This window comes from Sceloporus occidentalis, unplaced genomic scaffold, assembly GCF_023333645.1.
Source record: "Sceloporus occidentalis isolate IW3139 unplaced genomic scaffold, rSceOcc1.0.p SCAF_10, whole genome shotgun sequence".
NCBI classification, from domain to species: Eukaryota; Metazoa; Chordata; class Lepidosauria; order Squamata; family Phrynosomatidae; genus Sceloporus; species Sceloporus occidentalis.
In genome coordinates this window covers 18,985,980-19,058,068 of record NW_028316990.1, presented here as the reverse complement: position 1 = coordinate 19,058,068, position 72,089 = coordinate 18,985,980, and the positions used below count along the sequence as shown (strand labels likewise).

Below are 72,089 nucleotides of genomic sequence, written 5' to 3'. Positions count from 1 at the left end.
GTGCTACACAGTGATCCCTAAACTTTGGTCCTCCAAATGTTTTGGACTTCAGTTCCCAGAATTCCTGACTGCTGACCAAGCTGGCTGGGGCTTCTGGGAGTTGAAGTCCAAAGCATTCGGAGGACCAAGGTTTGGGAATCCTGTGCTTCACAATCCCTTTGCATATTGATTTTCCAGACTAACACAGTAATGTCTTTGAATTCTTCCATTAGATGTGTTGGACTATAGATCTCATTGTCCCCAGTGTAAAAGAAAGATGGAGTATATGTTAAGAAAAATGAGTTTTTATTTCTTATTTGCGTACAATTATTATTGCAGATGTTTGTCCCACTTCTGTTCTTTCAACAACTCCTGAAGAAGGCTATGCAGATATTTCTTGACCAGAACATGTTGGGCTACAGTGTAGTGGGTTGAGCATTGGACAATGACTCTGGTTTGAATCCCTTCTCAACCATGGAAATGCACTGGGGGGTCATGGTTAAGTCCCATACACACTGAATCTCAGGCCTGTTACAGACAGCCAAAATAAAGCTGCTTCGAGTCACAGTGGAGGTATGGTGTTTCAATGATGCATGCATCCTAAGAGTCCAGAAGTCATACCAAAGCCACGCTCCAGACTGGAGCATGGCTTTGGTGTGGCTTTTGGACTCTTAGGATGCATGCATCATTGAAACACCATACCTCCACTGTGACTCGAAGCAGCTTTATTTTGGCTGTCTGTAACAGGCCTCAGAAGAAGGCAAATGCAACCATCCTCTGAACAAATCTTGCCAAGAAAACCCCATGATAGGTTTGCCTTAAGATCTCCATAGGTTGGAATCAACTTAAAGGCACACAACAACAAACTGTTTTTTTATAGAGACCCAGGCTTTCTTTTACACTGGGTTCATAGGATGTGTCCAGTTCCATTGCACTGCTTTTTAAAACCCCTTGTCCCCAGTCAGCATGGATTCTGCAGTCCAAAAAGTCACTTTTGTGAGCTGTAATGAAGCAGGGGTATGTTTTGCAAGAGAGGGCAGACGCTGGCTGCTGGCCAACATAGTACTAGCTAAACAAGCTGAGCTGCTTCTCTCTGCTTCCAGATAAATGCCAAGGATCCTGTTCAACCAGTTTATGAACCAGCCTCTCTCTCCCCACATCCCACCATCTTGCCCCATATGTTCCATTTAGGTTACAAGTGTTAAGAAGAATTCAAAGATAGAGCCATGATAGTCTGTAGAATCAGTACATAGAGAAATCTTCTTGTAGCACCTTTGAGACTAACTGAAAGAAAGAAATGGGCAGCATGAGCTTTTTATAGACTTCAGTCTACTTCCTCAGATGCATTTCAGGTATTTGGAGTCCATGGTCCAGTGTGGGACATCTCAAATTGATATGCACTTCACTGAGTCAAAATCTTGACTTTCTGCTCTCTAAAATCTAATATTTCCTTGAATAAACAGACAGGTAGTAGTATTCCTCAACATGTTTTTAATTGTATATAAATCCTCCTTTCTCACTGGAGCTTTGGATATAATCATCTTTTCCCTTTATATGTGATACTAGTATGCCGCTCAGTTACACTCCTTCAAAACAAATTCAGGGGAAATGCAAAGGCTCTCTTTGTGTTTGTTTAAACGCTGGCACCAAGACAAAGTCTGCTCTATCTACAGCAAAAAGAAAAGCCTTCACAAATGGTGAAGTGCATTGGCTTCTTCAAGCTAGAAGAAACATGGGCAAGTTTTATTTCCCCACGTTTATGAATGTTTTAGAAGTTATTCTTGCAACTGGCACTACCCCTTTCTTGCTGCTTATATAGCAGACTGTGGCACAAGACTGGACTTTTGGAGTAAGAGACCATACCTTCCAACATTTCACAGATGAAAACTAGGACAGGTGTGGCCCAGCAATATCAGAGTGTGGTCATGATGACAAAAGTTACTAATGAGGAAGAACGCACAACCTTAGGAGCGGCTGCAACAGTTTGCTTTTGCCGAGGTTTCCTGGTGTGGCCAAGCACACGTGGTTCAGATGCCAAAACTTATTAATGAAGAATAACATAGAAGCTAGGATTGGGTGCAGCAGTTTGCTTACTTCCAACCTGTAAAGGATGGAGGGAGAGAAATGAGAGAAGACCTTCTTTGGCACAGTCGGGGCCAAAGCCTAAATTATTCCGACTATAATCCAAGTGAAGAGCAATTGCTTTGAGGTTTGCCAAACAGCTCTTCACAGATCGGTGGCTGAGTTTTTCCAGTTCCTCTGGATTGCAGATTTGGTTACTGTATTAATTTGTGAGTCAATAGGGTCCAAAATCTGTGGATGTGACTATAGGATGTTGTCTTATTGTTCCTACAGTTCAGCCAGCTAGTGTCGAGTGATCTGAAAGCTCTGGGGAAAAGCTCTTACACTTTCTGCACAGATGGCCAGCTACTCATTCGACAGGTTCTTCACCCTGAAGCCTCAAAAAAGGTACGTTGCTAACAGGATTTGCGTGGAGAGCTAAATGAGATAATCCTGCAGAAAAAGAAATGACTAATGTTATGGTCAGTTATTGTATGTTGTACATTGGAAAGAAGTGGACATTATCCATACATCAACAGGTATGTGGTGTCCAGATCAAGGGAAGCAGAAGTGCCACTTTGGCTAGATCTTGACTGAAATACTCTGTACAGTTCTGGGCACCACAACTGATCAAGAAGGATATTGACAAGTTGAAATATGTCCAAAGGAGGATGACCAAAATGATAGAAGGCGTGGAAACCAACATGCATATGCCGTATGAGGAATAAAGTGGGGAGTTGGGTATGTTTAGCTTGAAGACTGAGAGGTGACTTAATGGCTGTCTTAAAACATAGTTCCTATTTGTACAGAAGCAGAAGACCTGGGCTTTTTAATCCAGCTGCTAGCAATTTGATGAAGGAAACTATACTACTGGTAATCCCACAGTGGAAATAGCCAAGGAAGCTGAGACTTTATTGGCCTTATCTTTAAAGTGGTCAGGAATGGGCATGGTTGGGTGGCCAACTGATACCCATACTATTTTAAAGGGGGCACCATGGAGCTGTGGAGCCTTCTAGATTACCCCTTCATCCAAAGGCCAAGATCCAAAGACTCTACCATTACTGATAGCCTGCCCTGGGTTTGCTCTGGAGCCCACTGTTTAAATTTCTCTGATGCTACATTATGCTGGATATTCAGGCCATTGAGAGAAAATAACCTCCCGTTGTTGGAAATTAAACTAGAAGCTCCCATTTACTCCACCTCTTACAAACTGAAGAATCAATGCTTGAAAATGTTACTTATTTATTCTTGGACTCCAATTATTATTATTATTATTATTATTATTATTATTATTATTATGCTTTATTTATATAGCGCTGTAGATTTTCACAGCGCTGTACATACAAACAATAAAACGGATACGAGTAAATCTAAGACATTCCCAGCGTTATGCTTACTAGATCTAATAAGAAGAGACCCACCAAAGACAGCTTGTTCAAAGTTCTATGTTGTGAAAACAGCCCAGCAAACTGAAATCTTATTGCCCAAAACATTAAATACTTAAAATGCTGTGTGCCAAAGTACCTCAATCAGTTATTAGACTTTGGCTCTTTAGTGTTTTGCTTCTTAATATGAACATCCCTGCCTCCAAGCTTTAAGGAATCTCACTGGAAAATCAAACCTTTGCTGTGTGACTTGAATAGAAGTTCCCTTTGTTTCTCAGCACACAGAGACACAACGGTTCTTTGGGTTTGATTAAAGCCAAACATCATAAAACTGTATTACTTGGAGACCATAGCCAGATAACGTCTCACTCATTAATTTAGCACTCAAAACTTGACAAAACATCGTAATACAGAAGCAGAGTGAGCCACATGTGTCTCCATTTTGATAATAAATATGGAAGGACACCAATAAAGATGATGAGCATAACTCTTTGCTGACAAGTCTAGTTTATATGTCTGTTCCAGGTTAAAAACTATAACTTACACTGCTGCCACTCAGCAGAAATAAAGCAGTTTGACACCACTTTAACTTCTATGGCTCCATATTATAGAACTGTGGGATTTGTGGTTTGGTGGGACACCAGAGCTCTCTGGCATGGGAAGACTAAACATCTCACCAAACTACAAATTCCAGCATACTATAGCATTGTGTCATAGCAATTATTGTAGTGCAAAGCTGTTTTATTTCTGTGGTGTGCCAATAGCCCCACACCAAAGGCTGTGACAGGTATCTCTGCGGCATTCGTAGGAGAACTTGATCTTAATACATCTACATTAACCTCTTGTAACTGAGTGCAACTGAAGCATCAACATATTACTTCCCTGTTTATGTCTCTCCCTCCATTCCCCTTTCCCCTGTTTCTCATGTGTCCAGTTGCATTTGTAAGCTCCAGAAAGCATGATTCCCCCTTTAAATCAAAGCATATGGTAATGATATGCCCTGGTTTGGTTTGTTTGTTTTTAATTTCAAAAAAGGGTGTGTGTGTGTTTGGAAATGGAACTGGACTTCCAGCTATTTCTTTAGTTGATGCGGGTGATGTGGTCCCAGGAGGCTCAGAGGTCGAATATTCCTCTCTCCACTCTCCAAAGGTGCCCACTTTGGATGTAGATCCTAGACCATTCCCAAAGACTTTTATGAGACCTTTTAATGCCCCATGTGTGTTGTTCATCCTACCCACCAGCCTTCATTTTGTTTCCATCATAGAATCTCCTCCTCTCTGACTGCTTTTATTCGTTTTATGATCTCCGCAAAGAATTCCACGATTCCTATCCGAACTCAGCCTCCGCGAAGGATCAGACTATCCAGTCTATGGCAGAATGTATCCTTTTATCTTGTTTCCAATAAAGATAGCCTAGCTGCTTGGATTCTAGAATGGGGATCTTATTTGGGGATCATGGGACAGATTGGGTCCTGGATTTTCTAATCTGAATGTGGTCAGTTTTTATTTTAAGGAAAACTGTGGAATTGTAACGAAGAATAACCCTATAGTACAATGCCATGTTTGTCATTGTTATGTGCCTTCAACTTGACTCTGACTTACGGCGACCATATCATAGGCTTTTCTTAGCAAGTTTCTTTGTAGGAGGGTTGTCATCCCCTTCATCTAAGTGTGCATCTACACTATAGAAATGATGCAGTATGATACCACTTTAATGGCCATGGCTCCATCTTACAGAATCCTTGGATTTGTAGTTTAGTGAGGCACCACCACTCTTTAGCAGAGAAGGCGAAAGACTTTGTCTAACTACAAATCCAAGGATTCCATGGGATGGAGCTAGAGTACCTAAAGTGGTGTCAAACTGCATTATTTCCCTAGTGCAAATACACCTTAAGACTGTGTGTGTGAAGTGTCCAAAGTCAGCCATTGGGTTTCCATTGCAGAGTGGAGATTTGAACCGTAGTCTTTTGGAGTCTAACACTGAAATTACTACACCACACTAGCTCTTTGTTTGAGATGTTGAAGCTGATATTGGACAAGACACTCACTTGCTATGGATGTCCTAGCATTGAATTTCCTGCTTTGATAGAGGGTTAGACTACATGGCTTCTAAGGACACCTTCAACCCTGCAGTTCAATGGACATGTACTATGCAACGATCATAATGTGTCATTCTGAAATCCGTCATTGTGTTTTCTTGAGCCTAACATCCAGCTATAGGATATGGGATAGATGAAACGGAGGAAGATTTTGGAGTGTGGCAAGTGAAAGCCATGGTGGCCATTATTTTCAGCATGCTTCCAGATTCATGTAGTAAGTGAAAATACATTTTCCTGGACCTGCGACATTTTGTGCCATTGTGCCAAACTGAGCACATGCAATTTCTCTCTGCTGCTTCTTTCTTTTCTATCTATCTACATTTTACCTTGTCTGCATTTCCATCAGTTGCAGATCACCGGTTTACTACCCCTGAAACTGTGAAATACAAGTATGAAACTGGACCTTGGTAAGTGCCACATTGAACTGGTTTTCTCATAAGTCCTGCCTTCCCTTCCCCCAAATGTGACCCATGGACCCAATTTTTGTTATATTTATCCGTCTTTGGGATTGCAGAGAAGGTGGGAATGGGTGAGATAAGGTAGAGGCAAATACACAGATCTAAAACAAAGACAATGTCTGTGTCTTCTATTCTCATTAATTTGTTTTGCAATTAAATGGCAGTTTTGTCCCAAGGTACTAGCTCCCATTAAACGTTGGTAACCCAAGAAATACAGCATATGAACTCAGCAGTTACAGCAGTAGAATTAATCATTGCCCAATCCATTTATAAAGATAGTAGATAGGCAGAGATCAATGGGTCCTTTAGTTCCCCATTCTCCTGCTGGTCCTTGACTCATAATGTGTAGTTATGGGGCATTGTAACATGTCAAGCTGCCACTTCCTTTCTGAGACTTGTTGGAGTTCCTGTGGCAAGGTCCAGAACATTGATCTGATGTTCAGGCTTACCATAATGGTTGTAAGGTTTAGCACTGCAAGTATTTAACTAATCTCCCCCTTGATTTGTACATCCCCCTGTTTATGCATAGTTTCATTTTTATCTGTGTAACTTAATACTTGTAAGAAGTGGAATCCCAGTGCATCACACCAAAGCTTTGCGTTAATCCAGGACAGTTGGGTACTGATGAATCTTCCCCAAGCTGGTATCCTCCGCATGTGTTGGGCCATACATCCCACAGTGTTGCCATCCATCATCCCCAGCCAGTATGGCCAATGGCTGGGGGTGACTGGAGTTGTTGGGAAATGATATTCTCTTCCTGAGCGTCAGGAAATCCATTATTCAGGCAGGAAATAAATAGCAATAAACATTCATTCCATCCCTAGTAGGTCCAACAAGACATTTTGCTTTCCTTACCTATTTCTGTCCTGCTTAACACACTCCCTGCCCACCTGTTGAGTTAAGATGAGCTAGCAGCCCTGTATCACACATTGAAGTGTCTGATAGGATGTCCTATATTCTTTTCTTTCAGTTCAGAGGGATGGGGGAAAAAAGAAGCAATTTTACTGTAAACTGTGTATTGCTAACTGCAGTTGGAAGTAATGTAAGCAACAAAAGGCTCTCGTTGCCTTGGAGTGCGGTTTGGGGCATGCTCTTTGAAGGCGGACTCGGGTTCGGGTGTGGGTTTTGTCTGGTATTTTGGCACCTGTGTGGCAACCGTAGCGGGGGGAGAGATGGCTAAGTGGTGGGGGAACCTGGTGTGCCTTTCTGAGTTTCTTGGAAGCCGCCTCCCTTGCAGGCTGTCCGACTCTGGGGTTGCCACGCCACCTGAGCCAACGTGGCTGACGCTGTTCCTCCTCACTCTTCTTGGGGTGTCTTTGGCTGTGTGTTTTCCATTTGGGCTGAAATGACTCTGGGAGTGTGTAATTGGCTGCGTATTAATGAGCGGGCCGTTGGCATCGGGGCTGATGATTGGCACTTGCTTCAGAGGAGACCTATGGATTTCCACCTCATCCTTTCCTCAGTTCTGTCCTCTTGGATTGTGGGGGGGAAGGGGGTATTTTCCTATTTAGAGATGGGAAAAAGATATCTAGACAAAATGAAAATGAAAATGTATATATTACACTGAAGATTGTGTTTTGGGGATGGTGATAGCTACCTTTCATGTAATTATCGGAGAGGGGGATCTTGGACTCATCTAGTAGTACAAGAACATCTAAAATCCACAAAAACCGTGATGTCTTTATTGGCCAACCAAAATGCACAAAATGCGTGCTGCAAACTTTCAAAGCTCCACTGGCTTCTTTGTCAGACAAAGATGTTAAAAATCATACAAGAGGAAAAATATATATATGAAGATGTTAGTCACAAGCCTGCATTTTGAAGGTGTTGCTGTTCCCAGTTTAGGTGTTATTGGAAAGGCATTCATGCAGATGCTGACCATCTAGTAGTGTTAGGTTTTCTTGAAAAGCAGGCATTTTCAGTTTTCCAAAACAAGTTCCCAAGTATTTATCCATTTCATAACGCTTCTAGTATTTTGAGGATAGACTTGAACATTTTAGGAAGTAAAAAGGTTCACACATGTGTATTGACTCCATGGGCCCTTTTACACACCATTACGGAGCTATGATCCCACTTCCAATTGTTTGTGAAATCCTGGGGTATATAGTACTGGAGTGCTCTGGATGAGACTTTTAAGTACCCTTCTCTGAATTACAAATTCCAAGAATCTGTAAGATGGAACCAAGACAGTAGAGACATAGCACTATAATATGTATGAGCCTCAGGCTATGGTCCTGCATTTGCAAACCAGCCAAGCATTGATAGACCAGTCTCTGAAAACACATGCTGGTATTTATATTTCTTTTCATGTTATATGATTTAGAGTTCATGATGATATACAATATCGAGGGAAGGGGAAACTAGCCTGGAGTAGCCTTGGCCTGTTAGCCAGGAAAGGCTACGTTTTGGGGACATTTTGTGCTTTGGGGAAAAAACGTCTAAGAAGGAACATAGAAGCTTATACAATTGAGCTTGATGTGGAGGAAATTAGTTGAAGAAAGTCTGCAGAAATTAGTTGAAGCCCTCAAGTCATTTTTGACTTATGGAGACCCTAAAATAAAGTAAAAAGCTTTTCTTGCCAAGATTTGTTCAGAGGGGGTTTGCCTTTGCTTTCCTCCGAGGCTGAGTGAATGTGGCTTGTAATAATTTTATTTACTTAATAACAATTTATGTAATTAATATAATTATTATTATAAACAATATAATAAATATCGTAACTGTCAATCAATCAATTTATAGACGAACGTTGTATACAAATATATAGTTAGATCAGTGGTTCCCAACCTGTGGGTTGGGACCCCTTTGGGGGTCGAATGATCCTTTCAAGGGGGTCGCCTAAGACCATTGGAAAACACCTATTTAATTACAGTTATGAAGTAGCAATGAAAATAATTTCATAGGTTTGGGTCACCACAACATGAGGAACTGTATTAAAGGGTTGCGGCATTAGGAAGGTTGGGAACCACTGGGTTAGATTAATAAAGAGCCACGAAATAAGTGTTTGCAGTATCATTAAGAGGAAAAACTATGGAGTCCCTGGATCAATAACTGATTTGACTTCTTCCTTCCTTTCTTTCTTACAGTAGTAAATCAGAAACAGTGGATAGCGAAACAGTCATACGAGCTCGAGGTCTCCCTTGGCAGTCTTCTGACCAGGACATAGCTCGGTTTTTCAAAGGCCTTAATATTGCCAAGTAAGTGTGGAATAATAACTTCACCATTCAGGATCCAGTGCTTTTTCTTTATTTCGTATCATTTTGTAGGATGCGGCATGCCTTGTTGGTCTCTGTTTTCGTGGATTCTGGTTGTGTGGTAGGAAGAAACGCTTTCATACTTAGGGACCTGGTGGGGGATGTTTTGTCGTTCACGTGATTTGGATTACAATCCCACAAATGCCTTAACATTGGTCATGCTGGATGGGGTTGTGGGTGCTGTGCTCCAAAGTGGGGGACCCTGAGTCCTTGGCTGCTGGCAAGTTTCCAGGAAAGAAAGACAATATTTACTATAGGTTTTTGTGGGGTTTTCGGGCTCTGTGGCCATGTCCTGGAAGTGTTTATTCCTGATGTTTCGCCAACATCTGTGACTGGCATCTTCAGAAAATGTTGGCATGGTAGTGAGTAGGGTATATATACACTCTGTGACCCTATTTACTCAATGGTCACAAAGATGGTACCAGTCCTGTCCCATTGGTGCTGGGAGGAATAAGTGTTGGATCTCCACATCAGAAAACCTGAGAAGAATGTATCTGGTGTTGTTAGGATTGCAGACATGGTTGTCTGCCTAGCTACCAAGCCTCGCTTAAATATGTCTCAACTCTATACTTTCCCTCTCCCAAATACTCTTTGCAGCATGTGCAGAGCATAAAGAAGTCATTTTTTGGTCCCAGAAAACCTCAACCAACATGGCTTTGACAGACTTGTGTCTTATTGCACAATTCATTTTCTGGCCAAAGTCACAATTTGTGTCTCCCCTTATGATCCTATCCCTTAACACTATGCAACTGTGCTTAAAGAATGGTGGCTCGAACGTTGTATTCCATTGGTGCCTCTGATGAAGAAGTTGGATTGAAATCCATAAAGGCACATGCTAAAATAAATTATGTCTGAAAGTATTGATAGATTCCTTTCCCCATCTGAAACTCTGCTCATGGGTATGGAGTCAACATACCTTAGTTTATCTTCTGGGGGTGGGGGAGTTGTTTTTGTTTTATTCTTCTGTTGTTGTTTTATTCTTTTGTTATTTATTCTTCTAGAGGTGGTGTGGCCCTGTGTCTGAACGCCCAAGGGAGGAGAAATGGAGAGGCCTTAGTGCGATTTGTCAACTCCGAACAGAGAGACTTGGCCCTGGAACGGCATAAACACCACATGGGGAGTAGATACATTGAGGTAGGCTATTTCGACACAGGTTTGAATGCTTTCAGTTGCTGTTATCCTATGGGACAGTACAAAGAAAGGTGGGAGATGAGTACTAGGGATATAATAAGTAATGCAGTTTGATATTGTGAGATTAAATAGCAGCCGTTGTCAACTCACCCCGTGTTTAAGACATACAACGGCTGGCATTCTGTTAGTGAGATACAACTAACTGCACATGGCTCAATATGCATGCAAGGTGATGTGCTGGTAGCGGCGGAAGTGGACTTGTGCAGTGTTGTTGACATGTGTTGTGTAATGTCGCTGTTCTGCATTGGGGTTTCTGGTGCCACATATCTCTGCATGTGGATATCTATGCTACTCTGCGGGGATGTTGGATCGCAGCTGAGAAGAGTGGAACTATTTGATCACAGTCTGAAATCAGTGTATTTTGCAAGAGAGCTAAAACTTTCAGATTTAATTATATCATCAGTTTCATTAATAATTTATTCCCCCCCCCCCCCTGGTGTTGCTTCAGGTTTACAAAGCAACCGGAGAGGAATTTCTGAAGATTGCTGGAGGTGAGTGCAAACTTATAAAGTCTGTACCTGAAATATTGCTGTTGAGAATTTGTTTGAACAAAATAGCTATCAAGATAATTATTTAAAAATTGATGTGTGGTAAGTGAAATCGTGCCGTATTATTAGAAGGTGATATCATAGATGGTGCTGTTACAGGGTATTTTTAATGTTCTTGTAGCCTCTGGGTTAGAGTACTATAATGAAATTTTGAAAATTGTCTGTTAGCTGCAGTTAGAATACAGCTAAAGGTAACTGAGACCAGGCATTAAGACACCATTATGCATAATATCTACAGACAGAATCTGGGCTGTATTCAGAGGAAGGCAAGGGCGAACCACCTCAAAATAAATCTTACCAAGAAACCCCTAGGACAGGGTTGCCATATGTCAGAGTTGGCTGGCAGTCACATAACAGCAACAGCATCATAAATAATAAAGGGAGAAATCTACCCAAAGCGTTCACCCTTCAACTATATTCTAGCATCCAAGGCAGCCTCTTGCATAACCTGGTGCCTTTCATATGGATTGGACTGCAACTCACATCAACCCCAGCCAACATAAATGGATTGGAATTACTTACTGTAATTCCCATGATGGGAATTCCAGCCGATCTAGAAAGCTCTTGATTGTGGAAAGCTTTTGATAGTAAAGGCCATTTGATAAGACTGCGGCCTTTAATATGACACTTGTATTAACTGGTATAAAAGATAAATTAATTTTTGATCACTGCAGTTTTTAAAAATGGTTTCAGAGAAGCAAATGACTGTCGTCCTTTTTCTCCTTTCCGCTAGGCACCTCCAATGAAGTAGCACAGTTCCTCTCCAAGGAGAACCAAGTCATCATCCGGATGCGGGGCCTCCCTTTCACAGCCACACCGGAGGATGTCCTGGGCTTCCTGGGACCCGAATGTCCGGTCACAGGCGGGAAGGAAGGGCTCCTCTTCGTCAAGTATCCAGACGGACGGCCCACGGGAGATGCTTTTGTCCTGTTTGCTTGCGAAGAGTTTGCACAGAATGCACTTAAGAAACACAAGGAAATCCTTGGGAAGCGTTACATTGAGCTCTTCAGAAGCACGGCAGCAGAAGTCCAACAGGTTGTGGTTTTTTAACACTTAACTTGCTTCTGTGTTTTCTTTTTCTTTTGCCTCACCGGTATTGTCTGTAGAAATTCTTGGTATTGATATTATGCAGAGTGCAGTGGAGCAGGGCAACATATGTATTATTTGTAGCCTGAAGTTAAGATTTCTCATAACCAAGAAAAACAGCTTCAGGATGTTAAGGATATTCTTCAAGATGTTAAGCTGTTTTGGGGTCAATGCAAGCAGTGATGTCTGTGGTCCATTTTGGCTTTTGTTAGTGGGATGACAGACTCATGGAGGGCACAGCTATATGCCTTTTCTTTCAACTGGATTATTTCTGCAGTGTGTTTTGGACCTTATGTCTCCTATTTCTTCTATTGCAGAACTATAATAGAACAGGATTTGATCCTGGGGATTGTGGGAACCCCAGAATATAATAATAATAATAATAATAATAATAATAATAATAATAATAATAATAATAAGGTTTTTGGTGGGTTTTTCGGGCTGTGTGGCCATGTTCTAGAAGAGTTTCTTCCCAACACTTTCTGGGTGCTTTGCACTTTCTCTTAGCCACTAATTGTCTGCTTGAGCTGTGTTTTAATCCTTCCACTGTTGCCTTCTAACTACTTCATATCCTGGAAAGTACAGTGGACCCATGCCTTCCATGGGGGATCCATTCCGGACCCCTCGCGTAAGGCGAATTCCGCCTATGCTGGAGCCCCATTCACTTGAATGGGGTGCAGTGGTGTGGTGGCATGGTGGCAGGGGCGCATGCCCCATTCATCTGAATGGGACATGCCACCTCTTGCACCTCACGTGCTCCCCCGCAGCTTGAGCGCATAAGCTCAAAGCCACGTATAACACGGGTGCATTGTACTACCTTTCTCATCCCTGATGTTGGTTGTTTCCTTTTTTTGTCCACAGGTCCTGAACAGATACATGTCCACCCCTCTCATCCCCACTCTCCCCACACCTATCATTCCTGTGATACCACCGCCTTACACCATTGCTACCGGCAGCGCCAGGGATTGTGTCCGGCTCAGGGGCTTGCCCTACACTGCAGGGATCGACGACATTCTGGAGTTCATGGGAGAAGCTACTGCGGACATCAAACCTCACGGAGTCCACATGGTCCTGAACCAGCAAGTACGGGAAACTCAAGATGATATTCGAAAAGTTAGGCTGAGTCCTATTGGTTAGTCCCAATTAGAGTAAATCCACTGAAATCATTTGTTGGAATGATTCTTGACATATAGCTAAATCCCATTGATTCAGTGGGTCTATAGTAGTTGGGATTAACGTTAGGATTCAAACCATAGACTGAAAGAACAGGAGTGGGGTGGCAGTGGACACTGGATATTTTGTAGGTTTTTCGAGCTATATGGCCATGTTCTAGAAGAGTTTATAGCAATAAACTCTTCTAGAACATGGCCACATAGCCTGAAAAACCCACCAAAAACTATGGATGCCGGCCGTGAAAGCCTTCGAATTCACAGTGGACACTGGGTTTGGCTATTGGAGAAACGGTTCTTTCTGTTGACTTTATGTTTACCTTGCCTTTCCCCCAAAAATGACCCTTAAAGTAGCTTATAAATTAAAATGAGTACAATATAATCAGCACTTTGGATCATGTCCAGGAAAAAAAGAGAACTTTTTAAAACTCTGGACCAGCTATTGCATAGTATGAGCTATATTCTAATTTGGCTAGTGGCGGAGTTGTTGGAGCTGTATGGTCCCTGTATGTAACCAGCCTCAGTTCCCATTATGCAGCTCTTTGTACCAATGAAATTCCCAAACACATTTCAAAGGCAGCAACAGCTGAATGTCCATTCAACTTGCGTCCAGTTGCATAATTAGCCACAGTGCTACTCATAGCTGCCCTACTACAAGATCTCTCCACATACCGATTGTAGTAAATAGTGGGTCAAATCTTCTAACATCGGCCCTTCTTATACACTGATTTTTTATACATGGATTCAAGCATCCATGGTTTGAAAATGTTTTTAAAAAGGTATAAATTTCAAATATCAAACCTTGATTTTCCATTTTTTTATAAGGGACACCATTTTGCTATGTCATTATATTTAATGTGACTTGAGCATCCACAGATTTTGTTATCCACGGGGGATCTTGGAACTAAACCCCAGCGGATAACAAGGGCCCACTGTACTTCATTCAACTAGACCAGGAGTAAACTGGTTTCCAATGCAGTTCTGATAACCCCAAAGCCATTTAGTCACAACTGGTCTCAGTTTTCTTCTCTCGTTGCCTGATTTCTGGATTTCAGGGCCGCCCATCCGGAGATGCTTTCATCCAGATGAAATCCTCCGACCGGGCTTACCTGGTTGCCCAGAAGTGTCACAAGAAGATGATGAAGGACCGTTACGTGGAAGTGTTCCAGTGTTCAGGAGAGGAGATGAATTTTGTTTTAATGGGTGGCACTTTAAATCGTAGTGGCTTGTCTCCGCCACCATGTAAGTTACCATGTAAGTCTCGACTCCTTCCGCTCTCTTCTGTGCTGCTAATGGCTGGTAGGTGCGGAGGCGTTGCGGTGGTCTTGCCCGCTCTGTCTTGGGATCTGTAATCACCCCTCTGCCGTTGGGCCGGGATTGGAAGCTGGGGCCAAAACCACGTGTGATTTGAGACCCATTTTTCCCTTCCTTAAGCAATCCTAGTTGATTTTTGTTATGGCGACAAGTCGACTTTGACTTATGGTGACCCTGTTTTAGTTGATTAGTTACACTTTTTTCCAACATTCACTGGGTTTCTTTTAAAACATGGAATTAAATGTTTGCATTAGCGGAACTCAGTATAGGTGCCCTTTTTAATTACAGGCTGAGTCTCCCTTATCCAGAATTAGAAATCCAAAATGTCCCCAAAATCAAAACTTTTTGTCATGGGCGGCTGAGATAGTGACACATTTGCCTTCTGAGGGTTCAGGGTACACAAACTTTGTTTCATGCACAAAAGTATTTTTAAAATATAGTATAATATTAACTTCAGGTGATGTGTATAAGGTGTGTATGGAACATAAATGAATATACTGTTTAGACTTGGGTCCCATCTCCAAGATATCTCATTATGTATATTAATGCAAATGCAGGTATTCCAAAATCCCTCCCTGGCCCTAAATCCAAAGCACTTCTGGCCCCAAGCATTTCGAATAAGGGAGACAACCTGTATATAAAAATGGAAATGTACCCTAACTTTTTTTTAAAAAAAAATAGAAACAAGGGACCTAAATTCAGTTGCTAATTCCAACTATTGTAAACCCATTGAATCAATCACTGAATAGTAAATTAACTCTTATGCTGTCTCATGTCTTCACTGGGTCTGCTTTAGTTGGCACAGCAGTATTTAGGACACTCTCCATTTATACTGATACCTTGGTGTTCACTTTTTTATTTCCTTTTTCATTATGTTGAGGAGAGAATTGCCTACCCTAAATGTTGGCCCTTTTGGGGTCCTCAGTTCACAATCTCTTGCAAACTTGCTGCAATAAACAGAACCTCTTTAGCTGCATATTTTTTTTCCAAATGGGAAGCGGTTCTCTTTAAAACTGTAAAGCAGGCGAGGTTCCTTGTTATCTTGCTGGCAGTAAGGAGGAGCTGTCTCTCCAGAGAGAGCTTGTTGTTGAAGACAAAGCATCTATTGGGAGAATATGTTTCAATGGACCAAAGCCTGGTGGATTTTCACAGTCTTAAAACACTACCAAGCAGCAGGATCACTTCCATTGGTGTATAGGGCAAAGAAGACCCTAGTTTGCTTTTTCTGGTTTTCAGGGAGGGGTAATAGTAAAATAGGTATCCTCCTTTCATCTTCAGCAGGAGAGGGGAGGAATCTGAGGGAGAGAGTACTATTTTGAAAGCTGTCTGTATTTCCTCATTTGTTATACATGGTGCTTTTTGATTGAATTGCATATTTTGTGTGGCAGTGTTGCTAGGGACTATCTCCCATTGCATCACCAAGGAGTCATCCCTAGATCTCAGCCCAGAAATCTCAGGGCCTAGGGACAGTTCCAAGAGGACAGTCCAAGAACTGTTTGTTCCAATTCCTGCCAATATAGGAATCCATCCTTAGATGACGAATTCTTAGTAAGGCTGTAACAATGTATTCACAATGAGTTGGATTAGGTAGTCCTTCATGACTCTTCCAACTCTTATGATTCCACTGTAAGTCCAGAGATCTTGTTTTACCTTCAGTTTTGGGTGAAATGTCTTTTCCATGAGATCTAGAAGCTTGCCATGCAACCTCAGTAAGTGCGTTAAGTCTGATTTGAGGATTCCAAATGATTCACTTGGGCAACAGTGATCACACAACGTTCAGCTTCTCTGTTTTGACTCTTATGCATGAAACTCTCATGCATGACCTCCCTTACTTGCACCCATTGCTACACTGAAATGGATGACCAGCCCAGCGCACCTGTATTTTGTTAACTTGCTGTTGGTTTTCCTTTGTGGTTTATCCCTAGGCCTTTCTCCCCCAGCCTATGCTGCTTTCCAGACCGCTGCAGCTGCGGTGATTCCAGCAGAAGCAGCCATATACCAGTCGCAAGCGCTCCTTCCGCAGACGAGGACCCAGCAAGCGTCAGCAGCCGCCGCAGCTGCCGCCGCTGCAGCTGCCGCTACTCCAGCTGTTACTTACTACCCAGCTCAGGCAGCTCAGCTTTATATGAACTACACTGCATACTACCCCAGGTATGGTTCAGTTTATCTATTTTACTAGAACCCCAAGATCCACTATGGTTCAAAAGGTTAGGCACTAAGAAGTAAATAAAAGGATGGACCTGAGCCTATTCTGAATCTAGGAAATGATGCTGAGAGCCTGAACTAAACTGAACTCTCGGTCATTTTCTGCAAAGGTTTGCCCTTGGTAACGCCATGCTATCTTCATTTCTGTGGTCTTGAGGGTTTTTATGCACAGTTGTTGAACAATAGGAACAAAACCCCCATCATTTTATTGTTCTTATAATGAAAAAAAATGGAAGTCAGAAATGGTCATCATTCTACTCCAGAGCTTTTCCCAATGGTTCCCAATCATATCTTTTGCCTGCTCTCAGTGTGTAGAAATGTATTACCTTGAGCCATCATATTTACAAAGTTCTAATCCTCATAGTTTTAAAAATATATTCTTAAGAGTTTGGAGCTTCTGTGCCCCATTGCTTTTTATGGCTTCTAGTGCCTTTCTCCTAGGTGTGTATAGAGTACTTGCAACAAGGTGCACCAAAGACCCATGGTTTCACTTTCCCACTTCCATATTTCCCCACTTCCACAATTTTGTTGCTTTTGTTGGTTTGTCAAGCATTCTGGACCCAAACTGGGTCTCAAGTACTGAATAAGGCCGTTTGGCTGCTCTTACCATAACCCAAGGCTAGAGGATCTCCATGTTTGTTTCATTGCACGATGGTTGTAGCTTGCATGTACAAATGAGCCATATCAACTTGCCAAATGAATTAGTACCCTTTCGCACTACACAGTTATAACACTGATTCTCCTTTCTTAACTGAAGTGTGTTCCAGTCCAGATAGCATCCTCTGCATGTACACAACCCATGATGTGTGTCCTCTGCATGCATTTTTTTTTTTTTGGGTTACAAAGCTCTTTTGCTCCTCTTCCAGCCCTCCAGTGTCCCCTACCACAGTGGGGTACATCACAGCTCCGCAAGCAGCAGTTGCGGCTGCCACTTCAGCCACACACACTCCGATGCTGCCCCAGCCTGGCGCTCTTGTCCGGATGCAAGGATTGCCTTACAATGCCGGCATGAAGGAGATTCTCAGCTTCTTCCAGGGTTACCAGGTCAGTATTGGGCTTATCCATTTTTCCTCACACCTTTTTTTGTCTCGGGATGGTCTCTCCATATATAGTTGGCCATCAGTATCCACAGATTCTTTATCCACAAATTCAAGCGTCCACCGATTCTTTATCTACCGATTCAAGCATCCATGGCTTGAAAATATATCACTGGACAAACCTGTCTTTGGGAATTTATTCACAACACTTTGATTTATCCTGCTCTTCAGCTGATGAGTAGTTTACTAAAGTACAATAAATCCAAAAAAATAAGACAGCAGATGAGACATAGGTAACCTCCGGATATTTTGGATGACCACTTTTATAATCCAGGGGTTGGCAACTGTGCATGGCCAGGGGCCAATCCTCCCCAACTTCCCTGAAGGCTGCAAACTCATCCCACATCAGGAGTCCTAAATATCTCCATCTGCTTTACGGACAGATCTCTCTTTGTTGGAGTTCTTCCCAAAATGGCTACCAGAATTAATGGTGCATCACTTTTCAGTTACCATTTTGAGAAGGACTCTAACAAACAAAGCATTTAGAGTTTCTGGTGGGACTTTCTGTATTAGGCTGTGTGTTTGCGTACTTTTAAGGAATTCTCTATACAGTTTGCAGGCAAAAAGAATCCATCTGAAAGGGAGTCAAAACATTTCCCCCAAAATTGGAAGGATTGGGTGCTTTGGGAGATTGATGGAGGAAGCTTCATGGGCCGCAGAACTGAAACCCAGAGGTTCATGTGGCCACCAAGCTCCACTTTGCTCACTCCAGCTATAATCCCTGACCATGCTGCCTGGGGCCGATGGAAATTATAGTCCAACATGTCAGTAGAGTGCAATAGTTTGCCCTACTCCTCAAACCCCAAATCCCAGTCCAACAACTATACCAAACTAGTTGTCACTGAATGATGGCAATTTATCTCTCTGGCTACTTATTTATTCCCCACCCTCCTAGTTTTGCATCCTCCATCCTCTCCAATGGTTGGCGAGCATTTAGTAGTGTTGAGGGATGCTTAGATCCTATTGGACTGAGGTCTTTGGGTGTGAGCTGGGAAGACTGGGTTCCCCTTGCTTTCCCCCCCTTAAATTTGGGGAAATTCCCAAAGATTGTCATGTCTTCATGCAGGTGAACAGTACCCTTTGGCTACTAATGAATTGAACCTGCTACCAAAGAATGAGTTTGTTATCAATAGGCTTGCATAACCTAATTTGAAGGATTAGAATGTGTTCAGGTTGGCTATTAGATTATATCCGATTTAGTTTTCTTCCCAAACCATTATTCCTACCTGTGAATATTTGTGTATTCATCACTTTAAATTTCCGTTCTCCATCACCGCCACTCCAGCCCACCTGAAGCATTCTTTGGGTTTAAGTTACACCGTCCTTCTATATATTTTCCCTGTCTCCTCCAAACAGCCCTCCCTTACTTAGGAGTCTTTAAAATGAATGAACCATTTGCTCATGCCAGGATCTATTCTTGAACTTTCCCTGTGCCGCTGCTGCTTTGTCGAACTGAATTAGCCTCTCGCCGTTTGTCATGCAAAGAACGTAGCGCTGTATATTTAGATGCTGTGATGCCATTGGCTAGCATTGATACGCGGGAGATTGATTGAATGACAGGGTAGGAAGCAGAGGGGAGGTTTTGAAAGGACATTGTCCTCGCATGCCTAGAATTGAAATTCAATGGCCCAACATCGCTCTGGTCTGTGTTTCGAAAGGGGAGCGGTCTGGATCCTCCCCAGAGCCCAGGAATTCCAGCTGCTTTTACAATGGAAGATAATGTGTAACCTACATATAAAATTGGATTCCAAAATTGTAATTTAAATTCAGATTTCTTATCCACTCACTCAGTAATATTGAAGCATGCTTCCAATATGAACAAGTGTATTGTGTTGTGCTCACACCACACTTGTAGGCAGCCCTTTGGGTCATCCAAGTGACCACCATGAGAACAGATCCCTGGATTAGATAAGCCTTTGGTCTGATCCAACAAACCCTCTTCTTATGTTAACAGTGGCTTAGTTCCAGTGTTATCAAATACTATGGTTTCTGGCTATGTCAGCTATTTCCTCTTCTTCCTCTGAAACCATGTTTGATCCTGGCTTGTTCCTTCTTAGAATCAAACTGTGGTTTCACTTCCTAGCTTGTTCTGGGGAGAAAATAGTGTGAAACATGCTCAGCTTTGGATGTCTAGAGAACTGTCTTTTGTTTTAAAATGGATGTAAAAGTGCCCAGTCCTCTTGTGAGCATGAAAGAAGGGACCGGGGGGGGGGGGATGCACATTTGGGGCTCAGCATGGCATATTCCTAGTTGTTTCTTATCATTGGTGTCATTTATTTCTTTGGATGCCATTTTCCCATGGGGGCTCGCAACCTATCCAAGGAAAGCAGCAAGTATAGCAGTTTGAAAACAGTAATACAAGCAGCCAACAAATAATGATTATGAAGAATGTGTATATGTCTGAACAGACCAGTATATGAATGCCATGATCATGAGCTTGTGTCAAAGGATAGGATGGCAGTCTTGACGTTTATGTGATCTTTAAGCTTTCATTTTTGCTCTATCCTTTATGCGTTCCTGAGTACCATTTTTGTTTGCTCCACTGTGTCTCAAGAGGCATCTCAACCCTGATAATGTCAGCTAAATATGCTCATAATACTGAAGCACCCACACTCCAAGAGGCATTCCTTTTAAAGAATAGTCGCCTCTGCTCTTATTTTTCCAAAGGCACATCTACTCACTGCCATCTAGTTCAGCAATGAGAATGGTTGCAAGCCTGCGTCCAGCATTCATCACTAATGGCTGTGCTGGCTAAGGATGATGGGACTTGCAGTATAAAACATCTGCACGGCTTCATGATTCCCACTTATGACCTAGCGCTGCAAATTGGAGGTTATTGAAAACATTCACATAAGCTCAAGTGATGCAGCTAATTCAGTGAATTCAGTAATTCATTGGATGCATTAGATGAACATGTCTTAATTACAGTGTAATTAATGTGATTAATGGTGACTGTATGACTAATCTGTGGAGATGAGGGGAAAGGGCTGGCGAGCCAGAAATTGTGGTACCAGATGGAAAACTCTCATTGGAAATGTGTTTGAGAAGCCATAGCATTAGTCATCAGCACAGCAGAAAGGATAGCCATGATCCCCTCTCGTCTTCCCAATCCAGCGTAAAACTAGAATAGCCTCGGAAAAGAAGTCTAGAAGACCATGGACAGAGACATTTTACTAGCTCAAATATACTACTGTTAGCCATCTTATGGTACTTGGCAGCTCCAAAAACCATAAAAAGAAGGAATTCTGCTCCAGTTTGCAGCAGCTTGGACACAGGCCCATTGATGGCTATTTACAAACTTGCATTAAACTGGAAACCGGTTTGCTTCTGTGAAATCTGTTGCCAAATACTTTCCCGGTGTTTCTTAGTAATGCTTTGAAATCCAATGTCTGTCATCCAATTTAAATTGATTTTCACATCTGAACGCATTATCCTTTTCATATTGGACAGTAGATAGCTGACAGTGCTTGACAGACGACATGGAAGAGCATTTAAAAAGATGCCATTGATTCTTAGGAGAGAAAGGTTTTGTATTTGACGCTAGCTAAGTGAAAGCATCTCTAGGCTCAGATCCCACAAAGCATAGCATTCTGCCAACACACTTCACACATCAGCAATGTCCAGAGCAATGGCTATTTCATGTCTTGGGAACTGAAGCTATGCGCACATGCTGGTCTGGCTTTAAAGCTTTCCTATTTCACTGTAAGCAAATGGATAACTATTTGCATAAGAACGGACTGGATACCTCCTTGCAAAGGTTTGTGAGAACAACCTCTGGGTGCTGAGTTACAAACGCATAATGTCTGAACAGGATTCTGATCCTAGCATAAATTGCAAGATTTCCAGTCTCTTTCCTGTCTTGTTTGTTACACTTTGATGATAATACACATTCTAGCTTTTCCAGAACATTTCATGGTTGTAACACAGTGTGTGTTACACCATGATTACTATTACTTATTTTATTGTATTTTACTTATATCCCACCTTTCTCCCAGTGTAGGGAGTCAAGGTGACTAACAAAATCTAAAACAATACAAAGCATTAAAAGGTAAATGCAAAGTCTAAAAAAACCAAACGATTTTAACAACAATTAATTTAAACAATTAAACAACTTTCAAAAGGCTAACTGATTCTAACTTTATTAACTTTATAATTTAATTTTAAAATTTAACAATTTGCATTAAACATTAAAATTGCTCAGTTGAGCAATGTTGGTTGGAGTGGATAACTTGCAGCCTTCCAGATGTTGAGCACCATCCCTACTTATTGTTGGTTATGGATGATGGGAGTTGCAGTCTAACAGCAACTAGAGGGTAACAAGTTAGTTGCTCACTCCCCAATGGAGAGTGTTATGAGTGCAGATGATGCAAAGATTTATTTTTAAGGGTGGTTTTGCAGTGAGTCTCAGCCACCCAAATGCTGCTGCGGAGGCATCTGGTGCAGATGATTGATGCGGGGACAAATTGAATTTTATTAGTTAGCCAAAGGTCATCGGTTTAACAGGGTAAAATTAATTACAAAAAATTCAATGACATCAGCAAATGTTTGATGAAAGGCTTTTGCTGCCCTGCGCTTTGCCAAAACCTCTGGCACCCTCCAGAAACTTTTTCACATGAAATGTTTTGTTTGTTCCATGGACTAAGTCCAGACCTTGGTACTTATCTTTAGAGAAGTGTTGCCTGGAAGCTTGCTGTTTGCTTGCTTGAGATCCGAGGAAAGCTGCTGCCATCATAATCTAGTGGAGGAATCCTAACTTTGGAGCTGTTCCTTCCAAAGCCTCTGGCCATTCTCTTCTTTTAGAGGAAAAAGCTGTGGGTCCCACATAGCCTCTTATATGAAGCCTGCCTTGAGTCCTGCGAGAGGAGGGCTTCTCACAAGAGGTCCAGGGTCCATAGAAATTGGGACTAAGTCTTTCTCATGAGACCTGAGCAAGCTTTTTATAGGATTTGCTTCAATCAGCCAGGCTTGCATTGCCAAGTGGAGGACTAGTGTGTGCCAGCTATGCTCATAACCCCTGGAGCATTTGATATCTAATTGGAGACTGTTTTGCGGTGTGCAAAATGCTCAGGAATCAGCCTGTTGTGAGCATGGCTATTCTTCTATTCTCACCTTATTAAAAAAATGCAGGTTGTGGGGCTGATTTGCCCCAAATATATCCAACGTGGTTGGACCACGTTAAATTGAACCACCTTTCCTTCTCTCCTTGGCCCTTCCTGCCTTGAAGCCCCTAAATCAGTGCATCCCAAACTTTGTTCCTCAGGATGTTTTGTACTTCAGCTCCCAGGATTCCTGACCGTTGGCTGGGGCTTTGGGGAGTTGAAGTCCAAAACATCTGGAAGACTGGAGTTTGGGCATCATTGCCCTAAATTATCCTGCTGCCCATAAGGTTCTGTACATGGAAAAGAAGAGCTGCCATCATGTCCTTTATCTCAAGAAGCAATATTTTATTTCTGGCATCCATAGTTTTTTGTGGATTTTTTGGGCTATGTGGCCATGAGAAATCATCTGAAGATGCTAGCCACAGATGCAGGCAAAACATCAGGAATAAACTCTTCTAGAACATGGCCACAGAGCCCGAAAAATCCACAAAAATGTTATATTTATTTAAGTTGAGAAAGTGAGATTGTGATGGGACAGTGAAATTCTGGAAATCTGCTGCGTCTTGAGGCAGAGAGTATGGAGTTAAATGGACTGAACATCTAGTTTGGTATGAAGCAGCCTCTCTATGTTACAGTTGTAGGTGTAATACATATATACGTACACAAAAGTCGCTTGCTGGTACAAAACGACCTTCCCCTTCCCTCGCTGATCTTGTGTATCACACTTGTACTGTAGTATGTGCCCGATGACTACAATGGCCTTGTTCAGCTCAACGACCAAGCGAGGAGTGTATTACAAGCACCGAAAGACTGGGTGTGTTTGTAAGTGTTTGTAACCTCCAGTGAGAAGGTAAGCTCAGATCGGCAAAAGTGGAGGCTTCAATGGTGAATGGAAGCGATCAGGGCTGCTGGGAGAAGAATGATTTTTGCCTGCCTGTTTTTGCATCCTCTCTTCCGGTCTTGCCATGGGGACTCCTCCGCTCACTAACGTTTGCTTGCATAACCACCTGCATGAATCAACTAACCCAGTTGGCAGAACAGATGATGATTATGATGGCAAGCCATGTTTGTGCTTCTGGCAGAAAAGGGACGCTCGGTGTTACATGTCTGCTTGGCTCTCTCCCCTTTTTTAAAAGAAAAATTACCACGATTTATCTTGAGCAATGTCTGGGGAATGCATCTTAATAGTGCCCTTCTGCTGTTTTTGTGGTTGGATGCGGTGGTGACTTTGATGTCAGTGGATCTGCTCTAGGTCCTAGTTTAGACCTTTAAAGGAGGTATCTGTGGTACTGAATCTTAAACCAGAATAGGCCTAACACCATGGATAACTCTTTTAAAATTCACTGTATATTCCTCAGGCCCACTGACATATGTGAGATCTGCAACTGGGGGTTGGATGGCAGGAATGGCAGGATGTTCCACATTTGCTTTCCAAGGTGGAGCATGGGGAGTGGTATTCATGGCCTCAAGAACTGTGACCATGGTGTATTTTAGTTTTCCACATCCTGTATGTGGAGGATTACTGTCGAGTTTCTTTCCCTCTCCAGGAATATAGATTGTTCATGATAATGACCTCCTGAATTTAGAGAGCAGCCTTCCTCAACCTGGTGAGCTTCAGATGTTTGGATACTGATTCCCTTGAGCCCACAGTCAGATGTAGTAGTCCAACACATCTGGAGGATGCCAGATTGGTGAAGGCTGGTGTGTATGTGTGTTCATCTCCTCAACCCCTTGACTTTTTTGAGTTGACAAAGTTAGCTTCCAGATATTTGGCAAAGCAAGGACAGACTTAGAAATCCAAGTGAGGCACTCAGCACCATGATGCTTGGAGGCAGATCACTGAATGATAAAAGGGTCATGAGAGCAGAACCAAGCAACTCCAGACTGGAATCTATGATTGGTTCCAAACAGAATGCCATAAATGGGTCTCTTTTCATCCAAAACTTGAAATCTCTTGCCATGTGTGTGTTTGTGTTATGTAGTGATTGTTAAGAAATAGTGCAGCACTGCATTCTCTTCCCTTCATCCAAAAGATGGGCCTCTCTTTAAAGGCAGAGGATCAGCAGAGATGCTGTAGATGAGACATCTCCAAGATGCCTATCTTACACTGCTCTGTTTAGGTCTTGCAAATTCATGCCTGTGACCTTCTCCATAGAGTCCATCCATCTAGCATGCTGCCTTCCTCTCTTTCTACCTCCCTCCACCTTTCCTAGCATCGTTGTTTGTTTCCAATGAGTCCTTCCTTCTCATGGGGGTCCGAAATATGACAGCCTCAGTTTGGTCATCTTGGCTTCCAGGAGAGATTTGTGTCCAGTTTATAATTTCATAATTGCTGAACAGGATGACAGCCATAATCCATAAAAAGTGACTCTTCCCATCTTTGCAACTTAGGCAAGTTATCCCAGCAAGACTAGGGCAGTCATGCTTGGCCCAGCGCTCCATGAGATTGCAAGGCGTCCTGTTTTGGAAGCAACACCGCAGGGTGGCTTTTCATTCTCTAGCTCCCCAACTGGCATTTTGACCTCTCCCTCTCCGTTCTTGCAGCTCCACGCAGACGCCATCCTCCCGCTTTACAACTTCAGTGGTCAGCCCAGCGGAGAAGCTTTGGTCACTTTCCCCAGTCTGGACTCGGCCAGGAAAGCCGTGGCTGAGCGAAGCGGGTGCCTCCTGGGAAGCCACTGTGTGGAACTCTGCCTAGTCTAGCCCCAAAGGCCTTTGGGCAGATGGCCTGAAATGTGGGAACCAGCTTCCACCCTCAAGAACAACCGGGTCTTCCCTCGCCAATGTGTCTTTTCCTCCTCCTGCAACTTAAGGGCAACTAATCCTCACGAGCGGCTTCCAGCAAGAGGAATGAAACTGAACCGCTCATCCCACCCAAAATTAGAACATAGTTCTAGAATGCATTATTTCTGTGAAAAATCCCGACACATTAATTTGGAGAGCGCCGACGGCAGTTCAGCAGTCATAGCCTCAAGGGATCAATTTTCGTTTTGCTTTATGTAATAATTCAGAGAGGAAAAGGAGGCGTATTAATCAACCTCCTTTAAACTCATCGTTTTAGTTTCGAATCCATGTTTGCCAAAAGATGTGCCTTTATTTGGAGGAAGGGGTCAGAGAGGCGCGGGGAAGCCTTTCTTCCAAAGACTCTTTCCCCAGAAACGTTGCCTTGTCAAGTCCTGTTGGATGTTTCTATTTGGTTTCTGTAGATTAAGCTTGGAAACAGCACCCAAATGAATTCAGAGAAGATGTTTTTCAGGATTTTTTTAAAAAATAAGCTTTTTTGTGAGGTTCAACAGAAATAATTAAACATAAAGCCATATCGGTTTCATAGCGTTCAAGCTGCCAACTTGTAAACCAAACGAAAAGAAATCCAGATATTTTTATGTTAAAAGTAATATTTCACTAGGGACAAGTACGGCACATAAACCTTAAGGACTAGTAACTTATGTGTTTTTGTTTTATTTAAGGCTCATAGCTCTCGGATACTGTATTAAAGCATATTTTGCTCTAGTTTATGTGCATGCCCTTTTGTTTACAGCCTTAATACTTTATTTGTATATTACGAAAGAAGCAAACAAAACAAGAGTGGAAATCTCGACCTAATTAGTGCATGTCTCTTTTTATTTTTTAATGTATGTATATACATGTTCAAAGGATATAGTTTTTATGTTGTGTAGCCTGTAATGAGACATCTACTGTAGAAGCACTCAGATGATTTTGGTTTTCACTGTGCCTTGATCAGGACTTTTCTCAAAATGTGCAATAACAGCAGAAGAAACGACAAGGAGCCCACTTGTGCAAAAGGCTCTCGAGGGACCTGTGTGTGTGCAGGGATTGCGTTCTTCTTCTTTTTTTGGCTAGGCGTACAACTCTGAGTAGTACTTAAAAGGGAATCAGACCCCTATCCCCACCCCAAATGATGATGTATGCTTCTTTATATGATAAGAAATAATAAAAAAGATACTTGCAGAAAGAACATTGGCTACTTGGAGCTCCTTTAGCATCTCTGGTCTGAATTGAAAACCCCCACCATGGAGAATTGCAGTAAGGTGTGCTGAGTTGATGGGCCATGCAGTGAGGGAATGGAGGCTTTTTCTGCACTGGTTGGGATCCTTTAACATGGTCAAAATCATATAACTTTATGTATACTTGACAGCCCATGCTCTACGAAACCCGGTTAGTGAAATGTGAAGATGCAAAACAGGACGCTGGCAAGAATGTCCCAGTGGGCATCAGCACTCCCTAGTTTGTGTCTTGATGCACAACAAAACTGGTGCCCATTGATCCCACTGTGGAGAGATCTTGTAGCACCTTTGAGACTAACTGAAAGAAAGAAGTTGGCAGCATGAGCTTTTGTAGACCTAAGTCTACTTCTTTAGGAGTTGCTCCAAGCACCCCAAGAGAAGGGATTTTGAAATTGCTCTTAGCTATAAGACTTCAGCTGGGATCCACCCGGAAACTGGTAAGGTAAGGAAAATGGGAGGATATGGGGTTGGGATTGAAAGGGAAAGGGAAAGAAAAGGTTTGATCGTGTGAATAGAAATGGGGGTTTATACATGTCGAGCCAGGTGGGGCTTCCGGGAGCTGCAATCCATTACACCAAAGATTGAGGAGTGATCTCGAGAATCACAAAGATTTGAACACTTGCACTAATCCATGTCACCATCAGGTGGCCCCCTTCACATTCAAAACACCACAAGAACCATTATAACTTTTTGTAATTGTTCCTTGACTTAGCTTTTTTTTTTTTTTTGGGGGGGGGGAGGAGCTATATTTTTCCTTTTGTCCCTGGGTTATATTCTGGAAATGTAATTTCATGAGCGCATCGTGTGCAAACATCTGTTCCTTCATCTAAATCATTTATACGGATGTTGAAGAACACTGGTCTTTCTATTGGCTTTTCACTTGCCACTTCTTTGGGCGTTGAAGTGAGCCGGTTTGAATGATTTTCCAAATTGGGATTAAAGCAAGCTCTTTATCACCTGCCTTGGTGGGATTTCACTCCATTCCCCGCATTGTGGCGCACAACAAGCCTCATCTTTCTCTCTCTGTATCAGCCCTTGGCACGTAATGTACTCTTTAGGGTACAGCAAGAGGGGGGTCTTTCCTGAATTTCTGAGTGCCCCGGCATTTTGTTTGATTGTGGGAACCATTTGTCCTAATGCATGCAGAGCAAAGGAGAAGAAATGCAGCCCTGCCTGCTTGGAAATGTATAAATGGGGCCTCTTGCTCCCTACCTGAAATAGCCATTTAATGGATGTTGCTGGCAGGCAAAGTAGGGAGAGGCCAGTCTGAGAGGTGTCAAGGGAGGACTCAGAATGAAAATGGCTTTTAATAGCTCTTCAATGAAGCTGAAGGCGAGACCAGCGCCTGGGTCAGATGGGGAAAGTGAAGGCCTGAAGACCAAGACACCTCTTCTCAGTACAGCGAGGAGGCAAATGATTCCCACATCTCATCCTAAAACCATGGGATATGAAGGGATGACAGAGTTTTATTTTGCTCCCAGAGCACTGGATTCCTGTAGAGCGGATGACATTATTTGGCTTTGTCTCTCATGTTAGGTGCTTTGCAATCCAATCATTAGTAATGAAGACATTAAATTGTAAGAGTTAGAAGAAACCTAATCTTGGGCCAAAACACACTGCAGAAATAATCCAGTTTGAGACTGCTTTAACTGCCCTGGCTCAATGCTAGGAATCTCAGAAACTAGCTTTGTGACAGCCTTCTCTGTCAAGAGAGCTCTGATGCCACCATAAAATACACTTCCAAGGATTTCTTAGCATTGGACTACAGCATTTAAAGTGGTCTCAAACTGGATTATTTCTGCAATATGTTTTGGACCCTTATTTGCAGCGAGAGCAGTGTTTACTCCAGTCCTGGTAAGGTGTTATCAGATACCTGATTTTAAGATCTTGAGCAATAATAGTTCCCAAACTTTAGTTCGCCAGGTATTTTGGACTTCAGTTCCCATAAGCCAACAGTCAGGAATGCTGGGTGCTGAAGTCCAAAACATCTGGAAGATCAGTGTTTGGGAATCACTAGTCCAGAGCAAGGCCAAGGGACATAGGACCCTCCAGATGTTGGTGCTGCGACTCCCAGCAGCAATGAGGGATGATGCGCATTGCAATCCAAGATCTGGGGGCCCACATTTGCTCCATCTCTAGGTTTGAACAAGTGGATGAGGCTGAATACAAAGAAGCCAAGCCAAGCACTAAGGCAGTGGAGGATTGAAGAGCTGCTCTATCTATTGTATAAACCCTCATGGTCATACGAAGACAATTTCTTGTTTTGTGATACTTGGTTGCAGAAAAATAGAGATGGCTGATCTTCCCAAGCTTTTTAAAAGATGACTTCGGATGCACAAGAAGGTATGGTATTTGGACAGCCTTCTGAGATAGGCCATCCTCACTCAACCTGCAATCCTCCATTTGTGCTCGACTACAACATCTATCAACCCCAATGCCAATGAGCTGTGCTTCCAAACCTTAGGCAGGCTTGCAAATTACCCACTTAGAAAGGGCAAATGCCTCCCTGTCACGGCACTCTTCATCTTAAAAGGCGATGAGTCCGTCGAGTAATTTAGGGACTCAATTGGCCCGCTATGACACAGTTGTGGCATGAGACCAGCAGCTGTGCAAATCATTTATGTTGCATTCACCTGTGTGATCTACGCACACATAACCCCTCTCCAGCGGTTTCGCTGTTCCTCCAAAAACCTAAAATCAAACAAGCAACCCATCAAGGGCCTTAAGTGCTCCATGGTCCCAGCATTATGCTTAGTTCCAAGGCAAGAATACGGAGGAGCATTCAAGAGACTCCCCAACTATATTTAGAGCGCTTCAGACATCACTGCTTCAACATGAAATCTTTGGCACTTCCATTACTTCTTTCTTTCCTGTCCCCCTCTATTTTTATCACCAGCACCATCCGTAAAGACCAAGGCGCCATCAAGGAGACCGATCCTAAATTGGTCAGGGATCTTGCCTTGACCCATTTGAAGAGTCACTCTCTTTCTGCAGAGAGGCAGACGCAAAAGCCAGCGGGCTCCAGGCTTTGCCATCTGAGAGCTCTGCAAGTTAATGCCTTTGCCAACGCTGGCACATCACTTGTTGCAAGGGACTTACTCCTAGTCTTGGGTGATTCCAGAGCAGAGGTGGTATAATATAGCAACTTTGAGCATCTGAGTCCCGCTTCTTGATCAACATTTAGTGCAGTGGTTCCCAAACTTTGGTCCTCCAGATATTTCAGGACTTCAGCTCCCAGAAGCCCCAGCCAGCTTGGCCACCTGTCAGGAATTCTGGGAGCAGTAGTGGAAAATATCTGGAGAAGCAAAGCTTGGGAATCACTGATCTAGCTGAGTGCCCATAAATGACATCTACTGTGCCACGCAAACCACAGTTCAGTGAGGACACCTACACTTTAATGCATTTCCTTCTTTATTTCAACACTATGATTCAAGAGCCTAAAATGCATATATATATATTTTTCCCTTTGTATTTCTGCTTGTAGCACTGCAATCATAACTTACAAAAATGTTTTTAATAATACACAAATGTACATGAAATTACAAGACAAGGCTCTGTAAACATCTAGAATGTAACCTTTAGTCTTAAATCATTATCGTCCCACGTTTGTTAAATATAAAATTTTCAATTTGAACAATCTCCAAACCTCAAGGAATGACATACATTCGGCGTATCAAAAATAGAAGCTCCCCAAGATTCATTTGCATCCAAACAAAATTTGTCTTTTTTTTTTGTCTTCTTCTTTAATCTTTGGTTTAGAAAGGATGGCAGTTCCATTTTTCCTGAAGTTTATTACAATGAATGCCAAACTGTGGCCAAACTCTGGTAAAACCAAGACCACTTTTAAAACCCATATCAAATGGGCTTTATACACTGCCTCCTCATTTGATTTACAAAAGCCTCTGTTCTTTCTATAAAAGAGTTAATCAATGCCTTCCGTCGTATTTATTTTTAAGTGGACACCAGCACAGAAAGCCATTGTAGATTTGGAGGCAGGAGAGGCGAGTAAGGTAAATGCTAGTCACAGGCTGCTGCTGAAGGTTGTAAATTGCATAGTCCAATGGAGATTGTGTGCTTTTATATCCACTACATTACACAAAATTAACAGTCTTACCTACAGCATCACACAAGCAAATAAAATAAAATAAAATTAAGACCCTTGTACTGAAGCTTTTACAAGGCAAATACAACCATTATTTTTTTTAGTACCCAAAGTCTACATTTCTCTTTTAAATAGGAAAGCATCTCTACATCTACAGGCATCAAGGTATTCAAAGGCATCAGAAGGTTCTGTGAACAATCCAAAAACAAAAATCCACCACCGCGAGGTCTCTGTACCTTTCAATAGGCTTCTGCAAGAAAGGCGGTAACGCTGTGGGCCTAGGAGGATTGCTCACTTAGTGCATAGCAATTTGGGATTGTCTGGGTTCCCACATTTTATGTACAATACAAACTCAAAACGACTCGGGAGGAAGAGGTGGGAAAACACACATCCCTCCAGGATTTACTGGATTGCAACTCCCCTCAGCCCTAAATATCACACCTGGGAATGCTGGGAGTTGCAGGTCCAGCATCACCTGGAAGGCTGCATGATTCGCAGCCCTAACCTATAGGGAAAAGAGGTTGTATCAGACACCATTAAGGGGCACGAGATGCCACAGAAAGCTCCAAAAGATGAAATCACTTCAAAAAATGCTGGTTGCTGGAAACCCATTATAATAAGCCGTAAAATGGCAATACAGCTGCCATCATAAAGGACACATTAAAAGGTGTGTACTCTTTGAAAAGGAGTGAAGGGCTACACGCTTAACTATCCATACTTCATTCAGCTTTTTAAAAATCAGTTTGAACTCCATCAACAGAAGACAAGATGGACTTGCAAAGAAACAGCAGAAGGGGCTACCATCTCCACATCACAGCAACGCCCTTTGATTTCTAATTTTTCTACTTGGCAATCTAGTAACCACAAAAGAAAGCTGCTATTCTCAGGAGCTAAGGAGAAGCCAAAATTTGGCAGGCCATTTGTTTTATATATATTTTACAGTATTTATTTCAAGGATTTATATCCTGCCTTTCTCCCACAATGGGATTCAAGGCAGGTTGGCCCAATAAATGCAAGAGGGTACTACATCATTTGGTTTGCAAACTACAGCCAACTGGATTCCCATTTGCCTGATTAAAAGGAGGCTTAAGACAGGCTCCATGTTTTCACAGGAAAAGGAAACTCGTAGGGTTTCCTGGGCTACATCCACACTGCAGAAATAATCTGGTTTGACACCACTTGAACTGCCATGGCTCAATGCCTTGTAGAGCTCTGGGGCCGCAACAAACTACAATTCCTAGAATTACACAGCACTGAGCCATGGCAGTTCAAGTGGTGTCAAACCAGATTATTTCTGAAGTGCAGATGCAGCCCTAGTCAGGTTTCTTGGAGTGTGCTCAAGGCAGACATTATGGTGACAAACTTGCTGTTCATCACTCTAAAGAGCATCAACATTTCACATACTGCATTGTTGTTGGATTTTTTAAAAGCCCACAGTTTTATCTGAATCCTGTGGTTTCCAAAGGTTCCCTCAATCTTCTTTCCCAGTTGGCATCTTCCATTCTGTTCAGTTAGCCAAAGGTTAATAAGCTTGATTTTTCAGAAACATCATCAACGGAAATCAAGTCTATCGAGTGGGGATTCCCATCTTATGTATCTGGATCCTATATACTCCTGCATGTTCCAAATCAGATAGGCTCCTGCAAGTTACAGCACTGTATGAAATATTAATATGAAACGGTGACACTAGGCAGTTTCAACTGCAATCTCAACTCTGTTGTTTCTAACTAAAGGCCTGAGATTCTAAAGACATAGCATGAATCATAGCGTTGGAAGAGACCGCAAGGGCCATCCAGTCCAACCCCCTGCCATGCAGGAAATCAAAGCATCGCCAACAGATGGCCATCCAGCCTCTGTTTAAAGACCTCCAATTGTTCCTTGACAGTGGGCAGCTGGAAGTTGTAATAGGAAGTACAATCCCCATGAATTTCAATGCTGCTTGAACAAGTTCACGGCAGCCAATGCCTCCGAAGACTGACTCTACAATATTAGCAAGGTTGAGCACATCTTTGACAGCGTAAGGGCTTAGAGAATTTGTCAAGGTCTACAATGGGTTTCACTGATTCAATCAAAGTCTGTTACCTTCCCCCTTACTGAATGCTGGGATTCATCTTTTTCAGACACCGGTGGGGACTCTGCAGCCCTCCGGACGTTGTTGCACCGCAACTCCCAGAATCTGAACTCAGCATAACTAATGGTGAAGAATGCTGGCAGTAGTAGGTCAACAATATCTGGAGAGCCATACGATTCCCACCTTGTCTCAGACAATGAACAGGAGCATCACAATGTCATCGAGAAAAGAGGTTAAGAAGCAAGTTTTAGTCACAAGAGATATAAATAATCAGGGTTTTTTTATCTAACATACAAAAAGACACAGACTGCGTGAAAAACCCTACCTGAGGGATTTCAAAACCTTGCTTAAAACAGTTAAGGTTTATGGCTTTTTTAAAATAAAAATCCCCAAAATCTTAATTGTCTCTCTAAAAATATGCATTCGTAGAAACTGTTCCAAACAAGTAAAGCTGTTTTTGTCAGTAGGGGCCTGAACCGGCAAGGGGGGGTATAAAGTTATAAATGTTAGATTTTGGAATGTATTTTTTAATCCCAATACTTCCATGATGGAATGGTCTCTTTGCAGCCTACCAAAGATGTTCAGTGTATAAAGAACACAGATCTACGTTTGGCTTTTCTTCCTAAAAATCCAAAGAAAATGCTAACAATCTTTTATACAACAAGACTTCCAAAGGCATTGGCTTAAGATGACAATTAATGTTGTGCCTCTGAAATATTTCATTATTAAAAAAAGGTTCTCTTTAAAACCATATAAGCTTAAAGGCTCTTCAAAAAGATCCCTCCCCCTGCATATACAAATTTATTTTACAATCCTAATATCACTCCTAAGGAAAAGCAGCATATAAGATGTGTTTTTTAAAAAATCCCCACATTCAGTACTGCACAGATTGAGAGCAAAACTATATTTCTCCATACAATTAAGTACTTAATATAAAAGAATTCTATTAAATGCACAAAACAAGCAAAGCTCATTGGTAACGTTTTTTGTCATGGTTAAAGTATCTTGTGTCTCATATTCATTTTTACAAAACAATTTTACAGCATCCTAAAAGGGTAGAATTAGGATGCTTTGTCCCTAAGTGAGAAGGGTAACCCTGCTATCCCCCAGAACAGCTCTGCAAGGATCCACGGTTCCAGATCATCAAGGCCACAAAGTCGGAAGCACAGGAACTCTAGTGAAGGGATGGAGCATTTTTAAGGGGGAAAGTGCAAAGTTCTCTGGATTGCTTAATTCATAAGCCTAAATAGCTATGGAACTCCATCGGACATTCCTGCCTCCAAGGATGCTGAGCATGTATGTGGTGAATGGATGGTCACTCCTGCTCCGTGGGAAACAGAGATCTGAGACATGTCTCTTCCTATGATTTCATTCACTGAAAAAAAGAAGAAGAAAAGATTAACACACCTCCCCAATTTTCATTTTCATTCCCTGAACTGCACTTGTTTTTAGAGTTCTCCATTTTAGATCATACTTATAGTGATATTATAGACCAGTGTTTCCCAAACTTTGGTCCTCCAGTTGCTTTGGACTTCAGCTCCCAGAATCTCTAGCTATGTTTCTGGGAAATGAAGTCCAAACACCTGGAGGACCAAAGCTTAGGAGCCACTGCTATAGACTTTCAACCACACTAGTTTAAGCTCTCTCAACAGGACTTTTTTAAAAATGTAATTAAAATATTTTTAATTGATCATACATTCAGCGCTATGTAAATTTTACAGTGCGTTATTAATAAAACATAATAATCATCATTTAATTTAATTTATTGTAGTTCTCTGCCTCAATCCATAAGAAGAGGCGGATAAGAAATAATAACAGGAAAGAGAAGGAGGAAAAGAAGAAGTCATCGGTAGGTAAACTTCCCACTCTTCAAACAAGGTTATCATACCAACCTACTCCTTTCCCCCAAATCAATAAAACCAATGATGCAGATGAAACAGTCTGTGATAAACACAATATTAAAACCAAGTCAAAGGCAGAACAGAGAAAAAGGCACTCATTTGGTACTAAAAAGAAAAACCAGCTGAAATTCTTAGAAGACAGTATTCCAAAACTTGGTATGCTACAGATTTTGTACTATACTACTCTGAAGCAGACTTGGACAAAGTACATCTGATTCAAAGCTAGAGAGGGGGGATTTTATGCTGAGCCACAGCATTAGAGGCTGTACTTTTAAACTACCTGGCCTTTCCCAAGAGCGTATCCTGGGGAGCTACTCAGAAACGTCAACTGCATTTTGCACTGCTAGCTTCCCCTTTTTGGCTTACCCTCACTGCTAAGCTTTGTGCAAAATGAATATGCAACTGAGCAACAGCCTCAACCTCCTTCCCAGCTGCAATGCCAGATGTCACCCACCATTAGCCAGCAGACGCAGAGGACCGCAGAAGGGGCATTCTGTGGACAGATCTCTCAAAATAGATACAAGACAACACTCCAATGGTCTAAGCTACACTTGGGTTTCACTGGATTTGTTCTCGGCTGCAGCACATGATACTACATTCCCTACCTTAAAAGCTCTTCCATTTCTGACTACTTGTCACTGACTCCAACCACAGCAATTGTGGCAACAGCTCACAGAAAGCAATGCCTTCAGAAGAACCTCAACAGAATGATGGACTTAGGATCTTAAAGGTTGTCAAGTTCAGTACAAATCCTGTTTCTCTTCAGTTCCTTAAGTACAGCCTTTTCTACGGCGCACTGGACTATGGGCTGATAACTTCTTGTTCTGCTTCTGAGTCAGTTAAAACCACTGTTAAAACTTAGTTAGTTCTCAGTTGAGACTCACTATGACAGCCATACATAAAGGCATACTTTCCTCCCAGTTTTTTTGGCAGTCATTCAAATTATGTGCAATAACAATATACTAAGTGGTGTCAGTGCTTAGCTCTCCATAGAGCTAAATCACACAACTACACGTTTTACTTCTGAGCACTATCGTCACACTTCTGCCCCTAACCTTTCTCCACTTCACTTTGCTTTTCCACTGGGAATTGCAACAGGTATCCCAGGAATTTAACTTATTTAAAGAGGATCATGACTTCTCACTAAAATTAAAGAAATGTACTGCTGCTTCTTTAGCCATGGCAGTTAAAGTGGTGTCAAACTGTATTCCTCCAATTTATACACCCTTCTTGTCTCTAATCCTACCATTCTGACAAGTGAATATTCCAATATATTCTGTAACGTCTCCATGGCTTAGCCAAAAGCTATGAGCAAGAGGTTTCAAAGTCTGCAGCCTGGTTTTACTTTATCCCTGCCCAAGTTATTTGATTTAGAGAGTTAATTGGAAAACTGTTTTTCTGAAAGTCTTAACATGCTTCTTCTTTGTCCTTTTATTCAACCCTATGGCCTGAGGAAGCACCCCAGAGAGATTCAGACTCTCAGTCTGTACTCACAGTTAGATACCAAGAATAAACACTGGACGAATGTCACAAGGTATGTTTAGCTCCCATATAACTTATTACTATTTGGTTATTCAGATAACTGGCCTAGATAAAACTTGTATTTTCCCATTTTTTACATTTAACAATGCTGAAGTTGGCGCCAGTGTTAAAACATCATTTATATCAATGGACTGATTTCTGAGTAATCTGTCAATTACTGTGTGTAAGGCAGTATCCTTTGAAAAACCACCTGATAAAGACTGTACTAGTAGCAGAAGCACCAGTTAGGAAAACCTCATTGTTAAAAGCCTCCTGTAATGTTTTGTAAAATCTTGTTCTGCATATAGACGCATCTGCAATTTTATAAACTGTATGCATTTGGTATGTTGCTCCAAAAGATCAGAAGCTCTGAAAGAAAGAAAAGCAAGGCAGGAATCCTGCATACATGTAGCTTGAGAGCTTGGAACTGCAAACTACTTCATTACCTGCTGACCATTTGGAAATTATTTTGAGGCATAGTTGTAAGAGAAACAGGTGGCAAGTGACACTTGATAAAGTTGCTGGAACGATCTCCTTTGCCTTTTGATCTTTAAACTAGAAGTCTACCGAAACCTGCCTTCGAGTTGCAGACCCTCAATAGAAACACAACTAATTTAAAATGCAGCCAGACTATTTCACACACATACACAGAGACTGAAGCAAGGATTACTTTGTGAATTGCCAGGATGCAAAGGTACAGTATTTAAACAGGAACAAAGGAGAGAGAAATTGCACTCAAACGTAAATATTAACACGTCAAACTGGAACAGAGTTAAACATAGACTAAGGCCTGTTACAGACTGCCAAAATAAAGCTGCTTCGGGTCTCTTTGGAGGTATGCTATTTAAATGATGCATGGGTCCTAAGAGTCTGGAGATCGCACCAAAGCCACACTCCATTCCTAAGCACTGGAGTGCAGCTTTGGTGCAGCTTCCGGATTCTTAGGATGCATGCATCATTTAAACAGTATACCTCCAAAGAGACCCGAAGCAGCTTTATTTTGGCAGTCTGTAACAGGCCAAAGTTTTATTTCAGTTTCAGAAAAAAATATATTTGGGGAAGGAGAGCAATGTAAATTGCAGACTCAACTCCCAGCTAATGTTGCTTCTGAAATAGGTATGCCAAAAATGTAAGAATAATGGCACAGCTGCGTGTGCCAAGAATGTCCCAAGAGACATAAGGGAAAAAAACCTAACATGCCAAGCTCTGTTCAGGTACCACTTAAGTGTAGGGCATTTCTTTGGTGAAGTACTGGGTGTTCTTGTCTGCTATGTGGTGTTCTTTTATAGCAGAGGTTGTTGAAGAGGCAATTCTTGACTCTCCCTAAATCCCTCTTTTTCTGCCTCAAAAGGCTGACGTACCATTCCTAGAATCCCCAGGTCCATCAATGCACCTTTTAAAAATATCCCCCCCTGTCCCAAGCACACTGTTTAACATGAAAATAATACCTGTTTTTCAAGCCAGGGGTCGAAATTTTGTTTTTTAACATTTTTGGCAGTTTGTGAGGACCACTGAAAGTCACAGAGCAAATAAATGGGTCTATCCTAGTTGCACATCCGTTTTCCAGTCCTAACAACCACACTCAATGCACAACTATTCAGAAAGGAGATGCACAGCCAGGGCTTGGGGGGCCCACTCTTGCTTCAACATGAAAATGCTTTACGCTGGAGTCTTATATGCCTTTCAGGGATTCCTTCGATATATTCTGTTTATTATATAGTTTGTGTGTGTGTGTGTGAACCACTTTATGTATGGGCTAGACCCGCAAGTTTTGTAGCATAAATGAAATATATACTAGAATAATTGCCAGACTTCTGATGTTTGCAGTGACAACAACAACACTCCCTCCCTGACACACACACACACACAATACAAAAAGATCTCTCAATTTAAAAACGGCCGAATCTACTGCCTGTAAATGCATTCTCTAATAAGTGCCCATCAATTAAGCTGAAAGAGCAGAACTGCATGAGCAAATGAAGCATCCAGAAAAGCACAGAGGCAAGAGAGTTGTAAGTTGTGAGAGTGGTCAACTTTCAAAGCATAATGCAAGCTATTTAGCATCCACTCACAGCAGAGGATGCACATAATGTCTCAGATATTTGTAATGTCTGGGGTGGGGGGAATGCAGTCCTGTCAATTCCAGCTCTTATTTGTGTGTATTTATGTGTGTATCTATGTATTTAGCCTAACCTGCATAGGCAGAATGTGCACACATCCATTTGGAAGTGTGTTAAGTCTCACACATTAAGCCTATGAGTGTCATGCATGTAGACAGTAATGCAAATAGGTAATCCAACAAGGACACTGGCAGGCACACCATCTGGGGCAGGGGGACAACACAAAATCTATTTAATATCGTAAGTTCACTCTGAAGGCCACATAGGGCTATGCATTCACCCACAGCGTAGGAACAGAAGCAATGGAAGTCAGATGAAACTGACTTTGATCTTCATATGTAATACCCAGAACTGAGATGTTAAGGTTGCTAGGACCATCCTTTACATGTTGTCCATTGCCTTCGCACATTAGCAAAGTACAGCATGTGCTACGGCACAAAATCAGTGACTGCAATGGCAAGTACCGCTTACACTTGACTATAAGTCGACTTCATGTATAAGTTGAGGGCAGGTTTTGGGGTCAGAATTATGGATTTTGCTATGACCCGTAGATAAGTCGAGGGTAAAACTTAGGGGCACATAACAAACATCTGAAGGATGACGCAAAGGAAAACACTGCCAAAGAACTCACAAAATTCAAGCAGGCCTAACTGTTTGTGCTCACACTAAAAGGCTGGATGGATGAGAGAGTACGGGTGAGTCAGTGCTTCCAGGACAGATTACACTCTTCACTTTCAACCAGGAGATGGTTTCTTTTTCAATAAGAGTCAAAGTACAGTACATACATTGACCTGTGGATAAGCCAGCTCAGGTTTTTGGGGTCAATCCTTTGACTGAAATTTCTAGACTTATTCACAGGTATATATAGTATTCTTTCATGGAAGCCCACCACAGCAGCCCTTTGGACATGGCCAAAATGCTGCTCTTCCTCTAATTTCCAGTGTTAAATTATTAATCACTATGTGTTGCTCCAGAAAAATATAACTAACTCTTTCTTTGGCAGAGAAATTCAGACGCTAATGGGTATTAGTCAATGAAGATGACTAGCAGGCATCAAGGGTTACTGAGCTCTTAATACCGTCTCTACTTCCCCTTGAATACTGCACCTGCACCCTCATGCAAGCCCTAGCAGCTGTGATTGTGCTGCAAGCCTTGTAACTGGAAGCTGAAGTGGTACAATATATTTAGCTTTGTCTTTGTTGTGCAGAGCCAGCAGATAGTATCATGTCAATTTTCACTATAGCAGCAAGCCAGGATATAATTAACTTGTCCTATTCTGTACTGTGGCCTAGCCTCTGCGATTCAGCTTGCTTGGAATCAAGAGATGATATGGAAGACAGATATTTCAGGCTTAGCAAATGTGGCCTTGACAAGTCACCAGTTTTTCAAACAACTACGGCATGCTGACAGGTATCTCCCAACAGACTATTAATTCAATATCAAAATTAAGTATTACTTTCAGTTGCCTTGCATCACCATAAAGGTCCCATACACATCCCTCTGTAATTTAAGACTCAGCTTTCTACACTGGGGATATGGACCCTTTAAAACTAGAATTTCTCAGTCACAAGACTGAGCAATAGGGAGTCACTTTGACTTATCCAGCACCAGTTGTTTCACATCTGCCTTTCTAGTGAGGATATCATCCAGGGGAATCTACATATTCTAAATATGCCACCAGCACCAGGAACGCCAATGCTAGGTGATATCATATATCTGCATCATATCTCCCAGACATCCATGAGATTCCCAGGGAAAAAACAAGATGTATATACTTTAAGAAATACATATCTGAAGAATAGAAAAGTAGCTTGAGTGTAGACATGCGTAGGATGTAAGCAATACTCTATGATGATTAAGGTTATGTGCTAGATGTACAGCCTCAACAGGGCCAGTCCACCCTCTAGAACTTCACGTGAATAAACTGAAACTATATAGAGATAAGAAGAACATTGCTTAGAAGAAAAATGAATTGAGATCTTACTATGTGTTCATAAACTAGTTCAAAAGCAGATTCCTGTCCTGTTGAGAAATGCACCAAGTGAGCTAGCTTTGATCTAGAATAAATGTGCAGCCCTATTATTTGGCTTTCTAATCCACAGCTTTATGTAATGGGAGATACAACGGATAAGGAAGTAAAAGAAGATTAACAAAAGGTCATCATAATCTGATAGTGAACATAATTCAAGGTTAATGTAACCTCAAGTTGGTTAACAAAGACAGCATAACTGACTATTGTAAAATGAAATTTTAAACAAAAATGTTCAAAGCTACATAGTTGTGTTATTCATTCTATCATTAAATACCTTTTAGCAGACATATTTATTTACATCAATCAAATAAATATACACTTTCTGGAGAGCTTAAGCATCTTTGTTCAGTGGCTAAAACTTAACCCCCCTCCTCTATACCACAATCTGCTTATCATTTACTCAGCAAGATGCCAACATTTATTTCAACTTCTTGTAAATATTAAAAGCTTCATGGCCCATGATTTACTTTTATTGAGTTATCCGTGTCCCTAGATCCCAGTGGCGCAACATTCAGGGGATCACATTTAATATCATTTGTGGTATTCTGATACACAAATAAAACAGGTCCTGCAGATTTGCATTGGAATTTGCATTTTTTTAAAAAACTCAGATGAAATGAAATATTACTAATCTTTAAATGACAGCATGGCTTTGGGGAAATGCCATAGAAAGAGACCCATTATCTCTGGGTTGAAACTCTAAAGGAAAAGAATTGAACCTCAACTGTTGTTTTGTGCAGAAATAATTTAGATCTTGTACAGCTGGCCTTAAAACAGCCCAAAATAAATTACTGAATGCTATATAGTAAGTTCCATATACAGAAACCAGTAGTTGGGAAGACTGATCCTAAAGTTTCAATCCCCCTTCCCCCCGAAACTGGAACATGCTCAATTACAAAACATTTTGTAGATTTGTAAAACATTTACAAATTGGTTTTCTCCCTCCATTATAAGCCCCCATTTAAAGTCAAAACAGCTAAAAGATCCAGGTTGGGAATCACTAGTTTATAATATTACCATGAGAATGATATTCAGAAACACCCAAATTCATTCCAATTGTATCTGTATAAGACAAATCACATCTAAATACTGCTTCCTGTATACTTAACGTCTGCAAGAATAAAGCACCATTCTGCCTTTTTATTCATGAAACAGCATTCTGCATCAAGCAGAGCATTTTCAGACTGTCAGGATTTATATTCAGAAGGAATGTTCTGAGAGGTATTCTGAAATCTGTAACCATACCACCCAATCTGAAAACACTCCACAAATAAAAGTGTCAATAGCATCTTCTGTATCTGTTTTGTGGAACTACAACAGTAATGTCCACAAATCAAGTAAATATTCCCCAAATGCATTTACCTATTTATATATTTGTGCCGCAATAGTGCAGTGAATAGGAAAGCCCCACAATCTGAACAGCCATGTGTGCAGAGTTTGGATCAAACTATCCAATTGTAATTATTTTGTTATACTGTTTTTCTAAAAGTAACCCGCCATTCAAACCTTTCACTCCTAACACAGTTAGCACTTACCATCATCTAAAGTGATGTCTTGCAGCCCCATTGTCTGAAAATTCAATTCTCGATCCTCAGGTTCAGGCTTAATGTTAACATCTGACCCCTCTGATGAAAATGGAGATGTATCACATATGTTATGATGCATCAAAGATGAAGCTGCAGCAATTCCTCCCAAACCTGGGCTATGTGCCTGTGGGGACTGTTGTCCAGAGTGACTAACAGTAGTTGGAGGAGGAGATGAGGCAGGTCCTGAGCTAGGAGTCTGGTAAGGCAAAGGCTGCAACTGTGGTGAAGATGGCCCAGACCGTGGTGAATGGACCAAAGAATGAGAGGATTTTGGTGATGGTGATGGACTATTACCTTGATTTGAAGAATGGTAAGTGACTTGCTGCAACTGTGCGGAAGGGTGTCCAAGGGACTGAGTCATTGCAGAGGAGACTGAACCTGGCTGAGCATTTGGACAATGGTACCCCACCTGTTGCAGATGAGGTGAAGATTGTCTTGACTGAACTGGGTGTGCTGAAGGATGCCCGCCTGTTCCAGCTGAAGTTGACACTGAACCTGGATTCGAAGAATGATACGGCATTGGTGGCAGAGATTGGCAGCTAAGGTTTATTAGCGGAGGTACAGTTGCATCTTGCTGAAATGAAACTGCATCATATCCTTGGCTGGAGGAGGCAGAGTTAATGGGAAGACCAGGCTGTCCATTAAATAGAACATTAGATTGCATAGGCTGGTAGGAAGGCCTCACAGAAGATGTTGGTGTTACCTGAAAAGACTGGTGAACTACACCTGGGGGCAAAACAGAATGCTCTTCACCTGGACTAATATTTCTACCTTGAATGTGTGACAACGGGGATACTGCTGAGGACACCATGGGCGTGTATGGTTGCTGAATAGGGCATACAAGGCTCCTGGGTGAAGTAGAAAGTAAAGTTTCATGTGAGAGCCCTGGATCGGGGGAAGGCAGTTGAGTTTGGAGAGAAGAAAGTCCTTTAACGCCTGTACAATGAGTCAGGGACAGTGATGGAACCGAAGACAAATCCATTTCATCTCTGTTCTCTTGTTTCAGTACAACTGTATAACAGAAAAGAAACCAACTAAAATTCACTATGAATAGATAAATATTAAAACCAATACATGCAAGATGCTGCATTAAATCAAGTGAGACTGCTGTAAGAAGCACAGAGAACTCCAGAGTAGTACTGAGAAAAGTCTGGAACCTGGATTGTATCACCCATTACAAGGATTAGAAAATCCTGGTCTAAATCTAGCTACTGTGGATCTACAAATCAATGAAAACCACAAATACTGAATTAACTATTTAGAAAATCAGGACCCCCACAACCCAGTGAAGAACATTTTAATATCATCCATAATTCACACTCAGACGACGATACATACCTGGAGTGTAAGTAAAACGCTGAGACTGGCTCTTTTTCCTCTTGCCATTGCAAACATAGAACTGCACCTGGATAGCAGCCGTAATTGTTTTGTTGTGATACGGAGGAACTTCAAGAACAATCGTAGACTGGATAAAAATGAATAAAGTTATATATTAAATGCAAGGTGTACCTTAGCATCTTCTACATAAGCTTTGTTAGGTTACCTGATGAAGCATATGTTTTATCTCCTAAAGTAAGATGTGTTAAGAGTATGGTACTGACCCCTTTGAAGTGATGGTGCCTTCTTCTGAACAAATGGCCATTGCAATGTCTCAGTCACAAGTGTTAATCCTGTAAACTTTGAAGGCCTCAAAGGACCTTATTATCATTTTAATTAAATCTAATGGCACTATCTTAATGCAAGTTCCTAAGTGAACAGGCTAGGTTCTAAATTCCGCATTTTTGCAAAGCGACTGATATTAGAAAATCAATGTCAATAATGTATTTTTTTTTAATTAATACCGTTCCGTTAGTAAGCAGTAACATTTATGAACAAACACAGTGTACTTAACTTTCTGTCAAGCAACTTGAATTAAAAAGAAAGTTACAAAGGAATTCTCACCTCTTGACTTCTTTCCCGGATTATTTTTCCTTCCACCTCCCACTGGGGCCGTCCATCTATTCAGACAAAAGTTTTAATTCAAATCAGATTATTCAAACATAACTCAGTTAATAAGGGTAGATATAGCACAAGACTGAAATTCTTAACAGTAACAATGACTTATGAAAGGCATGTTTCATTGCAAAATATCCTCAGTACTAGTGCCATGCATAGTATTGAAGTGAAATTGTCTTGACTAAAGATGCTTGGCAGGGTAAGTCTAACTTCTAGGGAAACTATAGAAATGGAAATGCTGTGCAGACAAAGTTGGGATCAAAGAAAAATCTGAAGGAAGAGAAATCAGGTGATATTTTGGCCTGGGACCCATTCAGAATTAATTCATCCAATGCAGCAAAAGGAAAAAGCATAATGACAGATTGCAATCAGATATAGATAGATACTGTATGCTAGAAATAGTGACCACATCAGGTGGAGAAAAAAACACTGACACAGTTTCTTATTGAAGATCCTGCACTCATTTTAAAGACCAAAGACCTCATGAACATGTGCCAAACATTACGGAATATATATTGTTCCACTCCAGTTCTAGTTGGATTTCAGATCAAAAAAATGTATGAAACAGTTTTCAGATTCTGACAATGCTAAGAGAAGAAGAATCAGAAGAAGATGCTAATAATACTGTATCTACACTTTACAGATGCATGTTTAAGAAGAAATGAAAGGAAGGAGAGATCTTCCTACACTTATGTTCCAGTGTTAGGTATCAGTATCAATTTTCTTCTTGTGCAAGAGACAAGAGGACGTTTATTTACAACAAACACACCTTTGGTTCTCCATTTCAGTCTCATAATGAAGCACCTTCCATTACATTTTTTTAAAAAGATGAACTTACCTTGCCCCTTTTCAAGAAATATTATTTTTGATTCAGGCAGGAAGTTAGATCCAGTCACAACCAATTCATGGCCTCCATTTACTGAACAACTATTGATGCTGTATTTCTCTATCTGAGGAAGTTCTTGGGCCGATCTCTGGGCTTTGTGAAAAAGATATACAAAAATATGTCAGTATATTGCAACTATGGCTAAGCAGGTACAACACCAAAAGCCTTAATGCACATTTATTGTGGAGTTGTTGTTGTGTGCCTTGAAGTCACTTCCAACGTATGGCGACCCTGTCACAGACTTTTCTTGCTAAGATTTATTCAGAGCGAGTGGTGATCACTCTCATTGTGCAGTTCCTCCCGAAGGAATAAGTTTGCACCAGAAAGAACTTGAATACAAGAGATGTCTAGTTCTTCTGTGTTTCATATTTTGCAAGCATGTATGCACATACATACATGTGCATACATGCGTTGGACTATGACTCTGGAGACGAGGGTTCGAATCCTGGCTTGGCCATGTAATCCCATTGGATGACCTTAGGCAAGTCACAGTCTCTCAGCCTCAGTGAATGGCAATGGCAAGCCTCCTCTGAAGAAACTTTTCAAGAAACTACCATAATAGGGTGGCCATAAGTCAGAAATGACCTGAAGGCACACAACAACAACAACAACAACAACAACAACATAAAATCTTTACTAAACAATGCTGGCATGTTCAAAAGTAAGATTTTTATAAGAAATGTTTGAGCTTTGAACCTGTACATTTATTCATTTTTTGTTGTCAAATTGCAGTTTTCATATAGCAAGTAGTGCAAACGTTTTCATTTGCTATTTACACTTTTCCATGCCAGCTCACAAGAACACAACAAGGATATCAACATTATATTAAATATTATCTCAATACTTGTTTAAAATAAATAAAGCAATTCGACACCATACTGAATTTATAATGACCAAATTAACACAACGCATTTGAAGATAGATACATAATTTAAAAAACCCAACCTGCTTACCCATTACCACCAAGCAACAACACACTCAGACCAAAATTGTCTTAGGGACATACGCATGAGTAAGTCACTCTATCCATGTGGCGCCCAAAACTCACAATTGTGCAAAGGATATATTCTGCTGATAATGGCCGAAGTGGAGCTGCAGAAACAGTATGCTGATTTGTGCCTTGCCTTTGCAAGCTGCACACTGGGCATGCTGTGCTGTGCATTGTGATTACACAATGTGGTTGTGCATCCCATACTTGGCATTGTGGTTATGCTACTGTACAATGGCACACAGTCACTGTCACACAATATTGCTATTCTGCATAGAAGTGGCATAAATTCACAAGTGGATGTTGAATCAAGGCCTCAATATATTAAAATCACTAAAGGTGGTCCTCAGGTCTGCAGCAACGGAACAGCCCTGAAAATTAAGACCTACTTGAATTTTAGTTCTTGCTGTATTCTATAGGTATATGAGTTAACAGCAAGGACATTTTTAGACAGAAGGAACATGAAAAGATAAGAAAGAACTTACAGCATTCAACAGGTATTGAAGCAATCTGAAGGGACAAGACTTTTCCACTCGGTTGGGGAATGTGTACTCGGAATACAAGCCGCACCCTTGTATTTTTTCTTCCAATATCTGTCTCCCCCTTACGAAGTTCTATGTCCGAATTGCGTAGTTTCAAAATACCTGCACAATCAATACTGTGGAAGACCAGAGGGATGAATGAAAACAGTTGCAAGCTATGCATTACTTACTGAATAATTCAAACATACAGGCTGCTGAGATGCCTGTCATAAATGAAAGCAACATCTGTATACATCTTGATTGAGTCATACTAGATTGCAGCATCAATACCTTGTCACACTACCTTTAGAACAAGTTGCTGATCTGTAACTGGTCTTTTGGGTTGTCATCTATAAACCCACAAACAAGGGATCTCATGCCTACACAGAGGCTCATTTAAAACATACTAGAGCTGAATTCACAGACATAGTCATGTTAGACTGGGGAATCAGAATACAAAGGAATCTTATAGCACCCTTGAGACTAACAGAAGGAAGGACGGACCTGAGAAGCTTTTAGCAGAAACCTCCCTGAAGGAACATGATAAAACATTAATAAATGTCCTATAAGATCCCTAATGTCCCATGATCAAACAGCTGAGTGCAACAGAATAATAATCCGACATACCTGGCTGACATATTATTTTCAGGAAGAAGTGGAATTTCCAAAACCTTTGTGCTAGCAATTATTATTTCTTGACTAGCAGTAGCAACTGTTTTCCCTGTGATTCTGTGCACCTGGTAAAAAGCATGTGGCCGTAAATAACGATCGTCTGCCGTTCCAATGAACATCTGTAGGTTTACTGGCTTTTCACTGTAACCCAAGAGCTGTCAGGAAAAGAGAGAAGAGATACAATCCTCTAGTGTTCACTTGCGCTAAATAATATTTCTGCAAAGCCACTTCTTTTGCATAAGTAAGATTCTGAAGACAAGAAACGCATGCTTCTCTTTATCTGCCTCAATGCAAATGCATTTTTTAAAAATTGCTGCTATAAAAATGACAGTATAGCTTGACATGAGCCATTCCAGTCAAAGGATTTCATAGACATGCATCGTTATGAACAATTACGAACTGCAAAATATAAAGATAAAATTATATTGCTATATATATATATATTACCAAACACAGTCACATACCATTTGCTTCAAATTATAACTGCCACATTGTAGAGAAGTGTAGCATGGACTTGTGTATCCAAAATTTGCAGGAAAAAAAGGTAGCTATTATTGGCATTATTTAGAAATCACACACACACACACACCTTGGAGTTCCTTCTAAAGTGAAACTGCTCCCCATCCTATTGGGGTGGTTCATACATAACCTAAAGAGAAGATTACGGGAACAGATATCCGCCATAACTAGGCATAAGACCTTGAATGTTTATCTGGGCCAACTTGCATAAATGCCTATGTAAGCAGTCTCTTTCTAGTTCAAGAAACTCTGCTGGCTCTTTGTCACATGTAGAATCCGCCTTATGGAACTCATAAAACAGCTCAGCTTTCGGCTCACCATATTTAGAGCATATTTGATGGAGAGAACAGCAGCTTCTGTCTCCTTTTTTGCTTCTTATTTCACTTTCTTAACTGAAAAGGCACAATTTTGCTACGTGTTTTAAATTATTTTCTAAGGATGGAACTGGCAGAAAAGCAAAAGTGATCCAGAATATAAGAGAGACAGGGGAAAAAAGCTATAAATAATATAAACACTTTGCTTATGTTGGTTTCCTCTGACCGTTTTGTCCCTTACAATCTTTCTCCATACCAATATATCTAAGTAGAAGTGCATGGCTTCTCTATACAGCAATAATAGCAACTGAATTTCTAGTTGTCTGCCTATAAAATTCAAAATACTTATTCAAGGTAGACACTGGTAAATAACCCCAATGAAGATTAAGTTATATTACATTGCTGACATTTATGCCACTCTAGTGACTATGCAGCCACATGTCTTCTACCCAAACATAGTAAATTAAACTGGTGTTTGAGTAGAGAGAAGCCAGAAGTATAACATTACAAAAAAGGACAGAACCTACTTAAATATATATTTACTATCAGATTCTCTTCCAGTTAAAATAAACACTTGCATGCAAGATAATTTCATTTTTTACGCATAATATATATTTTGCACAAGGCATCCTACAGAATGTTGTAAATAATGAAAAAGCGACAGTACACTGTCACTACTGACCTCTAAAAACCCTCCTCTAGTAACTGTATACCGTGACACACAACCCATTGCTTTGTGCAGGAAACTCTGCCAAGCTGTTTGTGTATTTCTGTATCGTTTCCATAGCAAAGGTCAGTGTATGCGTAAATTAAACTAAAGCTGGAAGGCTAACCAAAGAGAAGGTCACCACAGGATAAGCTACAATGCCTCCAACTGTACTAGTGTGTTACAGGTGGACCACTTTGCTGCTATGTCAAGAGCTCTAAAAATGTAATGTAACCGAACTAATACTTAGATACTGTTTCAGAAAACATTTTTTATTTCCTGTCTGATACTGACTCTATGGTAACTTGCAAGGTTTCTCTTTTCGCCTCAGCAGCAATGAAAATTCAGGCAAGATATATTGCCAATACTGCTGTTCATTGCTCTGGGGACTGCTCTCGTTTAATTATAGTTTTATTGACCATATTTTAACCGAATTGAATTTTCAATCTTCGACATGCACGATTATTATATAATTCATTTTATGTTGTATTTTTATTATGCTGCCCCTACATGTTGTATTGTATTTTAATACTTTGCATGCAAATGGCCTCAAATAGTTTGTCAAAGAAGGTTTGAAAATGTTTTTTAGTATCTAATTTTTTTTTTTTTGGTCAGTCAATCAATCAGTCATTTGTGATTGATTGATTGATTAAAAAAATTAGATACTAAAAAAACAATTTTCAAAACCTCTTTGACAAACTATTATGATACAGGTTGAGGTTCCTTTATTCGGAATTCTGAAATCCGAAATACTCCAAAATCGTCCAGATGGGTGGCTGAGACAGTGCCACCTTGGCTTTCTGCCTTTTCTTTCTGGTGTTTCAATGAACACAAAATTTCTTCCATGCACAAAGTTAGTAGAACTATAATGTACAGTATAAAGTTACCTTCAAGGTTATGTTTGTAAGGTTTATACATTTTGGATGCTTCTGTTTTCAAAAAGGGGCCAGCTGGGCACGGCTTTGACCTGGGCTACACCTGGGCGGCGGATTTGGTGGTGATTTATATATGATGCAGCCCAAATTAGAATTCAATTTGGGAAAGGTAAGCCAGCTTTTTTATCCAATGCGATAGGTTCCCAGGACTGTATCAAATTAGCTTCTAAGGCTCAACTCAGCACAGTCCAATCCCCTCAATCCGCCACTAACCCCTGGTAGTTTACAGTGAGTTACCTTGTATGATTTACACCACAAGTTCAAGAAGCAGATAGGTGGGGCAGGGACCGAATGTAGTCACCGAATGTAGTTCGGTAAATTATATGGAGAGGAACCCACCTAATTTCAATTCCAAGCCCAAACACTTTCAGTGCTTAAATAAAGCAGTAGTTTCTACTAACATCTGTTTTCACTGGTTATTTACAGATTCCCAAATGAGCCAACCTACTTCAAAAATAAAATGGTAAACGGTCGGTTTTAATACATACGCAGTTAAAAGTCCGCCCTATAAAAAGCTCGGCATACAAAGCTAGGTTTTCATGAATCTAGCGTCCCAGCATTTAACTTGCTCTAACAGCAATTATAACACAAGAAAATCCTTGTGTACTGTCCGTTTATGCAAAGTCAGTTCAACAATTTATGTTAAACATAAACTACTCTTTTGGCAAGAGCGTGGAGTTAGTTTACAGAGGCTGCTTTTGAAGACCGCAACTCTTGCAAAACTGAAGTAGCAGCACAGACAGGCAACTAAAACAGAAAAGGGAATTATTCATTTGGGCACATTAACGCATGCTTGGAAGTAAAGCAAACAATACAACAGTGCTATGGCAAGCCTTTCAAAATGTATTGTTTGTACATCTGTTTCACTGGGGGTATGGGTGGGGAATGTCTGGTGTACACAGCCCTAAACTGATGAACATAAATTAATGGATGCCCTGGTCTGTGAAATCATAGCCAAGGACCCCAGAACTCTATTTTTTGGAGGGGGGGGGATAAAAACTGAGAGAGAAGTCACTATATACCTCCTCCAGCCACATCCACTTTGCTCTGCAAGCAACTGCTACAGCAATACAGACTGGAACCATTGGAGGGAAAGCTTTCTAGAGATCTAAACAGTGAAAGGCCATTCTTACCTCCAATCAGTGACTGGAGATAAAAACAATTTTAAAGCATTTAAACTTCAAACGCTCTGCTCCTTAAAATACTCTGGCCCAAACCTGAGGGAAAAGCCTCTTCTTTTCATTGCTAAAAAGAGGCTTGGGCAAATGAAACATTCAAAAAGATCAACAAACAGGAAAAATTCTATGTAACCTGATAGCTTGTCATGCCTCTGTCTAGAAAGTACAACTATAGTACCATCTCCTTCCCCATTATCCTTTTCATTCTTTGCAACAAACCCACCGGTAATCATTGTGTTTAGCCAACTCTTTCAGAGGGCATTATAAGCTAAAGGGGAAAGAAGTCATGTGTTTCTTTCAATGAATAAAATAACTTGTAATTATTTAAAACCAGAATGCATGGCTTCTCAGGATTTTTTTTAAGCTGAAGATAGTAGATTTAATACAAGAAGGGAAATGCTAGTGGCATGCATGTTCCCTCAGAAATGCTACTGATTCACTTATTGATCACACTATTGCACAGTGGCTGCTATGCCAGCAGTGGAGAAGCATAACACACGGCATTTCTTACCTTCACTACAGGATGTCCACCAGTGGATGCTTTTACTGCTCCTCTGCTGCCTTCTGTTTCATAATGTGCTCTATGGTGTGTTTTTGGTTGTACCTCTATTTTCAATTCACACTGTCCATATTGAGTAGGCAAAGGCCAGTCTAAGGGAGGCAACGATGATGTGCTGAAAAGGAAAAAAAAGTATACAGATTTCAGTATCTACCTATTTCATAAATGCACTTTAAACTTCTCAAGAATGTTGTGGGTGGCAAACATTACAAATATACTAACACAGATATTTAGAACATACAATCATGTAAAACCATGCAAGCATCTCTCTTTTGGATATTTTGATTCCCTAAGCACATCTTCCAGAAGGAAAGGCTTTCATCCTAATTTAATACAAGCACCACGGAGCTTTTCCAGCACAAAATACTAAAATACTGCACTTAATAGTGAAAGAGAATCAGAAAACATTTATCACTCATTTTGTGGGAGGAGATTGTAACCATTACAACTCAATTGCCCCTTACGCAGAAGAGACTGAAGAGTGACATGTTACATTTTTGCCAGTGTGTGAAGACATGGGCACCAGCAACCACCCTCTCCCTTGCAAAATTTCACTTACAAAATCAATCCTTTCCAAAACGGCGTGTGCCTTTCACTCACAGGGAGCACTTCCTCTAATATGAATCACCTTGCCCAATAAGATGTCTGCTGCAGCATGAGCTCACTTCTTGGGTAGATTGTAACAGTAGGGACAAGTGCTTTCTCCATTGCAACACACATCTAGGGAATAGCTCACCCAAGCACTACCCTTCCAGGTGAGTCAGACTACAACATGCAATTGAGACACATCAGCTGCAGTTCAATACATTTGGCGGGAATGAAGTAGGGAAAGGCTGCTCTACAGGAATGCCATATGGATTGCAGTATTGGCACTGTGCTTTAAAGGTATTTTAATTGATCGTTTATGTCCGCAGAGGTTTTTTCATGGGAAAGGTATAAATGTGGCAAATAAAAAAACTTTAGCTGACAAGGCAATGTTTAAATTGTTGCCAGAACAAGAAGTCAAGCAATACCAGACTAACATGGTAGATAAAATTTAAGAATATGTACTGTTAATAAATACAATACAGCAGTCATGCTCAGCGAAATCTGTACCCAGAATCATAATTTTTATTACCTAATGTTAGTAGTAAATCAATCTAAAACTGGTTATTCAAGGAAGTACTGGACTACGAAACCAACAGAGATACACTGGACCTCTTCTCCTGTAACAAGCAGCTGTATTATTCCTAAATATTTGTTATTATTACACTGTCAGAGTTAGTATTTACAAAATTGTGGAAGGACTGCTGCTTGTAACACAGTGACTACAACAGACTCCTTCCAGAGGATAAGCAGATGCTTGCAATCCATAATCTGCAGGATCTGGGAAAGACTGGCTTTCTCCTTCTAGACCTCTGGATGGGATGCTTTTATGGATACCTGGATTACTGAAGCTCACTTTCCAGAACTAAGTGCTGTCCTCCTAATTTAACACAACCACTGCAGAGTTTCTCCAGATTAAACAGAGCCACTTTCTTCCAGGTTTTTCAGAGCCACTACGTGACTTTCTACCCAATGAAGATGCTATCCTGCCAGCCTCCCCTTTCCATCTTTCAGAAGATTAAAAGCTAAGATGTATGCACGCATCTCTGAGAAAGTTAAGACAAATTTGTTCACCAAGACAAGGGGCTGCGTATATAAAGAGTAATGTGTTAAATGTGGGTTAATAATAAATCTTGACGGAAATACTGATGGTTCTTACTAGAAAGAAAAGCACTATCCGCTCTGTCAAGCAAGCAGGCATGGCACTAGTGGGGTCTGCAACAAGGAAATAGCAATAGTATCAGTAATTAGTTGCATACTTAATTAATTACTGTTTTGTTCTCTATAAAATTAGAGGGAGACAGAATGGGGCACTGAGAGTAGCTACAAACTAAGGAAGCATCCATATAGCCACTACAATTGGAAGGTTTTAACCAAGTAGACATAAGAGAGCAAAGGTATAAATGTAAATGCATAACTGTACAACTTTGCCATGACACGCTTAACTTCCGGTATTAGTACTGAAATAAGCAGCTTGGCTGGCCACAGAACAATTGCTAGTGAGTACCAGCTGGAACAGAAGTGTCTGAAGGAATATAAGGGGAAAGACAGCACTGCAAAACTATTGCAGCAAGCATGACCTGCTGCAGCACTTGATCATCCAAAGGGCAGAATGATCAACCACAAAACCCCGTCCAGCTGAGGGCTCAAAATCTTGAGCAATGGGCCTTGCTGCTCCAAGAGGCCCTCTTGCCAAACATGAAAGAGCTTTATCATGCCTGTTAAACCTGAGCTCTTGTCTCAAATTGCCTGTCAGGACAGGAGACCAGCTGCTCCAAACAGTATCAGCTGCCCCAAACCTACCCACAAACAAGTATACTTTTCAAGTGTTGCCTTAGTTGAGTGCTTCTTAACTTTTCGGGAGGGAGAGGGGATACAGACCCCTTTGAGAATCTGATAAAAGGTATGGACTACCCCCACCAAATTTGCAAAGCAACAGAATGGAAATCAAAATAAACTTATTTTTTCTACCTGATTCATAACCTCCCAAGGGCCATCTATGGACTTTCTGGTGTCCAGGGATCATAAGCTTAATAACTTCTTCATTGGTCTGTCACAGTGGTTCCATAACTTCGGGCCTCCAGGTGCTTTGGACTTCAACTCCCAGAAGCCCCAGCCAGCTTGTTCAACAGTCAGGAATTCTGGGAGCTGCACCTCAAAACATCTCGAAACCCAAAGTTTGGCAAACAGGATCATATCCCTTCTAAATTCTAAAGAACTGGACCATTTCTCATATTATCTTTGGTTTATGTCAGGTGTTAAGCAGCATTTTGCTCCAGTTCATTTTGGATGCCTGAACAGCCAACAAGTCATCTGTCCATTAAGTCTGCAAACAACCTTCTCCAATGTCAGGCCCTCCAGACATTTTGAAACCCATCATCCCCAGCTTGAATGGTTATCTGTAGAGCACTAGGCTGGGAAAGTTGGTAGGACTGTAAAAACAAGTCTCTCCTATACTGGTTTCAGTTTCACAGGTGCCTAGGAAAACACAAGATAACAATGGTTTTCATGATCAGATACCGATGCTTAATGGCACCCACATTTATTTAAACTTTGAGTCTAATAATGTTTGCCTCTGCTAAACTGGAGAAAATCAAAATACAGGCAAACACACACTGCATTCAAGTGTTTTAGCGCCACAGATTTATCTGCATTTTAAGAGATACATTAAACAGAATGTAAACTTTGAATTGTTTAGTTTTCTAACGCATTATGACTTCAAAAGTACTTGCTTAACTTCTGTAGATACTTATCTCCAGGTCAACAAATATATCTATTCAACACTGCTTGACTAATTTATATGCCTTATTACTGAACACTGCGCCATCAAAGTGCTCCAGATATGAAACCACTGTTCACCTTTCTTCCTGAACAGGAATATTAACCGCTTTGAATGTTAACCACTGCCAAGATTAACGTATCTTGGAACTGCTAATTCAAAATTAGGGTTAATCTTGAAAAAGCTTTCTAACTTCAGGCATCTGGCGAGTGACCAAAACCCAACTCCCTGCTCTGTACTGATAAAAGGAGAAATCCTAATAAGCATTACCTAAATCTCTCTCCCTTTTTGATTGTCAAGATCAAGAGGAGGATCATTTAGTTTGACATTTATAAGGCAAACTGTCAGTATTTCAGGAAGACGGCTGCAAGAAAGGAGAGCTCTGACCATTTTATTGGAAGGCAGAAACCAGACCTTTCAGAAAACTGCAAACACTGACACTTGTGTTAACAGACCCTTGAACAGATCTGCATTGCCTCCAATGTGCAAGACTAACTGTAGCAGTATGTCAAACACACAGTCACTCTACCACTGTGAGAGCTAGCGTGGTGTAGTGGTTTGAGCATTGGACTATGACTCTGGAGATCCAGGTTCGATTCCCTACTCAGTCATGTAAACCCACTAGGTGATCTTGGATGGGTCACACACTCTCAGCCCCAGAAAACCCTGTAATAAGCTCACCTTAAGCTTGCCATAAATCAGAAATGATTGGAAGGGACACAACACACACACACACACACACACATATACAGTGCATCCTTGGTATCCGCTGGAGTTTGGTTAGAGAACACCCACGGATACCAAAATCCTTGGGATGCTCATGTCCCATTATATACAATGGCATAATAAAATGGTGTCCCTTATATAAAATGACAAAATCAAGGTTTGCTTTTTGAAATTTCTAAAAATATGCTCAAGCTGCCTTACATTGCAACAATTTATTACATCAATATCCTTATTTAAAACTGATACAACCCCCCCCCCCCCAATTAACAATCCCCAACTTCTGACAGATATTGACCATAAGGATGCACTGGAGAACCTGGTTATTTATTTGTTTGTGGTTTCTGCATATTCATGGGGATCCTTGACACCTAACTCCAGCGAATGTGGAGGGACCACTGTATATGGAAAGCCAACATAGGATTATAAATCGATGTATAAAGCAGGAGAGAAAAGGAGGGTCTGCAGCCATTTTAGACGTCCGCCTTGTCACTTGAAGAGAATAAAAAGCAGCCTGGTCACAGATTGATTTGGTCAGAAGATCCTGAACACAAGTTAAACAAGAAAAAAGAAGTCTGGCTATGGTGTTTGATATGCAACTGCAATCTGCTTGTGCAGGACATCTGTACAATTTCTATTAAAGACACAGAATGCAGTACAACATTAAATGTTTCTGTGCTCTTCTGTTTACAGCTTGAATGGGTACAGCTTGTACACGCAGACAGTATGTGTAACCACTAGAGACTGACTCCACTTCTCTGGTCGGAACAGCAGTAGCAGCAGCATGATAAAAGGAAGCGAGACAGGCAAACAATGGCAGGAAAGTCAACAGTGATGGGAGGGAAAAAGGGAAACCCGTATGGGAGTAGTCAACAGGAATTAGGATGGAGATTGATAGGCCAAATATGACTACCAAGAAAAAAGCCCCCTGGCAGTGCCCACAAACCCACCCAAAACACTTCATTCATTCATTCATTTATTTATTTTCTTGATTCACGCTTGAATGCATATGAATTATATCCAGTAATGTGGTCAAAGGTGCTACAAGCATATTGATTTTACAGACTACCATGGCTATACCTTTGATTCTGCTTGCGGACCATGTTAGTATTTCAAGAACTCTGTGCTTTCTCTCTCTCTTTAGCCCAGATATCCACAGAACCTCTGTGGAACTGCTTTTATTTTTGGATTCTCAACTGGCTTCCCCCACTATTTAAGTTACAAAATATATACCATCTCAATCATTAAATATTAGCTTATGATACTTAATAAATCATCACACCAAACAGTTACCTTTCAGTTTTTAAAAGGGTCAATTTTTAAGAAGCTTTCGTATACTATTTTTGGATGGGGATGACTGACCCAACAAATCCTAGTGTGAGCTAGCAAACACATTTAATCTGATTTAAGTTCAAACTGCTGATCCCTATCTCAAACCCTGACCTATGTGGGGCGAGAGTAATGTAACAGGTTTAGACATTTTGCTTCAGTGCAACTAATGGGAACTAAACAATTTCACAGCTTAAAAAAAGGTACGCCACTTGTAAAAGTCACACTTCTCTGGACCATACTGAAATTATGCAAATTCAATCAAATTACTATTTGAAGTACTGATGCAACCATGGACTTTTTCAAATTACTATAGGTTCGCTTTAGTAACTTAATATACTGTACTTCAGTACAAACATATCCAGGAATATTTGCCCAGCTGCTCCACTTGACAGATTCTGAACTACAAATTTAAAATATCAATAAAGAGAAATATATGAACCACCTTCCTAAAGAAATCTGTTAGTATTTTAAGATCACTAACTGCTACCAAGACAATAGGAAAGTGTATAGCCGTACAAAATCCTAAATGGGAAGACGTGTGGAGAGATCAATAACAATACGCTATAGTTCCTATACATCAACTGACATTGTTTTGTGCCTTCAAAGCTGACTTCTAACTTAAGAGTGTATATGGTTTTCTTGGCAAGATTTATTCAGAGGAGGGTTGCCATTGCTTTTCTCTGAGGTTTAGAAACTGTGACTGAAGCTTCTCATGCTACACACAGTACTCAAGTGAATCCTGAAGCTGTCAGACAGGAATGGGCAAGATTGCTTTCAGATTCTCCCATAGTCTTTGTTATTTCAATTTTTTCCCAATCCACTTAGGAAGAATCTATTAATTTTGTAAGTTCTTTAGCAAAAACGAACTGTGTGAAATTCTCAATTATCTGCACCGGTCAAATTCAGTAAATACAGTGAACCCCAGAATGGACAGGACCATGCTGTGCCCGCCTGCCGAGCAGCTGTTAAAAATAAGTTGCTGTTGGCAAACAGATGAGGCAATTCTAATTTAACTCCACATCAAGGTTTCATATGCAGGGACTCTGGCATAAGAGCTGAGCACTCAAAGACCTTTGCCTGAAGGAACTAATCTGTCAGTTCTATTTTTCCTTCATGCACCTTTTTAAAATTGACATGTCTCACGTAATTTCCACCAAGCTCTTTAAGGATTTTGTACATTTTGGAAAGTTCCTATTAAAATACAAGCTGAACAAAAGTCTCACCCCTCTCTGCAGTCAGACACTGTGTCCTGATTTGGACATAATACAAAAATATGCTGTATTTAGTGTTACTTGCAGGAGTCTTAAGTTCATGCACACCACCCTCCCTCCCATAACTTTATCTAACAAAGCTACAAGGAGCATCTCCATTTTCAAATGGCCAGTTCAATGTTGCATCTGAAGTCTAAGAAGTGGTTAACCTTAGCTGTGGCTTAAACAATAACCAACCCAATTTACTAAACCAGTTTTAAGTTGGCTTGCTTTTTTAACCCATTGTTAGGACTATCCATTCTTTGACCACTTCTGAAGTTGATGCTAACCTGTGGTTTGTTAAATGTAAATGTGATTTAGTGATACTAATAAATCAATTTAGGTCACAGGCTAGTCACAAATAATCTGCAAGTTACAAATCTGAACTATATACCTCATCAGCTTTAGCTAGTATGGCTAACTGTCATGAATGGTAAACTGTAGTTCAACATCTGGCGGGCCAAAGGTTCTCCATCAATGGTAGATAATGGTTTAAAGTTTAGCAGGCACTCGATGACTTGTTACTATAAAATCTTAGCAATAAAAGGGCTTAAACAGAATTAATACATTTGGCTATAATGTATTAATAGTGTACATATCCAGACAAAGGAACAGAGATCTCATCTCCCCAAAGACAGAAAAGCTATTCCATTATCATGGTATTACTTACCGAAAAATAGGAGTATGGCCAGGCTTTGGTTTGTTCCAGGTAAAGTGTGAAGGAACAGAAAGAAATTGGTCACCAGACACGTCTTTTTTTAAAGTATGCTGGGATCCAGAACTATCATCTATTGCAGCTTCAAGGGATGGTGATAAACTGCCCTGTTCTTCAGGACAAAGCTCTATTTTCCCTGATATAATGGCAGTCTGATCCTCAGAGGTCTTTCTTGTTTTAAGAGGGATGTCCGTCTCTGCACAACACTGAAAAGGTGAGAGGCCAGGAGTCAAACCATGGAGAGAGGAATTTAGCCATGTGTCCTCTGTTATACTTCCCCTGGGAGAGTGTCCTGGTGACGGGGTTGGAGAATGGTGAGGAGAAAGGGAACCAATGTAACAGATCTCAGCACTAGAATGTCGCCGTTTCCCACATGGTGAGGTAGGCCTTGATGATGGTCTTGAGGTTGGCCTAGGGCTAAGCCAGTTTTCATCTGTGATACTAGTCCTAGGAGAATGACAGGGCGATTGCCTAGGTGATAAGACTTGCCCATATCCATAAGATGCTTGCCAAGGCTCATCCACTGGGCACCCCCTTGGAGAACCCCCAGGAGATGCCAAAGGTGAGCCAAGGGTAAATCGAGCAGCAGCTTCATTCAGTTCTGAATCCACATCATCATAAATATGAGAAATCGACTCGCAAGAGGAGGCATCTGAGAACCAGCTCCGAGAGGAAATGCTGCTAGCGGGACTTGGACTAAGGGATGACTCCCGGTAGGATGGCTCAAGAGGAAGATACAAGTGGTCCCTTGAAGGCCTTTCGAGATATTCATTTTGAGGGCCGTTTGTGTGCAATTCATTTTCACTGGCTTCTATTCCTTGATGACAGTTAGGCGAGATAGATGTAATTTGAATACTAGGACACTCAAAAGGCTTAGGACCACCTAGTTGACTGTATTTGGATTCTGAGACTTCACAAGTTCCTTCATAGCTTTTATGCCCTTGCAGTCTATTAGGAGAAGACAAAGGAGAAGGGTGTGACTGAAATCCATGACAGGGGATACAGATAGGATGGTTTACAGATGATGAGTGGTCTACATTGAAGATGCACACAGATGCACAATTGTCAGGTTCAAAATCTGAAAAAAGGGAAAGTGACAGATTATAAAATGAAGTTATTATTAAATTAAGATAGTCTATTTCAACACCTCCCTTTACAGAATTCTAATTATGTTGTGCATTTCTAAAGATCCCAAATAAAATTCAGGCAGCAAGTCTACTAAAATTACTACAAAGTCATCTAAAATTTTGACCTTGCCTACAGAGCACATGCAACAGTAAGCTGTCAACCAGATAAATACCAAGTTTGTTAACTTACACAGAATTTTAATTTTACCAAAAGATCTTGAACTGTCCACAGAGACAGTCATGCTTTGTAACAGCCTCTGCCTTTCAGAACCCATGGATAACACATTGAAGAACTATCAAGCTCAAGTTAGGCTAATAGTACTTCTTCAAACTTTCCTTCCTATCTTCCTGGTTTACCACAGATCACAGAATTGATCAAGGTTTGCAACAGACCCAACTCATTTACTGAACTTCATGTTATAGCTGGATGGGATTTTTCAAGCATATCACCAATGAGAAAGAAAGCCTTCACATTTAAAGACTTATAGGAAAACTATTTTGTGCTCATCAGTTTAACTAACTAGTGGTTCCATACAGACAGACCAAAATAAAACTGCTTCGGGTCACTTTTGAGGTATGCTGTTTAAATGATGCATGTGTCCTAAGAGTCCGGAAGCTGCGCCAAAGCTGTGCTCCAGTCTTTAGGACTGGATCATGGCTTTGGCACAGCTTCCAGACTCTTAGGACACATGCATCATTGAAACAGCGTACCTCCAAAGTGACCTGAAGAAGCTTTATTTTGCCCTGTCTGTATTATGACTAGTATTACGTACTTTAAACCATTTGCTTTCATTCACCTCCTTGCGGTCATGTCAGAGGAGGGAAGGAAAGGGAGGAGGCCTTAGACTCTAGTAGGCTTATTACTGTAACGCTAACCTATGATTTAGTGCTATATCCAAAACCAGTTATGTGGCTTTTCTGGAAAAAGTAGAACTGAAATTTTTTTCCAAATAATGTTGTGTTAAATAATGTCTGATTTAGCATGTTTGTTTTAAATATTATATGTATACTAACACATTCAAAGCATTATGTGGAACTTATTTTTATTTGTAATAATATAAAAACATTCAATATACTCCTCTTATATTTAACAAGAAATGACTACCAAAGTCAAGTGTCAGGCTTCATGGTTAAAGAGACTTGAACTTGATATATCAACAATTTAATTTTCTTTTTGCTTAAGTATAACTGCAGTACCTTCAGCTTCACCCACACACTCTCTGGATCATTTATCAATTCCATTCCAAGTTGAGAAAATTCTGACTCAATACAACTTGCTAAACATACTATTTCACTAAAGGGCTGATTACACACTTTGTGGAATTTTTCCCTTGAAAATCCCTTAGTATTTATGTCCAAAAGTCCTGTAACTATACAGATCAATGAAGCACATTTGTAAGCACGAGATTCAAACAACTGTGTCATTTTCATAGGTTATTGCATCAGCAGAATTCTTCTGCTTTCCATCAGCCAGACAATACAAGCATTCATTCCATACCACTGGACATACCTCTGCACCAATTTGTCCTCAAAAATATTGTGTTCGTATAATTTCGTTTACCCAAGATTATCATCAAACAATGCCAATCGCATATGTGAAATGCTTGTCCTTCCACCTCTCCATTCCCAATCATCATCCCCAAATTTGCAAAGGTATCCTTATCAGTACAAACACAGCAAATACAGCTCTATGATGCTGCTACATGTAAAAATTGAAGACAGCATTTGTATATTTTAAACAAGTAGTGTTTTCTCATTGAAAACATACTCCACACAGACAGACCAAGTCCAAGTATCAAGAGCACTTCTTATGCTGAAGAATTCCTATTTTGTTTGTTGCTAACTGCCCCTCATGTTGATCTTGACCCACGGCAACCCTGCGGATGAGACATCTGCAAGACCCCTGTCCTCCACTACTCTTAGGTCTTACAAATTCATGCCCATGACCTCCTTAATAGAGTCCACCCATCTAGCATGTGTCATTCCTCTTTCTGCATCCCTCCACCTTTCCCAGCATTATGGTTTTCTCTAATGAGTTGTGTCTTCCATGATGTGTCCGAAGTGTGAAAGCCTAAGTTTTGCCATCTTGGCTTCCAGGGAAATTTTTGGCTTGATCTGCTCTAGAACCCATTTGTTTGACGTTTTGGATGTTCCTGGTGTCCTCAGCACTCTTCTCCAGCACTACATCTCAAATGAATGGATTTTCTTTCCCCGCTTGTTTCTTAACTGTCAAACTCTCACATCCATACATGGCAATAAGGAATATAAAGGCTTGTATGATCTAGTCTGTGTGCTCTAAATGTTGTCTCTAAAATATAAGATACCTACATGAGATACTTCTGATGAGAATGTGCGTGTGACTTCCTTCCCAGGACATACACAACAGGACAAATGCATGTAGAGCTGCAATACACACTGATAACTCCCTCCCACACTCATGCATATATATTTGCCAATTCAAAATGACATTCTGTGCATTTTAAGAAATATACTCCATATATTTTCATCCTTAAGGTGCCACAGAGCTGAAATTTTAAACAACTCTAAACACTGTGGGAGAAAGGTGGGATATAAATCCTGGAAATAAATAAATACATATAATTAATTGTCTCAGCTGTACCATACCTGTGTGTGCCTGATAGTTGTCACTGTTTTTGTTTTTCATATATACACAAACCTTTTTCAATACATTAAACACAAAGGACTGAAACAGCAACAATTTGCGGCCAGGACTTCCTTTCCTCTGTTTACTGAGGGCATTACAGACAAGGTGTAAGAACTTGTTGTGTATAGAGAAATGCACAATGTGCGTGTTGTTACTAATTCAATCATGACAGGCTCTAACCAAGTGCTTGACAGTTTCATAGCCATGTTTTGTTTGCCACACATAAATAATAATAAATAAATAATAATAAAATTTTTATTTTTATACCGCCCTTCCATAGATCAGGGCGGTTGACAGCAAAATATCAAACAACATATACATCAGGGTTAAAAACAATTACACACAAACAGAATAAAACCCCCGTTAGCCAGTCCTCTTTGCCACAGAAGAGGAAGGGAGGCCCACTGGACTTTAATCGGGGAATGCAAGCTGAAATAGAAAGGTTTTTAGGTCCTTTCTAAACTGGGCCAGGGAGGTGGCCGAGCGGAGCTCTGTGGGCAGCGTGTTCCAAAGGGCCGGGGCGGCGATGGAAAATGTCTTCCTCGCGGTGGAGGTCAGCCTAGCCCCTGGCACCTTAAGTAGTTGCTGCCCAGATATTCTGAGGGTGCGGGACGGAATGTACGGGGAGAGGCGGTCCTTCAGGTATCCTGGGCCCAAGCCATTTAGGGCTTTATAGGTCATCACCAACACCTTATATTGTGCCCGGAAGCGAATAGGCAGCCAATGCAGATCTTTAAGCACCGGTGTAATATGGCTGGCCCTGGAAGTTCCAGTGACCAGCCTGGCTGCCATATTCTGTACCATTTGTAGCTTCCGGGTTTGGTATAAGGGTTGCCCCATGTAGAGTGCGTTGCAGAAATCCAATCTCGAGGTTACCAGAGCATGTACTACCGTTTCAAGGTCCCTCTGGGCCAGGTATGGGCGCAGCTGGCGAATAAGCCGAAGCTGATAACAGGTGTTCTTGACCGTCGCATTCACCTGAGCAGTCAGGTGAAGCGACGAGTCAAGAAACACCCCCAGACTGCGCACAGAGTCCTTCACAGGGAGCGTGACCCCGTTCAGGACAGGTGGAACTACCACCATTCCTGGACCAGGGGAACCTATCACAAGTACCTCCGTTTTCTCTGGATTCAGCTTGAGTCGGTTTTCCCTCATCCAGCCCATTACTGACTCCAGACAGGCCACGAGAGGAGAGACACCATCCCCGGTCACTGCATCAGTCGGAGACATAGAGAAAATTATTTGGGTGTCATCAGCGTATTGATAACCCCGCGCCCCATGTCTCCGGATGATCTCTCCCAGCGGTTTCATGTAAATGTTAAATAGCATGGGAGACAGAATGGCTCCTTGAGGGACCCCAGTTATAAGGGTCCTCTCATTGGAGCACACGTCTCCCAGCTGCACCATCTGGGACCTCCCAGAGAGGTAGGACTGGAACCACTGGAGCGCAGTGCCCCCGATTCCCACCTCTGCCAGGCATCCCAGAAGGATACCATGGTCTATGGTATCGAAAGCCGCTGAGATGTCCAAGAGCACCAACAGGGACACGCTTCCCCTGTCGAGGCCCAGACAGAGATCATCGACCAAGGCGACCATGGCCGTCTCAACCCCGTAACCCGCCCGGAAGCCAGTTTGAAATGGGTCCAGATAATCCGTTTCATCCAAGACATAATCATGCTACAAAATGTTTTAGACACCAGTACAAGGCGAGTAACTGAAATCTTCTGGAACGTGCTCAAAACGTCAGCCAAAGGTTCACCCAAGCGCACTGGCCAACAGAATATAGTTCTTCAGAGGATTTCTTTTGGGGAAAAAATATTCCACTCGACCATTTACTCATTTTTTCCAACTCTGAACTCTTCTAAGTGCCCTGGTTATCTTGAATAAACTTGTTCGGCATAGCAAAATACAGCCATGTGTGTTATCAGATAAGCATCGCACAAGCCCAGGTTCCCTTTGGAATGCGCCCCTTCTAACATGTCGGGTTTTCATGTTTGTTTTTTATGTGATCAATCCAGATTATTTCACTTAGCAACAACTTCAGTAGGAAAGATGGCAACAGTCTGTCATCTCTACTCTGGCTGTTCCCCAACAGTCATCTTTTTAGCTATTTCACACCTTGATTCCTGCAGCCATCTCTTTTGACATGTCACCAGAGACAAGAAGGTCTCCTTCAAAAGACTGAAATCTTTCCTGAATGGGAAAAAAGGGAGCATAAACTATGGCCAAAAAGAAAAAAAAGCAAGCAGAAAATAAAGAATGCAGAAAATACTTGGAAATCATGCTGCTGAAAATGTTAACAATGTAAACTTCTTTAACTACATAAAAAGTAGAAATTAACACTGGACAACAAGGAAGTGTAAAATGTACTCAAGGATGGTCAGGTAACTGTAGAGAAACTGGATGAATTCTGTGTCTGTCTTCACCGTGGAGGATAGAGAATATCTGTGCCTGAACAGACTTCTTTCCTAAAAAGGTTTGTAGAGCTGAGGCCAACAGCTTTGAAAAGAGATGAAGCTTCAAGCTTTATAGGCAGAGGAAAAAAATTAGCATCACTAGGTCTAGACAGCATTCATTCAAGCAGTTGTTACATTCAAATATGGCAGGTCTAATATTGTCCTCTATATATTAGGAGAGGAAAATGATCACATTTTTTCCAAATGATCGGGGGGTGGCGAGGTAAAGGCATTACAGGCCAGGTAACTAACATCCGTCCCTAGCAAATAGTTGGAAAGTGTTAAAGATAAAATTGTCAAGCATAAAGAAGGACATCTCAGTGAAATGCCAACACGGGTTCTGCAAGGGATATGTTTCACTAACTTTTCAGAGCAGAGGCAGGAACGGTGCAGTCCTCCAGATACTGAACTACAGCCCCAGCATTCCTCCCCACTAGCAAAGCTGGTTAGGAAAGATGGGAGCTGCAGTTCAACAGCTCCTGGAAAGCTATAGAGGCCCTACTAATACTTTAATGTTCTTTGAGTTTATCAGCAACCATGTGGATGCTGTGCTAGAATTCCATGTATTTCTGAGGAAACCCTTTTCAAGAAAAACCTGAACAAATTTAGCAGTGGTGCCATAAAAAGACAGGATCTCTTATAGATCAACAAAAGGCAGAGAGTATGAAGAGGTGTTTTTGAACGACAGGTTCTAAATTATGAATCGCCACCTTTGGTCAAATTCAAATATACACTGTTTATAGTTGTCATAATCTGCAAGGGAGGTTTAAAATGCACTAAGTGTTATTCAGGACTGCTATAACAGTACATGTATCTTAATAAAAACTTTTTAAGACCAGTTATTGCAGGTTTATTTCTTTCCCCTTGTCTGTCCACAAATACAGACACCACTATCAAGTCAACATTTTCCATGCCTTCAGGATTCAAGGAAGCTTCATATCTTTCCTTGCACAACCTTGTTGTTTGTTGCCTCAGTGTTTCAACAACTGCTTTCTGTATTATGTACAGTACTCCTGCCAGTCTGGGTACACCAATGTGTTTAAATGAATGTTTAGGCTTATGCAAGGAGTACAGCAGTTGCTAGTAAGATCAGAGCAGCACTAGGCCTGTGTAGTTTAGTGGTTTGAGTGTTGGGACCAAGGCTGAATCCGCATTGCAGAAATAATCCAGTATGACGCCACGAACTTCCATGGCTTGATGCCATCTAATTCTCTGCAGAGCAAAGCTCTTGTGCCACAACAAGCTACAGTTCCCAGAATTCCATAGCACTTAACCATGATAGTTTAAGTGGTATCAAACCGGATTATTTCTGCAGCGTGGATGTAGCCTATGACTCTGGATCAGGGTGGAAATCCCCATTTAACCATGGAAACCCACAAGACCTTAGGCAAGTCACACTTTCTCATCCTCAGACAAAGATAAAGGCAGCCCCCCTCTGACCAAATCATGCCAAGAAAACCCCATGATAGATTCACCTTAGGGTTGCTATTAAGTCTGAAACAACTTGAACGGACACATCCAACAACAACAAAGCGCTAGGACTGCATCTGGGGAAGTGCTTTTAAAACTATCCCATGTGAAGAGTCAGCATTTTCCCCAATGTACCATGGACTGATATTGGCCTATCTGCACCCACTGGCTACAGCTATTTCTTTCCCTCCTGGAAACTCTCCAGGGACGGCAGCTGATCGCTCTGGGACTGACATTAATCCATGAGCCTTCATTGTGAGTAGCACTGATCTAAGCACTCCGTTCAAGTGGTGATGTGCAAAAGGAGCCCCTATCTGCATTAAGGCTACCATATCTGAATTCTGCAAAATGTTTTGATACATAAAACAATCCGGCCTCTTTTAGGGTTAGTCCTGCTTTTATTAGCAGCCTCACATCACCAGAGGTGTATTCATTTATTTCACTGCAGGAGTGGAAATAAGGTTTAAGGCAGGACTTCCTAACAGTCATAGCAACCTAGATATTTTAGGAATTAAGATGTTTTAAGATTTCGATTGCTCCTGTTAAAACTGCTTGTGTGCCTTCAAGTTTCTGTTTCCAATTTATGGTGATCCTAAGGCATATAGGTCTTCTTGGCAAGTTTCAGGGAGGGTTTGCCATTGCCATCCTTTGTCCAAAGTCACCCAGTGGATTTCCATGACTGGGGTTCAAACCCTGGACTCCTAGTGTCCTAGTCCAATGCTCAAACCAGTATACTATGATGGCCCTCAAAAAGGAATCTGCTACCAGGATACAACTCTCACATAATACATTTGGCTGAACTAAATGTTTTTCTAAGAGCAGATTATACAAATTATTATCTGAGATATTCTATAGTAGTATAATTTCTTAATAAAAGGTAGTAGGAACTAGTTTATTACTAGGATAAAACATACTAATTTCTGAGAAATCTTTGACTTGTATACAGGAATATCAACTCTTCAGATGTTGCCAGCTCTTGAGGAAAGTCTCCAACAAAGCATTACAAATCCTAGTTGTCCCCCTCTCAAACACTCGCACCGCTGTTTTGTCTTCCTTACTAAGAGGCAGAACCTGTTTATAATTAAGATAGATGTGCTACAAGCGTGTTGTACTTGTTTCTCTCTAAGGCACTACGCGGTTCCTCTGTGCTGTAGATGCAACTTCCCAAGACTCTGGGGAGGGAGAAATACAACTACCAGATTAATTTGCCAACCGACGCAATTTGAATTTATGTACCCTCCCCATTTACTCTTGCCAAAGGCCCCCATTCCTCTCAAAACATTTACTGCCCAGAAAGACAACTCAGCCACAATGCAGACAGACAGGTCACCTGGGAACAGTGGCTATTTGTTCACTTTTCCTAATAGAAATACTGCAGCGTTTACTATTGCTCTTGCTTTGTGGGCTTTTTTAATTTTAAAAGCATTTTTTGTATAAGAAAAAAGACAGCCACCCTCTTCTAGACCCCCACTTTTTCCAGACTACAGAGATAGAAAATAACAACAGCACCCCTACTTCCACTGCCGAAAAAAGCAAACAAACCCAAAACGTGAACATGTTCCATCACAACCAAGTGATCAGAAATTCGCAGAACCCGTCTACAATGTCACAAATCGACAGCCTCAGTACCAACAAGCTTCTAATTTTGAGGCATCCATTTGTACATGTGGCTGTAATGCAGTCTACAAAAGCACCCAACGGGGAGACCAGGCGTCCTCCTTTTCCAGGGCGTGTCCTACAGTTCCACCTTCGGTCCAGGAGGAATTCCAAACTGTCCTCCATCTTGACCATGACTAAAGAGGATGAGTTTTTATTTATATGGGTATTTTTAGCTTTCCATTTGGTCACGCCCTACATTGGATGTCCTACATTTTGCAGCGCTTTGTCCTCCTTTGTAGTGAGGACATGCGGTCACCCTGACCGACTGCCCTAACAAACGCTGGGCGCTGAATCCCCAGTTTAGCTGGCATGAGAATGTGGGGCAAGGAGAGAAAGATAAGCTTACTAGAGCAATCAAGCATTATGGCTGAACTCTCAGTCTCAATACACAAAAGATTTGTTTTGCATTTGTCAGAAAGGTTCAGATACAACATCCAAGCCAATATAACTAGAATTGTACCCTTGACACCTTTCTCAGGTTCAAAGAGAAGCCGATTGTGTGCTTTAAAAGCCCCGACTGCCAGGTGACTGTGTCAAATAAGCCAGTAGCCTCCTCCATTCAATGCAGAGAACTCATAGCTGAGTAGTAGATGTGTTTTGCATGCACAAAGGTGCTAAATTCAATCCTGCGCAGCTAAGAGGATCTCAGATGACAAGGCTGGGGGAAGGGGGAAAAACCCAGCCTGAGATTTTGGACAGTCATTACAAATCAGCGTTGAACCAGGACTCTGACTCAGGACACTGTTCTCTGGCTATGTTGAGACCAAGGCATCTAACACCAGGGTTCAAAGACCTTTCCAAACAGCATTGGTGCACCCTCCCCATCGTGAAAAGTTCAGAAGCCCTTTTCCTGCTCTGAAGTCAGGAACAAGAATGATTATATGCCCCATTATGCACATCTGAAGCAAGTTTTATATCTCCATCCCATCTGTCACTGACCTGGAAGGCAAAAGGAGAGCAGGAATGGGGACTTCAAAAATAAGTGTACACTGGGCCCTCCACATTGACTGGGTTTAGGGGCGAAGGACCCCCATGAAAAGGACCACAAATAAACAACAGCTATTTCTTTGAACCCGAGAGACCACCCCTCTAGGAATCTCTAGGGCCTCCAGCGCAACTCTATGGTCAACTTTAACCAAAGGTTGCGCTGATTCCTAGAGAGGACACTCCGCTAGGCTTTTGCAGCTCCTCCTGTGAAATTCTATGCTCAGTGTCGGCCAGATGTTGTCCACAGAGTCGCACTGGAAGACCTAGAGATTCCTTGAGAGGTGTAAAGACATACTGTTTTGTTATATGTGTGCTTTTGTTCATATTTACAAGGGTCCTGTGCCCCTGACCCCAGCGAATGTGAAGAAGGGACAAGTCTACTTTCAATGGACTTTGCAGACCATTTAGGGCTGCCATATGTCTTGATCCACACAACCTTATCCTGAAGTAGCCCCCCATAGGGATTTGTGTGTGTGTGTGTGTATAGGTACATCACAGAATCCTAGAGTTGAAAGAGGCCCCAAAGGCCATCCAGTCCAACCCCCTTCTGCCATGCAGGAACTCTCAATCAAAGCACCCCGACAAATGGCCATCCAGCCTCTGTTTAGAGCTCTCCAAAGAAGGAGACTCCACCACACCATCACACAGGGGTGTGTGTGTGTGTGTGTGTGTCTTCAAGTCATCCATCGACTTAAGGAAGCCCTATGAATTTCATAGGATTTTCTTAGGCAAGGACTCCTTAGAAGCGGCTTTGCCATCTCTGTCCTCTGACACAGAGCTCCAGCACCTGGCATTTACTCCCATGCAAACATGCTAACCATTAGTACCACAACCCAAATATGAGAGCCAGCGTGGCGCAGTGGTTAGTGTCTTGGACCATGGCTCTGGAGACCAGGGTTCGAATCCTGACCCGGCCATGGAAAGCCATTGGGTGGATTTGGCCCAACCCTGGTCTCCAGAGCCAGAGCCTCAGGGGAAGAAGGCAAGGGCAACCCTTGCAGAGCACTCTCTCATTGGAGGGCAATGGGGAGCCCTCTAGAAAACCCTGTCATGGGGTTGCCTTAGGGCCACTGAAGGAGGGACGACCCAGTCTGACGCCGCTTCCACTGCTTTGGCTCAATGCCAGGGAATCCTGGGAACTGTAGTTTTGTGCCTCTGTCAAGAGACAGCTCTGCTGCCACAATACACTACAGCTCCCAGGATTCCCAGGGCAGATAAAGCCGCCTCAAAGTGGATCATTTACGGTAGTGTGGCGCAGTGGCTGGAGCGCTGGGCTCTAGAGACCTGGTCATGGCAACCTCCTGGAGGGCCTTGGGCTTCAAGTCACACTCTCTCAGCCTCGAAAACCCTAGCACTGCTATGAGCTGGAAACCACTTGAAGCAGGTGCACAGCAACCATGGGAGGCCCCGAATTCTTCCCCCGTGTTTCTCTATGGGGAAGTCCTCTCAACGGAACTCCATGGACTCCCGGGACCCGGGTTCCGCACGCTCCCCGGCCGCCGCCGCCTCCTCCTCCTCCTCATCCTCGGAGGGCCCCAGTCTGCGCTCGCCGAACTACAAATCCCAGGAGACCCTTAGGACGGGGCCGAGGCTCCTCTGCCGAAGAGTGCCGCCGGTGCATCATGGGATCTGTAGCTCTGCGGGGCCAATGCTCGGGGCATCCTGGGAGTTGTAGTCCCGTCGAGAGGGCCGCCAAAGCGGCTGCTCCTCCTACCTGCTGTCGCCGTCGCTGTCGCTGTCGTCGTCGGAGGCTGCTGCTGCTGCTGCTGCTGCTGCGGCGGCGGCGGCGGCGGCCCCGGTCCTGGCTGCTGCCCGTCTTCCCCGAAGATGAGCCTGAAGTCGAACTCGTCGTTGGCGCCGCCGCAGTTTGCCGCAGTCATCGGGGGAGGCGGCCGAGGAAACCGGACTCCCTCCGCCGCCGCCGCCGCTGCTGCCCAGGAAAGAGGAGCCGCGAACCGCGAGGGAGAGAGAGGCCTCCTCGGCAAGCCTTCCTCCGCGTCGTCGTCGTCGCCGTCCGTCGTCTTCTCCTCCGCGCCTCAGCCGCCGCCTGTCACTCAAAGGCGACACTCTCAGCCCGGGCGGAGGCCACGCCCCTCCCTGAGCGACGTCATCGACGTCCCTCCTGGCACCGCCCCTTCTTTGATTGACGGACTAACCATCCTCTCCTGCCCCGCCCAACTCCTCCTCTTTAGTCATCGCGCCCGCTCATTGGTTGTTGAAAAGGGGCGGGGCCTCTGAGCGACGTCTACGTCGCTCCCGGCTCCGCCCCCTTCTCCTGAGACTGACTAACTGTCCTCTCCTGCCCCGCCCAATTCCTCCTCTTTCAACTCGTAGTCATTTCGCCCGCTGATTGGTTGCTAGAAGAGAGGCGGGGCGACGTCGACGTCCCTTCTGGCACCGCTCCCTTCTCCTTCGACTATCTGTCCTCTCTTGCCCCGCCCAACTTTTCCTTCTCGACCTCTCATTGGTTGCTGGAAGGGGGCGGGGTCCCTGGGCGACGTCAACGACCCTCCTGGCATCGCCCCTTTTTCCTTTGACTGACTGACTCTTCTCCAACGCTTCTTTATCTAAGCCCCGCCCCTCGCGCCCATTCCGCCTCCTCATTGGCTGCTGGAAGGAGAGGAAAGGCGTGCCCTCGAGCGCGCATGCGCGCTATGCAAACTCGAACTGTCGCCCACAAAACACTAAAGCCAAGCAGTTGTTTGTCAGAGAGACTGACCTCTTTTTGGCGGAGATTCGCGGCGGATTTCTCTCCGGCCATTTGATTGG

General features: G+C 41.9%; 2 protein-coding genes across 3 annotated transcripts in view; one reads left to right on the top strand and one right to left on the bottom strand.

Moving 5' to 3' along the window:
• ESRP2 (epithelial splicing regulatory protein 2) overlaps positions 1 to 26,917 on the top strand; it is a 39,573-nt gene extending 12,656 nt beyond the window's left edge. Inside the window, exons 2-15 of one of the 2 annotated variants that reach the window (XM_089540052.1) lie at positions 2,335 to 2,448; positions 4,690 to 4,804; positions 5,639 to 5,737; positions 5,870 to 5,930; positions 9,065 to 9,175; positions 10,234 to 10,366; positions 10,872 to 10,914; positions 11,705 to 12,006; positions 12,919 to 13,140; positions 14,282 to 14,480; positions 16,466 to 16,691; positions 17,612 to 17,789; positions 23,678 to 23,791; positions 25,486 to 25,572. In XM_089540052.1, the coding sequence (XP_089396178.1) occupies positions 2,335 to 2,448; positions 4,690 to 4,804; positions 5,639 to 5,737; positions 5,870 to 5,930; positions 9,065 to 9,175; positions 10,234 to 10,366; positions 10,872 to 10,914; positions 11,705 to 12,006; positions 12,919 to 13,140; positions 14,282 to 14,480; positions 16,466 to 16,691; positions 17,612 to 17,789; positions 23,678 to 23,767 (1,893 nt within the window). In that variant the 3' untranslated portion in view covers positions 23,768 to 23,791; positions 25,486 to 25,572. Of the gene's footprint in view, positions 1 to 2,334; positions 2,449 to 4,689; positions 4,805 to 5,638; positions 5,738 to 5,869; positions 5,931 to 9,064; positions 9,176 to 10,233; positions 10,367 to 10,871; positions 10,915 to 11,704; positions 12,007 to 12,918; positions 13,141 to 14,281; positions 14,481 to 16,465; positions 16,692 to 17,611; positions 17,790 to 23,677; positions 23,792 to 25,485 lie in introns of both variants that reach the window. The other variant, XM_089540051.1, reaches the window with a different exon arrangement.
• Positions 26,918 to 30,381: 3,464 nt separating this feature from the next.
• Positions 30,382 to 71,474, bottom strand: NFATC3 (nuclear factor of activated T cells 3). The gene is made up of 10 exons (XM_089477145.1): positions 71,035 to 71,474; positions 58,912 to 60,034; positions 51,525 to 51,687; positions 47,317 to 47,516; positions 46,654 to 46,826; positions 45,133 to 45,273; positions 44,241 to 44,296; positions 43,638 to 43,764; positions 42,249 to 43,310; positions 30,382 to 34,514 (listed from the first exon to the last, which is right to left on the bottom strand). The coding sequence occupies exons 1-10, from the start codon at positions 71,198 to 71,200 to the stop codon at positions 34,390 to 34,392; spliced, it is 3,336 nt and encodes a 1,111-aa protein (XP_089333271.1). The 5' UTR covers positions 71,201 to 71,474; the 3' UTR covers positions 30,382 to 34,389.
• Positions 71,475 to 72,089: the final 615 nt, after the last annotated feature.

Coding starts and splice junctions, on each gene's coding strand:
- NFATC3 (XM_089477145.1), bottom strand. CDS start 71,200: ATGACTGCGGCAAACTGCGGCGGCGCCAACGACGAGTTCGACTTCAGG. Junction 60,035..71,034: donor GACAGCGACGGCGACAGCAG/GTAGGAGGAGCA, acceptor CCCTTTTTTCAG/ATTTTGAACCTGACAATTGT. Junction 46,827..47,316: donor GAAAATAATATGTCAGCCAG/GTATGTCGGATT, acceptor GGTCTTCCACAG/TATTGATTGTGCAGGTATTT.